The 72,089-nt window shown below is 41.4% G+C and overlaps 2 protein-coding genes across 4 annotated transcripts; both read right to left on the bottom strand.

Moving 5' to 3' along the window:
- Positions 1 to 28,084: 28,084 nt before the first annotated feature.
- On the bottom strand, positions 28,085 to 59,264 carry LOC103465047 (monocarboxylate transporter 2-like). Of its 3 annotated transcripts, none has more exons than XM_008409566.2 (5): positions 54,781 to 55,950; positions 48,806 to 48,949; positions 46,003 to 46,794; positions 43,517 to 43,789; positions 28,085 to 28,609 (listed from the first exon to the last, which is right to left on the bottom strand). In XM_008409566.2, exons 1-4 carry the CDS (start codon positions 55,019 to 55,021, stop codon positions 43,527 to 43,529), a joined length of 1,440 nt encoding a protein of 479 aa, XP_008407788.1. In that variant the 5' UTR covers positions 55,022 to 55,950; the 3' UTR covers positions 28,085 to 28,609; positions 43,517 to 43,526. The 3 variants fall into 3 exon arrangements, with proteins under 3 accessions (XP_008407788.1, XP_081463489.1, XP_081463488.1); XM_081607363.1 differs by lacking the exon at positions 28,085 to 28,609 and adding an exon at positions 56,162 to 59,264 and having other exon boundaries at positions 40,637 to 43,789; positions 54,781 to 55,001; XM_081607362.1 differs by lacking the exon at positions 28,085 to 28,609 and having other exon boundaries at positions 40,637 to 43,789.
- Positions 59,265 to 59,406: 142 nt separating this feature from the next.
- On the bottom strand, positions 59,407 to 64,516 carry kbtbd8 (kelch repeat and BTB (POZ) domain containing 8). Its single transcript, XM_008409565.3, has 5 exons — positions 64,360 to 64,516; positions 62,332 to 62,539; positions 61,928 to 62,234; positions 60,290 to 61,109; positions 59,407 to 60,218 (listed from the first exon to the last, which is right to left on the bottom strand). The coding sequence occupies exons 1-5, from the start codon at positions 64,373 to 64,375 to the stop codon at positions 59,755 to 59,757; spliced, it is 1,815 nt and encodes a 604-aa protein (XP_008407787.1). The 5' UTR covers positions 64,376 to 64,516; the 3' UTR covers positions 59,407 to 59,754.
- Between the last annotated feature and the right edge of the window lie 7,573 nt (positions 64,517 to 72,089).

The raw sequence follows: 72,089 nt of genomic DNA, 5'->3' as shown, positions 1-72,089 counted from the left end.
GGCAGCGGTGTAAAAGCCGAATAGTAATGGCGAGATGAAGGCTGAAATTCCCTCCAAAGCGAACACAGTAAACAAGGTGATGAAGTTTAGCACGGCTGTTAGGATGCCCGCCGAAGGATGCAGGAGCTGTGGGTAATTGAAGTAGGTGTGCAGTGTGTGTTATTTTCACCTGTGCCGCTGCGGATGTGTGTCTCTATCCGCATACAAACATCAAAGTGATGCCGTTCTGCGCGCGTGCTGTGTTTATCCTCTGTGGGAAGATGGGACGAGCTGTTTGTGCAGATAAATATGCTTGAAGTTCTGTTTGTACTGAGTGATGCGAGCGAATTGCTTTTACAAAGCAAGTAAACCGAAAGTCAGCATACAGTGTCTCGGCCTGAATATGTAAATCATAACTCAACATATGCGGAGGCTGAATACATCAACGACTTGTAAACTTTGGCTAACCTTTTGGTTCCCTGCTGTAGTTCTCCTGTTTACGCCAGTTCAATGCACTTAACACTGAAAGAGCTTCTTTTTTCTTCTTCTTTACTTCCTTTTTTAAAAGAGCTCTTTTAAAAAATTTTTTGTCAAATTGCTTTGAGTGGGTTTGCTGGACTACAAGTTTATTTAAAACAATCTCTCATTTCCACCATTTGTTTTTTTAAAGTATTTCCATGGGGTGCAGGAAGTCATGTCACCCACTTGCCACTGCCTGCTATCAGGACATTTTGCAGCGACAATGTGTCAGTTTGTAAGTATGATTTTTTTTTTCATTTACCTTCATTCACCTTCAGTCAAAACCTTTTTGAACCATCTTTACAGAATACCAATGGGTGGAAATAACATCAATTTTTATCTGAAGACTCATTAAACGGTGAACGGTTGCACCCGCTTCAACTAACCAGATGCTCTCTCCTAGATGTCACCATGGCCAAAATGTAGCTGCGTTAAAGTAAAATATCAGCCATTTTAAAGTGACATTTTCTTAACAGAACCGTACTGTTATGTAGCAGCAGCACCTCTGACACAGTCACTCAGTGCTGCGTTTAAAGAATGTCTCTAACGAAGTTGAGGAGCAGGACATTAACGCCATGGCTGGTTCGCAGGATTCATAGTTCATTTTCATCTTAATTCATTAGGAGGCAGATTGGTTTATGAACATTAATTTAATTTAACACGGCTTGGTTAGCCTCCACTTTTCCTATTTTTCTGGCCAGTTTCCAGCAAGGTAAAACAAGATAAAAAAAAAAAAACACTGTATACAATGTGTAACAATGAAAGCTACATGTCTTTTTACATCACATCCACTATGTTACTGATCATACTTTGCTTCTTGAATCCATCATTTGGTACCAGCAGACCAGTGGTGTCCTCTTGGACCCAGTGGCCATCCCTGGGTCATCTGTAGGATTACCTACAGTGAGCTAATAGCTGCTAGCTTATATCGAGATGACAAACCAGTGGGTCTGCTATAAAACCTATATCTGGATGTTGTGTTGCAAACCTAAGGTAAAGTTTAAGTGTCATTATTATAAAGTTAAGAAATGTGACTGCCCCCTCTCAAGGGCTGTTTGATCTCCTACATCTAGAAGAAATACACTTGGTCGTCCAAAAACAGAAACACAACATTGCTTCGTTAGATATTTAGAGATCTAAGAAGTTCTAAAGAAATCACATTGTTTTAGTTTAGTGAAAACACATTTTCCCCTCATTCCACCTAAAGTTTCACACTCTGACCCTGGAAATCCAACTCTCTTGAATGTGTTTTAAAGAAGCAACTTCCTTGAGACGCTCTCTTCACTCATCTGAGGCTTTTTCCTCAACATTAGCGGAGCGCTGGTGATCATTCAAGACTTCTGAAGGTAGATGTGTTGGCATTTTTACATATAAAACAAAACCAACAGTATATGTTAGGTTATAGATGGATGAAAAGTGGCCCACTCCTCCAGATGAACACATTACCTACATCCAAGGAATATTTCAAACACTTCCCCTTGTGCAATTCTCCATTACATGGGTCAATAGAGGGCAATGGGAGAAGAATAAAAACTCACCCCTCTCCGAAAGACTGCAGCCCTCTTCGCAGCTTGCACAAAAACATCCACATGCACACGCACACACACACACCAGATGACACTGGCTGTCAGCCCAGCTGATTGCCTGTTAGACGGTCTCACCCACCAAGACAAGTGCCCTTTATCGCCAAGAACCATTTTCTCCGCCATGTCAGATATGGGGATATTAATAAATGCACAATGACAGTACTTAGGGAGGCGAGCAGCTATCCTGCCTCCGCAAATTTACCCGCGGGTCACTTTGGTACGACAGGAAAAAGAAACTGTAGAAACAAACAGGTGCGGGTCAGAAACTCATCTCCTCTCGCAGATTAAAAACTCATCTTTCAAGGCAGTGCGGCGTTATTGAGGCTGATTCTTAGTGCTCTCCATGCAAATAGAGGTGTGATTAGGCATGGGCTGCGGGGGCGGGTGGGTGGAGGGTGAAGGTAATGTGGCTGTGGGAGAAGAGAACGATGTGTCCCTCTGCTCAATTACCTCTGTGAGGATAACTGAGAGATAGGAGGCCAAAGGCTGCCTCCGCCTCCACAGCACTCATTAAAAGTCAAGGTACTGTGTGTTTTGGCACAAATTATGTCCCCACACATCAGGTTTGTGCAGTTTGTCAAACTACATGTAAAGCACAGAATACCTTCATGCCTTATAGGAGCTTTTGAATCGCCAGGTCATGTAATAAGTGTTACACAAACAGTTCTCCTGATTGCTCCTTTACGTGACTTTAATCATTTGCTTTTGCGACATAGACAATTACACCGCATCCTTTTTTGTTCCACCTCAACTTTTCTCACTCAGCTATTGCTCACAATAATTACTTTCACTTCCATGTCTGAAATCGACAAGCAACTTAGAAAGTACGAACCAGGAACACAGCAGAAGCGATCCGACAGAAAACTGAAATCAGGCCTCGGTGCACGGCAAGATGTCCAGCCAAGGAAAAAGTCCTGACTATTTGAGTCCATGAAGCTTTAACAAACCAGCACCAAACAATGGAATCTAACAGAACTCTGTAACGAGCCTGTTTGGACAGAAATAACCACTTACGACAGAAACTGTAATTTAAAACATTGTTATTCTGGTAACATTCAGTATGGACATTGTGGTTTCTGTTTTGGTTTCGACCAGCGTTGTTATTCTGATGCCCACATGTCAACGCTCTGATTTTACCAAACAACTGAAACAGCATGCTTTATATCACTGTAGCGATTGTGCAATTTTTTTAGACATAATCAATCCATCACGTGGGTTTAAATGTAATACACTGTTACAGTTGACAAAAACTATTTCGAGGCCGTCATTGCCATGTCATCTGGCCTCATCTAATCTAATCAAGGTATTGATTCACATATAGTAGAAAGAAGGAAAGTTAAAATACTGAGTATTTGATGCAAAGTGTTCACTCTTTAATTCTGTTCAGACACATTTATACCTTCACAACTCACAGTATGTTTAAAAGACTATAATATTTCTCTGGTTTTAAATGTCACATTGTTGTACCACATGTTAAATACCGTGGTACTTATTTCCTGTCATAACAATATCCAGTCATATCCAGTATGTTAAAAGAACGAAGAAGTTGTCCAGGTAAACAACAAAACAAAAAGAGAAATAACAAAAATATTTTAAATTCAGAAAATAAAAAGTTGAATTTTCCTGTTGTTAAATCACTTTATTTGATGTTTAATATATATAAAAAAGCACTCTGTTAGATCAAATCCAACTGTGATAAAACGAGTGAGATTAATCAGCGGTTGTTTCCTCATTAACCTTAAATTATGCAAACCAGTATGTTCCCCGTTTGAGGCTGTGGACAGCTCTGCCTCCCCCCTTCTCCCTTCTCTTCTGGTAGCGTGGTGCTTTCATGTCGGCTCCAGAAATCTGAGGGTCATGTCTGATTTTCCCTGCCACCCTTTCCACTGCCATCCACCCCCCTCAGTAATGAGCTCTTGTGAGCAGAGCAAGGTCAGAAGGCAGAAAAACATGGCAGTGTGTTTTCTTTTTTGAATGTTTGCAGTGGATCATCATGTGTGGAAGCACATAAAGCCGTGGAGTCATCAAGGTCGACGCAAACACAAACTCGCCTGTGCTCACGCCATAGTTTCCCAGTATAACTCAAACCTCGGCGTAGAGCGGGATGCTGGAGCACAGCCTCAGGGAGGCTTAATAATAACGTCTCCATGTTTGTAGACATACTGCTGCCATCAATTATCCCATGAAAAACAGCGCCGTATTTCACTTTGCATCAAATCAAACCCTGAGTCAGCACTGGGTAGATGCGTTAAAAAAAAAAAAAACGACTGATACCAGGGATCCTTTCTGCCTAAAGAATCCACCATCCAGCTATTACTGATAGCTTCAAAGAATTTGGCCCTAAAAAGAAAAAAGAGAAAAAGAAAACAAGCTGTCTCTTTAGATGTACAGAATCAGGATCAGCTTTTCTGATGTCAAAACCCAGCTAGAAAGCAAATGTTTAGGCTTCGTCCTCCGAACGTAGTTAGAAAGTCGAATGCCAAATGACCGGATCTGAAGTTCGCCAAACGTCGGATACGATGAGATAACGATCTGACGTTGTCTGAACGTTCACTCATGATGGGAAAAAATCTTCTTCAGTCTAATCTTATTTAATTAGTTTAAATATCTTTACAGCTTTTATGGTGGATAACATTTTGGCCATATTTTTGTGATTTATCACATCTTTAAATGCAGAAATGTCAATTACTTGTGAAGATTTGTACAGAAGATGCCTTCTTTAGCAGCAGGTGACAAGTTTAACACACTACCAGCCTTGTTGGTCAATTTAGCAAGTACATTTTGTGAGCTGATTTTGATCATTTTAACCAAAGTTACAAAGTACTAGTTAGAATTGCATACAGTGATGAACTGAGCTGGTTTAAAAAATATTTACCCTACAAATATGAGGAAGTTCCTTGTTTTGGTAGAAGGTATCTGCCCACAAACCAAATACAAAATACCAAATCTATGTGAATGAAATGAGAGTGTATTTATTAGAATTACATTTTTCTATATAATAATTTAAAAAAAAGACTTGGGTAAAAACAACTTCAGCTGTGACATAAATGTCATTATAAAAGCAACTGAAACTCAAAGCAAGATGGTAACCGTACTAAAAGTTCCTGGCAGAGTTTATTTCTCCGTACACGCCGGTGGATTAACATGACTGCATCACCTACTGCTCTTCATGAGTCACTTCACAGAGCTTCAGCAGAGAGCGCGAAAACAGGAATTTTCCAAACAACTCTTTCAAGCAGAGAAACAGCTGTCAATTTGCCGTCTTGGTGGAGCAACAAAGTGGCGGCGGCGAGCTGGGAGATCCCTCCTGGCTCGCTCCACCTGGATCCATCGCCCTTCACTCACACTTTCAAGGACACATGACAGACAGACTCTGTGGCAGAGTTCGATAATGCCTGAAGTGCCCCCCCACCACCACACACACACACACACACGTACACATGCACACGCACACAGAGCAGCTGCTTGGGTGGTCTCAGGGGGAGTAGATTGTGTGTGTCTGTGTGTTTGGAGCACACAGGTTTTTCTGAAAGAGAAAGAGTGAGGACAGGCCATTTCTGAACTTTTCAGGCCATGACATGCAGTTTGTTAGGAATATTAGGAAGAAGCAGTCGGAAGGTCAATTTCTGTGCTTTCATACCAGGATGTTCCAGGGAACTTGGTTTGAGTGGCCAGCGTCCAGAATCCCCGCGACCCTGCAAGCACAGGTGGTTTTAGACAATGGTTGGATGGTTTACCTGGGTTATTGTTCAACATTTATATTAACGCTACATAATGTAACATTTATTTAAACATTTTTTTTTTACCTTTCTTAAAACTGTCACTTTGTTGTGACAGTATAAGACATGTAATCTGTGAATAAATTGTGGTCATCTGCTTATATCAGAAGCAACTAATCAGTGCCAGGAGGAGGGTCTTTGCGCTGTCAATCACCCGTGTGTACATGCTTCTTACGGTTTCCTTCTTCCGTGCCATGCCACAAGTACAAGTTTTAACTTTTATGCCTGACTTTACTGATTAAAACATGTCAGTTTTATTCAAGTCGTCCTATTTATCAGACCAGTTCCCAAACAAATATCATCTCAGGCTACGTTAAGAGACAAACGGCTTCAGTCCAAATCCACTTACAAAATACAATCACGTTGAGTCGAATAAAGATATTATTACTATAGTGAAGTCAAATTCAGTTGAGAATTTTTTTTTGTATCAAACAATCGCATAAAGTAAATGCTTTTGCCACAATTTCTCATGCTGAGCAGCCATATGGCAAGAGACAACTTCTAACAAGAAGAACCCTCCAGCAGAACCAGGCTCCGTGTGAACAACTATCTGTTGAGACCAGCTGGAGGTAAAGAGGGCAGAAAGGAGGCACTGCCAAACCTGAAGGCAAGGGACCAGGGGTACTTTCCATGAGAATGAAAAACACTTAACAATGTCTACGACTCAGGGTAGTTAGCATGTCATAACTCATCTTTAATTCATATTCATTTCTCTTTTATGCCCTTTTGTTTTTCTCTTTTTTTCTCCCTTTTCGTTCTGCTCTAGTGGCCTTTATTTGAAAGTGAAAGTGAAGCGACAGGAAAGTGGATTATGAGAGAGGGGGAAGACATGCGGCAAAGGTCAACGAGTCAGGAATCGGTGACGGCCACGTTAAGGACTGAGGCCTCCACATGTGGGTTGTGTGCTTTAACCCTGCGCCACCACCCTTTCCATTTTTTGCCTCCTCAGTGGTGTGTCAGTGGGGAATGAAACGGATCTTCACAGTGAACGGTCCGAGCTGGAAACCGAAGCCGTTTCTTTTCTGTTGTGATGCTGGAGGGAATAGCTGCTGCAGAGACAACACACTGAAAAGGAGAGCCAGTAACTGACTGCAGGAAACACAATGAAATTACTTTGATAATACACAGGAAGAGTGTTCATTACACAAGGCCCAAATCGCATTATTCAGCAAATGACCTGCATAGACATTAGATGTTTTTCTATTTTAAAATGACGTTTTTTTAGCACGCTGCTTAATGATATGTAAGATGACAGAAATACTGTATATTCAAACATTTGATATCATGTATGTTTAAACATTATCAATTACTTAGACACACAATTTTAGATAGCTTTTGGAAGCTAAGAAAGTCCACTCTTACTAATGGGACTAATCATAAGAACCGTTCTTCTCCCACAAGAGAAAATAATCACTAGTCCTCAGAAACCAAGCTGTGAAACACCGGACGAGCCCCCACAGGATGTAAAGTTAGGCAGAAAGATTTTTTTTTATAACACAAAGTTGCATCAAGACTCAACCGATGAATAGAGACATTTTATTCAAGCTACAGTGCAAAACTTATAATAAAAAAACGACAACACATACATGGTGAGTGTGTTTGTGTAAAACTGAGCCCTGAGCTCAACACATTCCCTTCCTGAGCTTCCTCACCAGAACAGATGACATTTCATCAACTATTTATGAAAAAAACAAGCCCTGAACGGTGTAATTAGAGGCGAGGTTTAATGTTGGCCTAATCCCGGGGCTTCCTGTTTCACTGCCATCCTCGCAGAGTGTTTCTGCGAGCCAGAGCTGAAGCGTCTGGAGCCAATCGTTCTGCCGATAAACGCCCCGCTACGTGGCGTCCCGTGGAGCACCGTGTCAGTGCCCCGCCTATGAATCAACATTTAATTCCTCCTCATCCCCTTCTCTAAAGTCATTCCTATTCATCTCACTCCGAGACACGCTGAAAGCTGCAGCGCCGTAATGTGCTGACGAGACACCTGCGCCCTCGGCAGCAGACTTTTCCCCCCTCGGTGCTTCGCAGATGAAGGGCCGCTGCCGAGCACATTATTATATTTTCAGGTTATTAATTACTTTCCAATTACTTAAACAAATATGCTACATTGAGTGCCTAATTTCCCCTGCTAAACTGCAGCAGATGGATGTGGCCTGGGTCCTGGGCCGGCCAGCGCGTCGTGCCTCGGCATAAAACACAGAGAGGAGCATCACGCGCCGGTTGCTATGACGAGCCGTAGCACATTAGTTAATACATGAACCTTGCAGAAGGGTTGCGGTATATGTGTGTGTTTTCTGTGTAGCTTTTCAGGGAAGCAGCTGGTGTTACTTGTACAATCCAAAGAGAAAAGTTGGGTTGCTTTTTGTAAGCAGAAGTTACAATTTGGGATGAATACTGCGTAACTCCGTCGCCGTCTTCTTCCTCTGCGTTTTGCTGGCCTAGGAGTATTCAGTTTGAATTAAAGAGGCGCTTGATTTTTATTTCTTGCGCACAGGTACACTCAGCCCTAATGTTTGCATTCGTGCACAATCTGTTTACATCCTCGGCCGACTCTCTCACAAAAATTGGAGCCAAACTGTTCAGTCACATCTAAAACCCTAATGGGAAATCTCTCCCCTAATTAAGATGCATGAATAATTCAAGTGGTGGCACGCTAATTAGTATTCCATCAGTCCTCTGTGGCGATGACGGCCTGTCGGGGCTCATCGCAGCTAGTTACGGCCCGTACGGGCAGGAGTGCGGCTGAGGAGAAGGATTTAGACACCTTGAGAGCTGCTTGACAGAGTATCCCATCATTACTGTAGAGAGCATGACAAGCTTCCTGTTTTCCTCCATCTCTGTAATCAAAAACAACACGGATCCGTCGTCGGTGGCAAATTTGGGGGGAAGGATGTAATTTGGAAGGAAGATGAGCTTTTTCTTCTCATGTATCTGGCTTTAACAAGAGAGGACAATGTTCCATTGATTTACACGAGCATGTGGAGTTTTCTAGTCCAGCCTGAGTGCAAAGTGTTCGTACGCACTTTGTACCGCTTTAAATGCATGATTTAGCAGCGTTACGGCCCAGCAGTTATTACCTCTCTCTCGGAGGGGCTGTTTATTGCTGGTAAAAGCAATAAAGTGACGTTAATATGGAAATTAAGCCTAGAAAAATCACAGAGGTTAGCTTTGCTTTAGCGTGCAATTACATCGTTCATTTAATGAAATAATTCCTTTGCAGTTCACAGCAGAACTATCAGCCACATATGGAGACATAGCAGTTGAACTGCGTAATTACTCTCTGTTGGTGATTTTTCTGCAAGGTTTTCTCGAAGTGCAGGTGCATCTCCACAAACTACTCAAAATTTTAAAAAATTAAGCTAGTTTAATACGCAAAGATTTATTAAAAAACAAACACAACAGACAGTCATGGACTCTATCCACAAGTAGGGTAAGTCTGAAAAGGGCATTGCTAAAGAACCTGGTTGTTTACAGAGTGTGGTATCCAAGCATGTTAAAGGAACAATGAGTGGAAGAAAAAAGGAGCATCATCAACACGGATAACTTTAGCCTTGTTAAGACGGGAAACCAAGCACATTTAATGTCTTAATAACTTCAGAAGGTGTGAGCTTTTCTTGTGTTAGTTCACATATGAACAAGAGATATCTGGACAAAAGAGCAAAAGAACTGGACTGTGGATAAGAGATCCAGAGACCCGTTTCCAGAGTAGAGTAAATATGATCTTTTATTTCAACAGAAGTTGCTTGATGTCCAGTGTGAAGCTTCCATTCAGTGATGATTCAGGATCTTCTGTGTTTTAGTCAGTGCAGGTGTCTACCAGAAAACCTGAAAGCCCTTCATGCTTCCTTCTGTAGATTCCATTTACTAAAAACACTTGGCCACAATGACAAAAGCACCAACATCTGCTTAACCCTTCCAGACTGAAAATAGCATTGGCGATCCAGACAAATTTGCAGTACCGTAATTCCAGCAAACTTGACGCTATCTGAAAAATAATAACGTCTCTGAAAAGAGGGACGTTGCGCTTTCCAGCCAATATCGGGTCATCACCGTAATTTCACTAACGCCGTAGCAGGGAGTGAAGTTAATCTGAGGGGCGCTCTTTTAATAGACGAATTTTAATTATTGTAATGCTAGATATTGAAAGTTCCAGTTGCTATGGATAAATGAGCAACTTTGTTTACTCACCGGACATTTAAAGAAGTGTACATTTAAAATAAGCAAAATTATCCCAGCTATTCCATGTTTTGACAATGCTTTTTCTGTTGCTCTTTTGTGATATTTTAACAAACCAAGGCACTTGGGTTTTATCAGTTGTAATCTTTGGTCATCAAAATAAGTAGAAGACAACATAAAATGTATCACCTTGTGTGATGACTCTATATATGTTTTCTGGTTTTTGAATTAAACTGCTGAAATAACCTAAGTTTTTGACGATGTTATAAGGATTCGCCTGTCCAGCATCGTCTATAATGTAATTACAGGAAAACTGAGCTTAGGTTCTGTCAAGATAGGTGGCTGCCGCAGACTTTCACTCTCCACCATTTTGTCAACACGAGCCACACACGCACACCCCCACACACACGCACACACACACACACACACACACATGCACATGTTAAAAAGAAAGGCTCCTGTGGGGGGGCTCCAGCTTGTGTGAGCGTATGTAGCCCTGGGGAAGCAGGCTGAGGTTTTGTGGCGTCTTTGTGCCGGGGTTAACCTTGGCTCAGGGCTAAACACACAGGGAATGTTCTGAGAGGACCTTCAGCCATCAGCAGCGGCTTTTCATATACTTGCAGCACTCCTGTGGGAGCGCCGCCACAAACACGACTATTGATCCGCTGTCACACTTGCACAGACTCCTCCTTTTACTGTTTCTTTTTTCTCTTACCCCATTTGGTTCTCTCGTTCTGTCTTTTTCCCTGTCTGTCTGTGTGTGTGTGTGCGTGTGTGTGTGTGTGTAGTCAGTCAGCCAGACTAGAAACTACTCTCCAAAGTGGTCACAGATCCCATGATGTGGTATCGGAGGTATCGATTCATTAAAGGTGTAGCGTGTATCCTGGGGACTTCGGCTTTTGCATTGTATTTCCATCTGTTATTGTTTTATTTTACTTCTTCTATTCTATTTATATCTTTGACTCCCCGATGTGATTGTGTTAAAAATATAAACTATGACACTACTAGGAGGGAGCTTTAGATTCCTGAAAAACAGCAAATGTAGACATCACAACAGATGACGAGGCTTTCATCTTTTTTTCCCCTCAAGCAAAGTCAGACTTCCGTTTCTCTCTTTGACTGACATCGAACAAATGATTTATAATGCAAAATGATTCATGTTGTACTAAATTGACACCCAGCAACTTTTTTTCCCACACAAAGATAGCAGTCAAAACATCTATGCATCTTTGGTATGTAGTCAAAAGATTCAAACCAAATGTAACTATGGAGAAGAAAAAGCTGGGAAATTAATGGAAAGTAAACATAGTTTATTTAGTAAGCTATGTCTTTTAATTGCACGTTTTTACTTGTTCAGGTAATCTACTGTAGATTCACTTCAACCTGCTCCAGTGGGATTTCATTAACTGTGATGGCTGACCTAAAATTACTTTCTAATTTCACTGCTGCGCTCAGAAACGATCTCTAGTGACCGACTTTATTCAGAGTTGGGTTCTTCTCTGCTCAGCTGCTCTGCGCTCATCTATGACTCCTGTCAGGTTTACTGTTGCCTGGATAAATCTACAAATCCCCCAAAATCAGTGCCTTGTTAAAAAAAAAAAGTATTCATACCCTCTGAACTTTGCTTGAATTCTGACATGTTACAAAAACCCAATTCAATGGATTTTGGTTATGAACCAACAAAAATCTACAGGCAAACATGATGGTATTTCCCGGTATTTCAGTAGATGGACTGAGCTACTGGAGGAAAAATATTGGCCTAGTCAAACTCCAGGTATAAATTGAAATTCAATTCAATAAAATCATGTCATTGTTTTTCCTTCCACGTCACAATTACAAAATACTTCCCGTTTTGCCATGACATTTCTAAGTCTCTGTGTAACTTTCAACTTAGTCACATTAAAATGACTCCATCACAGAAAGAAAACGTAGAATTTTAAGTGGATCGGAAATAGTTAAAGGTAAGTAGAAGGGAACTCCTCACAGACTAAGTCGAGAATAAAACGGAGAATGAAGACATGAGTCGAATAGATTTGTGAGGTCTGAAAGACGGCGATGAATCATCTCCACATTCTGTGTACGCTGAATAAATAGCAGGCCATTTCCACATCATAAATATCCTCCCCGCCTAATGTGCTTAGCTCCAAGGTGGGCCCAGACTGCGTTACCCTGGGGTGTTTTTTTTATTTTTATTTTTTGAGTAGGGGAGGAGGTGCTGGCTGCAGGGACTGATCTCTTACCTAAAACCTCAGGAGGAGGTTGGGGGAGGAGGGGACGGGTTCGGGGGTGCACAGATCCCTGAAGCAGGTAGCGTATCTGCCGAGGTCCCAGCGGAGCAGATGTGCTCCAGGTGTCACGGTGGACAAAAAGGCGCATAAATCATTTTCGGATTGATGACTCTCCCCTTCATTTGCTCAACTTGGATGAGCACTTTACGTGAGAGGAGCGAGAGAGAGAGAGAGAGGGAGAGAGAGGGAGGCAGTGAAAGACAGGTGGGTGCACACACTCCTGAATGTGTGCAGAATGACTGCAGAAAACTTCCTGCAGGAATCGGCGTGGCATCTTTCGGGACCGACTGTCAGAATTTTAAGCCAAAATAGAATCGGATGCTGCTCGGGGTGTACATTTCCTATCCTTTAATCCCTTTTGAATGGAGGCCTCTTGTGCTAAGCAAGTCTGTGACATTGCACACCAATTTGTCCTGGCATGTGGAGGGTTGTGCTCATTTTTCTGGATGTCAGGCATTGTCCCCTCTGATGAATCCTCTGGCCTGAAGCCTGGGCGGACTGGCTCATACGGTGGATTAGGGCAGGTGATTGATGACTGGAGGTGTAGTCTGCAGCTCTGATTTCCCCCCAAACAGTGGAACTGACAGCGCAGATCACCAGACTTATTATGAAATTGGCCCCAAAGTTGTCCAGTGCAGAACCTCTGGTTTGGTCTTCCTGCCTAGACTACCCAAGCTCAAGGTGCTAACAATAGGGAGGGAAAGTGAGGGGTGGCCCTCTGGCTAAGACTTAGACCCCCTCAAAACAGGTGAAAATACCAGATTTGGAAGATATAAAACATTTACATTCCTGTACTTGCGATTATGTACATACTGTGTCTAAACAACCAAAAATGGACTTGCATCTACACTCTGTAAGTTTTTGCTTGCTTCTTTCTGTCAGTTAGTGTTCATTTCTGACATTCATTGCTTTTTGCGTAGAACAAGGTCAGCTGTAAAAACCCACTGGAAACGCTGGAAGTTTCACTTCAAAATTTCAGGAAAGATGGCACGCTCAAGATCAAAGTTTTCACCACTTTATGATTTCTTTTCCTCATTGTCTTGCCAGATTTTTTGATGTACAGAGGTTAGGGACCACAGCCACCCACAAATAGTTAAAATCGGTAAATACTTGAGACCCCTCTAAAAACACTTAAAACTCCCTATTTTAATAAGTTAATGTGCTTTAGTATGCACTTTTTAGCACTACCGCAGAAGGTAACATCTACAGTCTGTCTTATTCTGCTTTTATGGGTTCAGCCAAAGTTATATTAGATAACTTTGGGTATTTTTCCAAGATTCTTTATTGTTAGGACAATAAGTGTTTGGTACAACATCTCAGCAATCGCAGTACCCAATGCAGGTCAAGTACTACAATTAGAGTGACAAGCCTCTTATACTTGGGGAAATTGTAGTCAGTGATTTTACAGAAGAGCTACGGATTCAACATGTTAGAATGACACACAACTTTTTATGAGCTGTTTGATGCTGTGAGAGCTCTGGTGGAGCCAGCTGCACATCGTCAGAAAGATAAAAAAACAAACCAACATCCTCCTACTACGTCCTGATGTCCAATAACATCCGACTGTTGACTACGTGACATTTGGATTTGATGCCATTTGATTAGGATCAAGTGGAAGTCTTTTGTTCTAGAATGCCTTACATGTGACATCTGTGAACAAAGAATAATGTGTAGTTTTTATTGTATGAACTGCTGGACTGAATGTTATTCATCATGAGCTATACTAATGGCAGTCATTAGGGCGAAACAAGAAGTGTTTTGGGAAATCTTAAGCTGTCAGTCGAAAGAAGTGCACTACTGTATCATGTCTCCTTCCTATGCAGGTTATTGGATCTGTTTTCAAAACAACTGATATTTTAAAAGCATCCAGTGAAAACAGGTTTTAGCGTAGTCCAGTCACACAGACATCAAATACTAGCAAGCTGGCTGTTTTGCTCATTCAAAGACCGTTAAGGCAGATTAAAGGTATACCTGGAGTCCCATTTAAAAATGACTCCCTCTTGTGCAAGTGGGGGAGAATGGCGATGCTTAACTTGAAGCCCCGCCCCCAGCTCACTGGATGATTGCTCACCTTGGAAAACCCAAGCAGATGGTGCGTCTTCCCCTCAATTAGCACCTTGTCCAAAATGCCCAATTTGCCATTCTTTCCCTCAGTATGGGTGTGAAATTTTAAACCCTCCAAACTGCATCATTGTTCTTCACTCCCGGGCACCACACTGCTGAGGCAGCACTATGCCACGGATCACCACGGTAACTCAGGACTGCAGATTTTAGAGAATATTAAGAAGGAGAGGTTGCCAAACTCAGCGAGCGACGGCGAGCTGACAACAGAGTCAGGAGCGTCCTGCCGCGACTCTCACATGAGTCATCACGTTTTCCTCTGCCACACTATCTCTGAGCCAGTCTGGACCGTCTGTCTGTTCCAGTGAAACATCCCTCGTTTCCCCTCAAGTCTTCCCTCAGCTCAAGCTTCAGTCTATCACTCTGTCCCCTGGCGTCTTACCGTGTGCACAAAGTTGCACTTGGCAATTACCGGTTACCCACCGAGGAGCTGGACTACACCTTTGGGTTAGTTTGAAGAGAAGTGATTGGCTGCGTCTACTCTTGCTGAGAGATGGCGGGTTTTTTTGGGCATCTGTTTCTGCGGAGGTAGCAGATGATGGGAAAGTGGGGGAAATTCGGCTCCTTCACCTGAACAATTGTCTTTATTCTCAAGAGATCACAAAAGTCATGGCACAGCTGCTCCGAGTAATTAGGATCCCGTAGCTAGTAATTAGCATTAACAATGAAGTGGATGGGTGTACGTGCTGCTACGGCAACAGTTTAACTTTATCCAAAAACTACATTTTTTTTATAGACTGAAAGTTTTCCCTTCAATCGTCTAAGAGTGCGTTTCTTTTTTTGATAGCACAGTGTGGAGACCGAAGGTTAAAAAAAGCTTTATTGTTTAGTTATTCATAATGTCATCTGAGTATTTACTCGATTAAACACTTCAACATGTCCATATCTGCTGGGGTTATTTCATATCAGCCTGTTCTCTATGGCTGATGTGTCTCAAAGAAAACAACCAGCCGCTGTATAAACAGTCCTGTGTTTTGATGGCGTCTAACCAATGTGTCCATGTAGGTGCCTGTTTACAAAACTTAAGCTGCGTGAAATTAATGTTTCCATGTTTATAAATGTTTCTGCAAGTTAACCTCTAACATGGGGGATAACTAATTTAATAATTTCCCCCCAAAGCAGCTTGTTAGTTAAGCTAACAGTGAAAATGGGGCTTGTAGCACACAGCTAAATGTAAAATGATTCATAACTTGGAAGGATTTAGGTTGAAAGTAACCTTTTCATGGTACATCTCTTCAGAACTAGGTGGGATATTAACATTTTGGAGAGATTCAGCTGCAGTCCCGATTTGAATCCAGCAGATAATCCTACGGGGTGAAGGAGGAGTTCCAACCTCAAAAACTTGAGTTCCTCACCAAAGACAAGTACCAGTGGTAATCATAAAAACAGCTGGTTAACAATTACAAGAAAGGTTTGACTGCTGCAAGGTCAAAATATATATTTCTTTGCCATTTATTATCACTAACTGTATTGCCATAAAGCTTTGCCCCATAGACCAGTAAGTTCCCAACATATTTGTAAGTCTGGGGTCTTGAGGTTAACCTAAGTTAACCTAAGTACCTAAAACGGCAATGAGAGAGCATATGCATTTTAATTTGTTATCAAAGATATATTAAAAAAACATATTTATAATAAATAAAAGCCTTGGCCATTGATTGCCCTTAGTGTTGTCATTTTATAATTTTTAGCTGACTGTTTTATTTTGTGGGTCAGAAGTTTTAAAGTTTTGGGAAACCCTGCCATAGACCATATGTGAGATGTTAAAAATTCTTATGCAAAAACAAAAAAAGTGTTTCTTGTTTTTTTGTGTTTTTTTCCTTGTAGCCCACATGAACTGAAGAGGAACTGCAGTTTAATGGTTTAAAAGAGTTATATTCTTACACTTTCAATGATCAGATTGACTTTGTTTTCACAGTTCATGAGAGATTTTGTGGATTTGTGGAACCAAATTTGATTGAGTCATAATCTACAGATGAATGAAAATTTAAAAACAGGAGCAAGAGACACCAGACAAATTCCCCTTCAAAGCTGGTACGGACACATTACTGCGACAGACTTCCTGGTGTCCCACAATCTGAGCCCAATTAAATATTCTATTACATTATTCTCCGATTTCTGCCCCCCCATCAGCCTTGGGGACCCTGGGGCCTTGCTAGCAAAGTCAGTTGAGGAAATGTTTCCTCTGCATCTGTCTGTGGTAACGGTGAGGACATATTGGAAATCAAAGCAGGAACAGGAGGAGAGTGCAGAGAGCAGGTCCCCTTGGCTCTGGAAAGGCTCCTCTTTGGCCAGGAATTACCAGTCCATGTAAGCAAGGAGTGAGGAGAGGTCAATTGCTGCTGTGCAGGGACATGGCTTCCTTACACGTATGTTTCAAATACATAGGTGAACTTAATGCATACAGAAACACAAATATCAACCAGGTCGTGTTTCTGTGTTTTTACAAGTATGAGATCTGTTTCCAATTCCTGAATTTGGAAAAGGAGGTAGAGGAAGTCATGCAGGATAGAATCTGTATTCGTATTAAACCTTCAGATGGGTCAGGACCGGCAGATCCCGGCAGCCTCCTGCTGACTGACAGCATGAAAAAAACCCAAAAAAACAAATCTTTTGCAAAAGATGAAGATATGAACAAAAACAGAACCAAAATGAAAAGTTAGGAAATACTAAATATTCCTCAAAGTAGTAAACCTTGGATCTGATGCTAAATTCTAAAAAATATATATATACAGTATATATATACATATATATAAAGTTTGTGGTGCATCCTTTGACCTGCTAATAAACATGACAGCTAGCTGCCTCTCTGTGCCTGAGTGGACTCTGCTAACTTTTCAATGAAAAGCTCATCTGTGACTGATGGTCTCATCTACTAAAGGTTGATTTTACCGTCATGCCTGACTGTGGTTAGCAAACAGAGCTGCCCATCATACAGCTGATAGACTTCCTCTGCCCTCCTAACAACTGAGCAGAATAAAATCTGACTGGATGAAATTGGTTGCTTTAAAAATAAAAAAACATCAAGTAGTTTGTTTCATTGGGTTTAGATCTTTGTAAAATAACTAAATAAATACATTTGATCCATATTTGAGTGAGAGTCTTGTAAGCTTTGATATTATTTTGTGAATGCCAAAAAATTAACTCTAGCAAAGAGTGTCGTCACATCCCCCATCGATTGCCTTTAATTTCTGATCACTAAAGTAGGTATAACACTATTATATGTTTTCTACCCGCCTATTATTAATGGTAAGAATCAACATGGTAAAGTCTTTAGCAACACTAAAAATAACTGTTGTTCTTATAATAAAACTAAGGAGGTTATGTTGTTCATTTTTGTTCTCAAAATTGAAGAAGATAATCTCAAACTGTGAAGTTGTTGTTATGGTCATCCTTGTTGCCCACTGGCATCTCATGACCCCCTGACCTACAGCAACCACTTTATGAATAATGCTTCCACGGTCTCACCTGGAAAACAGCAACTATCTGCAGACAAACAAACAACAAAGAGGTAGCTTGAAGAATATGCATTACAAAAAACTATTGAAAAGTAATCTGTGTGAATCTTGTAGGTTTTTACTCCCCATGCAACATGAACTAAAACCAAGGCCCTAACTCCAGTCAGCGCCTCCTGGCTGCCCAGCAGGAGACTCGGGTTGATCTCGGTGTGGTGTGACAGGACAGCAGGAGCCCCTAGGTGGGGGGTCACAGGCACAACAAAGGTTCACAAAAGAATGGGACACTGTGAGAGCAAGTGTGTGTATGTGTATTTGTGACATGGTGTAAGACTAGTGTGTGGTTATTAGTGCGGGATCTCACATGTAGCTGCTGCGTCGCTGTAACAGCGGCCTGAAGATCGAGCCAAGGGCACAAGAGTCAGCCACTCCACGAGCAAGTCTCTTCTCCATCGGCTAAAGGTGCACCTTTGTGTGTGTGTGTGTGTGTGTGTGTGTGTGTGTGTGTGTGTGTGTGTGTGTGTGTTTGTGAGCGATGTGGTAGTTACACCACATCGCTCTGCCTCTGTATCTGTGTGTACGTGACTCACCTATGACCAGCTCTTCTTGCTCGGAGGCAGCTCTTTGTCTTTGCGCTGACAGGGTGAAGATGATCGAACGCTCTGCTCCTCTAGCTTTACGCCGCTGAGACTCCGAGCTTTTACACAGAGAGCCGGAGCTTCTCTCTGTTCCCACATATCATCACTTATGATTATTTTAAAAGGCCTTGCGTGGAAATGGAACACAAAAAGAAGCTAAGCTAACGCGCTGCCGTCCTTCGGTCTTCAACCGAACACGCACAGTTCCTCATAAGCCGATTTAAAATGGATACCCCAACTCTAAACTTTACACACACAGACAGGTCTGGTATAAAGATTTGGAGAAAATTAAAGGCAGAATTAGGTTATAAAAACAATATCCTGAGTAATGGAGAAAAAAGTAAACCTACTAATAAGGACCTGTCTGTCCGTCTCTGCTGACACTTCACCACCTGACTTGTGGTGGCACCCTGACCTCCGATGGAGGACAGCTGTGGCTATAATCCAATAGCTTGTAAGTCGCTTAATCAAAGCAATGCTTTTACAACAATACAAACAATGCTAATATCTTGTAATATCTAACTTGCATCATTTTTGTTGTTTCGTTTAACTCCACACATTTGCTGATTTATGACACCCAACAGTGAAAACGTATATTTTAGATTGCTAAATTTCAAACCTAAGTCTAATTTAAAGTTATGTGGCCAGACTCTTAAGAATATTGTTCAGAGAAGATGTGGCTGAGCTTGAGCTAAGAAAAAACGTGTCAACCTTTGGTGGATTCACCCCAAAAAGCTGTGATTCCAACCAAAAGTGATTATGCAAAGCACTGACTAGATGTCTAATGATACAATGTTTGTAAATTTATCTTCCTTCCAAGTTACAATTTTATGCTGATTTGTATTAATATATCACATAAAATTGTTCTTCTTCTTTCATCCTGTGGGATGGATAAGTCAAATATTCATAGCTTCCGTTGTTCAAAACTGTTTTACGGTTTTATTGAAGCCTTTGACTTCAATAAAGTCTCAATTTATCACCTTTTTTTTGTTCTCCTGCCCGCTAAACAGTTTGTTAATCTAACACTTAAGAAGACAAACAGTAAAGCGAGCGAAAGCCGCAGCGCTTTAACACTGATGCTAGCATGCTTAATTGGCCTTTCCAAATTGTCCCTAGGTGTGTGTGTGTGTGTGTGTGTGTGTGTGTGTGTGTGTGTGTGTGTGTGTGTGCGCGTGTGTGTGTGTGCGTGTTCGTGCGTGGTTGTTTGTGTGTCTCTGTGTTGCCCTGCGACAGACTGGCGACCTGTCCAGGGTGACCCCTGCCTCTCGCCCGGAAAGTTAGCTGGAGATGGCAACCCTCCTGACCCCAATAAGGGACAAGGGTGTAAAGAAAATGGATGGATGGATACTAGCATGCTAACATTGTGTCACCTCGGGCACGAGCCTGCCGGAGGTGTTTGTCATGTTTCTAATTCGGCTGACGCCGTCACGCTGACAAGATGGCGCTGAATAACGGAGTTCTGCTCGCGTCCCAGGGGAGCATTTGCTGTTGGACTGATTAGTAAAGCATGTTACCACCAGCCTGCTTGTTGTTGGTGCAGACTGACAGGAAACATATGTATGCGTGCTGGTCCTTGTAATCGACACATGGGCTGCTTCGACGCACGCCGCTGCTAGGAGACTGAACGCGCGTCTGTTGCTCTGCTTTCTGACGGAGAAACAAAGTTTAACCCGACATAACGTGCTAAAGAAGAAACAATTCAACTCAAGTTAGTGGCTGCTACTTTACTGTAACTAACGAAAAAAAATATGACGGGATGCTAGTTTTTGCCGCCAAAAAGATCCGGGTATTAAAACAAAAACAAAAAAAAATAGATGTCCAGTTACAGTTGTCAGAGGAAAATCAGCATTATGAAGGCGGCAGGGGTTAATTAATTTTATTGGCGGCTCCACTTCCTCTCCGTGCCCGTGCCAGGCCTCTGGCGCGCACAGATCTGATCAGTATTCGTGTGTGGTTGTGAGTAAACGGCGAGGGAGCCGCGACAGTGACCCTCTGGGTGCGAGAGGATCCCAGCGGCTCCTCACGCTGGCTGCCGTCACTCCGGTCCCGCCAGAGGCTGCCTGTAATTAACAGCAGCACACTTGGGAGCGTGAGTGTGAATTTATCTATTGGACTGACTGAAGAGAGGCAAGAGATGCTTAAATATGCAGGAGAGATGATAGTAACATTTTATTCAATAAAAAAAATGACTGTTGAGTTTTGGGAATGTTATGGAAACTATTGAAGGTGACAACACTCTAAAATTAAGTGTTTTCTTTGAGTTGTATTGTTATACCAATAATAGCACCAATAGATGAGCAGAATTCAGAATGAATAATTGTCACGATTATAAATGAATCAATAATTAAATAAACCTGAACATTTTAATAATTAAAATCTTTAAGTCAATATTTTCTGGTCAAGCAGGACAGTGTAATTCTTCATGTTTTCAGCAGTCAAAATGATAAGAGTTTAACATTTTATTTTCTTTAGGTTAAAATCGCAATCTTTTTGTCAGCATAAATACATAGTTATTTTTTGGGAGTTATAATTCTTATATCAAAATGAAGAAGATAAATAACAACACTAAGTCAGAAATCTAAATGAAACGTATCCAACCAAATGATGTTGGGAGAAGTTCACGCAGAAAGCCTGACTAGAGACAAATACTTTTTTATTTTTTTTTATTTTTAACCAGGCAAAGCCAGATAATTTTCCTTGGGGTTTGCCAAGCTCTGCCCAACGCCACTGCGAAAAATCCATCTGTATTTTTCAGAAGATTCACTAAAGAGAGCAAATATTTTATTAAAGTGAAAAATATATATAAATCTGTGCTGTCTATGCATATTTCACTGCTGCCACAAACTGTTTTGGGGGGGAACTACAGGGCATGGATAGCCACCCTGTAGCTCCGCCCTTTATAGCGCGATCATAATCTGTAAATATTCTAAAATCTTGGTTAAAAAAAAACAACAACTTTCATCTCCTCCGACTATCTGCTCACTGGTTTACGAGTGGGTATTGAGTAAGAATGGATTGGGAAAAAGTCCATGTTAACAGAAATGTTTTGCAGGACCACTGGTGCAACACTTGTTAGCATCCAGGATAAAGAATCTCTAAAGTTCACAGTTAAATAACTGAAGCAAATACCTGCGATTTAACATCACAAAGTCTGCCTAGCAACCACTAAATCCTGTCTGCGTGAAAAACCTTTTTTATGTCCAACCGTCACAAACATAAACCTGTGGAGTTTGTTAAATACTACAAGTTGGTTGGTTAGATTGTGTTTTGTTTTTCTCTAACAAACTCCCCACTTTACTGACAATAAACAAAGAATGTGGGAAAGCATTGACCATCATATTTGATGCGTATAATTTTGGTGAAAATATGTTTGTTCAGTTGTTGACTGTGTGTTGTTTTCTTTGTAATTTTGTGTTTTTGTTCTGTAAAGCATGTCAAAATGCCTAAATCATGCCAAAATAAACAAATATATATGCATCATGCCCACTGTAAAGTATGGTGGAGGATGTGTGATACTGTGGGCCTGCCACTGTTCCAAACCTTTTAAGAGCCTTAATAACTGTTATCAGCCGTATTTTCCGCACTATAAGGCGCATAGAATAGACGCTTCAGTTTGGGCTGCCGATTTGCTCCGTACTCTATTATTACACATCCACATTTGTAAAGAAATGGTCTTTACAAATGGAGTACTTTATACAGTAGGCTGCCCCAGTCATCGTTTCACTCAGTGTTGGTGTTGCGATATTGTGCCCAACTGCTTTCTGGGTAACACAGACCAACCGACATGCTGCTGCCACAGTCTGTCTCTCTTTCCCCCCCCCGGCTTTAAATGTATAGGGGCTGATCCCTTGGTAACCCTAGTCGAAGCACCCCGGATGAATATCTAAAGCCACTTTGTTGACATAAAGAATGTCAACAAAACAGTCCGACTCCGGTCGGTGAGGAGAGACTTCCGAGAACTGGGCCGGGGCGTGGCCGGACGATGGTCACCCTTCTCCGTTTGCGCACAGCATGTTCATGGAGAACGTGGTGCTAAATGACCTGCAGACGACATGATTATCAGGTCGGTAAGTAGATAGGTCAGTCAAACTTTATTAGCAAACCAGCGTTCGGACAACTATCCCAGCATGCACCGCGCGGTTCTTCTTCTACGGGCGAAAATGAAGTCGGCGGCTGCTTACCGTAATTGCTAGACCTGTTGTGGCTCAATATTGGTCCATATATAAGGCGCACCGGATTATAAGGTGCACTGTCGGCTTTTGAGGAAATTGAAGGTTTTTAGGTGCGCCTTATAGTGCGGAAAATACGGTAAATAAAATATATTGTTTTAAGGCTTTTCACACCTAAATATATTTTAAATATATATGGAAGGACCTGTAAGTCCACCACTGCTTGTATAAAGGATGTTCAGCTAAGAGTAAGTAGCTGCAAACTTTTTCATATCCTCATCTCTAAATTGTCATTTTCTTCACATGAAAGTAAAGAAGAAAAAAAAAAAGAAAACACCTACGAATTACTTGCTGCGTTTCTCTTAATCAAGGAAAATGAAAAGAAAGCTCTGCGCCTGCTGGAGCCATATTTTGACCCTGAGCAGAGAGACGGTTCTCATGCTCTCTCCATCTCGGTGACAGGGAAGCAGGTGTTAGATGAAACAGAGAAAATGAGCTCGGTGGAAAGGCCCATTAGCCGCCAGCAGTGGGGGCTCGATTGAACAAATAGAAACGCTGTTGTTTTCTCTGTTTCTTCTTGTTTTTTTCCTCCTCGTTCTTTCTTTCTTTATGGCTGACTGAAAGCATTCCTATTAACGGATAATTGGGATCATGCGAACGTGCGCGCACACGCAGGTGTGTCCAGAAATTACCCTGGCTCACTTGCGCCACTCGTGCGATTAGAGAAGAGCGGTCTGAAGTGGTATTTTTCCATTTAGGTTTGAGAATATGTCCCCTGTTTTGCAGCACATCAGCGAACCTTTGTCTGCTGCCAACCCCATCATGCTGCATCTCTCCTGTTGGCTTCAATTTACTCGTTTCGCCTGCAAAAATCATAACAAACTCCACCTGCAGGTTAGTGCGAGTCACTTTTATGCTGACCCTCTTTTACTCTGTATTTGTAGCCGTAGTTACTGGACCGTGCTGTGAGCCATCCCTCCCCTCCTCCTCTTCCTCCTTCATCTGCTGACTTACTGTCACTGTCCTGCTCACCTTCTGGCGTTTAAATCCTCAGTGCAAACCCCCCGGCCCCCTCCCTGCCTCACCTAACTCCCACAAATTTATTAATATGATTTACATAAAGTTAAGGTTCCCCTCCCCTCACCCCAGCAGCCAAGGAGGCTGCTCTAAAATAAGCTGTGTTGGTGACAGAGAAAATGTGTTATGCGTGTCACAGGCCTGGAGGGCTCCGAAGGGGTAAGGGGGAGTGGGGGTGGCAGGATGTGAACGTCGAGAAGGATCCCCCGGGGCTTTCTGGCCTGGAAATGACATGGTGTGAGGGAAGAGCCACCATATCCTCGAATCAGTCATCTCCGCTGCAGGGAGGAGAGGTAGGATGGAAGGACAAAGCATGAGACGGCCCACCTCCTGGCGCACAACGATACCCACCATGGGAAATCTAGGCAGGCGCTCACACACTCAAACACACACCACGCTCACTGGTGGTGAATAATATTTTATTTGAGTTTTAAATATTGCTTTGGAGGAGGATTAATGCAGGGGAATGATGCACGCAAATTGTGGCTCTAGGACATCAGGGGCACACAGAGGTGCCCAGCACAGAAGTGGATTTTTTTTTTTAACAGTGCATATGTACAACCAAAGGGTCAGCGCTTAACTTGATTAATAAAATAAATCCTATAAAGTATTATTAAAGTATAAGAGGACCTTGTAACAGTCAAAAGCCACAATGTGAAAGAGATATATTAGATTTTTCTTGTACTAAACGAGAGCAAATCCTGAGAGTGGTAGAAGCTAACAGGCTAACAGGTAGATTAGCTGAGTTTAGCATCTCAAACTGACAATGTTTTCCTCCGTGGTACTTCTGGATTTTATTTATTTTTTTATGTAGCTGCACTTAAGGTGATCCATTCCTGATCGGTGCCATGTCTAGTAAGTGTTTCAAAATGTTCCAACAATCTGTCTGACATCTGTTAGTGTTTATTCACTTTTCTACCATCATCTGTAGAATTACTGATAAACTCACCAATCCTTACTTACCTTTTCAGCTTAAACTACACTGAAATTCTTTGTTGTGGCAGCAGTTAAGGTTCACAGGCAAACAAACAAAAAAAATATTGATTTGAGAACACCGGGACTAGGTAATGGCTAGCCACTAAATGACATTAGCATGTTTTTTTAAGCTTATTGATAGTAAATTACAGATGCCAGAGTTGGTCTGGAGTACACTTGATCATATTGAATACCGGAACCTTTTTGGAGGGTACAAAAAGTGCAAAAGCAGTCAAACATGGTGGTGGCAGTGTCATGGTCTGGGGCCTGGACAACTTAGCCATAATTGATGGAATCTTGAAATCTGCTCTCTACCAAAAACTCTTGAAAAAGTTTATACAGTAAGACGGTGATCGTCAAGCACATCAGCAATTCTACCTCTATGAAGTGGCCTAGTCGATGTTTGATGCGGAACAACCTTACGTGAGCTGGTGCTGTTCAAAAGCCCTCCAACATCACTGCGTTAAAGCCGCTGTGCCCAAAGAAGTGTGGGCCAAAATCATCGGCTGTAAGTTGTATTGAGTGACGCTTCATTGCAGCTGTTGTGGACGGACCAGGAAGGTTTGAGCAGCTTTTACTCCCTTATCAATGGAATCAGGAGTTAAAACCTGCCTAATTAATTTACTCCATCTTTGCCAGAGATTAAAATTAGCTCAACGGTCTGAAAGCTGTTGGTGTGGCCCAAGAAAGAAAAACACAGACGATATCTGTAAGGGGGCGATGATCATTCAGAACACTCTTTATAGACTACTCTAACTTGGATTGAATTACTCCACACTGATTACAAATTCTTCACAGAGCAGTCAGTGATTCATGATTTTATTTGACTTCTTTATGCTTCTTAGTTTTCTCCAAATCAATCCCATCTCAACTCGGTGTCATAGTTTGATGAGCTGGATGTAATATGAGACACCTAGTTATTGGTGTCGTTCTAACTGGATTAGACAGAGTGTAAAGGTGAGACAAATCAAAAGGATTTCTCTCCACATGACATCTCAAATGAATTTCTGTCTTCCAGAAGGAGCCTGGTCTCGCACGACTCAAACTTTACTACGGCTGAAACCATCACACAGCCAAGCCTCGGCCGCCATCACGCCACGACTGGAGCGAAATCGTGACCCGATGATCACACATCTGTGCCAGATGGGCTGAAAATAGCGGGGTGTGGTGGCGCTTACTCATCGCAAGGTCAATATCTGCCCGATGACGACCGAGTGATCTCTAGGCAGCTTTCTGATGAGATGATTGTTGAGGAATACCCTGATATTTAGGGCCTATATTGCACATGGGAGATACAACCCAGACTAGAGGTATAAAAACAAAAAAAGAAAAGAAAAAGGGAAATTGTTCTCCTGTAGCAGGGGTGGCGCAGCATGCCAAAGGTTCTGAACACAACTAAAAACCAGGACGTGTGAAGCCGAAGCCAAAGGCCTCGTTTCCCCTCTAAAGGAAGACTAAAGTACGGCTGTGAGTTGTAACTCGGCGTGGCCTGTGTTGGGAGCTGCAAAATTACCCCCCACCCTGTGCAAAATGTCAACACCATATTTTCTGGCCAGAATCTTCAAGAGGACTGTGACTCGGAGGGAGACGAAGAGGAACACAGAGAGGAGAATTCACCGAAACCATTTATTTTTTTTCCCCCTCCCACCCCCGATGCTCCATCTTAATTACCGCAGTGCAAGCCGTGCAAATCCGATTGGGCCGTTTATGCCCGGAAACTCATCACCACAGTGCGATATTAATTACTCCGGTAGGATTCATGCTATATTTGATATGCACAATGCGTTGCGGCCATTACCAGCCTTGTGTTTCAGCCCGAGCCCTGCGTGTCAGCGGTAATCAAGTCTAAACGTTGACACCAACACAACCGGCCCGGTCGATGAAAGGATGCGGACGCTTTCCTTTTGATGGAGGAATTTGAATCCCTGGCCTCCCCCCGTTTGAGTTTGTGTGCGCGCGTCTTAATCTGAGTCGATATCCTCTTAATATCTCTCAGGCGCGACTCCATTATGAGGCTGCTCATTGGGTTTTCCTGATTTAAACATGCCTTTTATGTCCCATTGTTCCCCCCCACCACCACCCAAAACTATTAGATTAAGTGGAGTCAAACGCAATTACAGCACACAGCTGTTCCCCGTGAGCCTGTACGCCGCCGCGTTCGAGGCCAGGAGATGTGTACGCCATACTGCGATTATCATATAATGCTCCCGGTACTCCAACGGCATGATGCGCGGAGTAAGATGAATGGGGAGGAAAGTGGGAGTGAGAGAACCGAATGAGAAACTAAAAGGAGAAAATGAAGCTGGGATGACTGACAGGAGGGAAGAGAGAGAGAGAGAACCCAGCTTGGCTCTGACTCCATCAGTGGAGCAACACTGACCTCTGCTGGCTGAAATTTCCCTCCTGATTTTACAATTTTAGGTCGCCAGCAACAGTTTTAAAATTGCTTTCTTTAAGTCATCAACCTTATGAGCAACCAGGACCATAGATCAAACACACGGAGGAGCAGAGGGGGTGTGGAGAAAAAATAACCCCACAAAGAGTTGTGCCAATTACTGGTTCAGGTTCTACATTGCTCTTGTAAAAATGTAATCAATCAACTGCTCCAATGTGGGCCACACACAATGCAGAAAACAGTTTAGCACAAAGACGCAGGGAAAAAGGTAACGGCCCCGTTAATGATGCAGCCACACTTTTAGTGAGCTTGGAAATTAGATGTACATATAAGGAAATGGCACCCATTTAAACCGGTCTATTCATTTTCTGTCTCTCAACACACACCCTCCGATGTCTGGTAAGTGTGTTAAATGGCGGCCATCACTGAGACTGCAGCTCTGTTTTCCAGGAGTGTTCAGGAGAAAAAATACTGGTATGGAGTTTATAGTATTTAAAAAGTGAAAGTACATTACAAAGGTATGCAAACGTCTTCTCAGCGTGTCAGGACTTTATGGAACAGGGATGTGAAACATGGAGCCTCGGAGACACACGTCACTCTTTGGCCCCTTCACTGTGACTCTTCCAAAACCAAGAGAGAAATGTTTGATTATAAAGTGGTTTCAGGAGTTTATACAACATCTCCATAAAATATTGACAATGGTGCAAGGTTTTTAAAAGTATTTTTTTATAGCTGGAAACTGTCCCATATATATTTCTGGGTGGACTAACTATCTTTAGTTATTGCATTTATGGAAAATACTCACTCAGCTGGCCCCAGTGTACAAAATAGTTGTGTTTTTTTACCTTTGTAAAAGTTAGCTATCAGTCTTGTTGTGCAATTTAAAAATAGAAATACATCTTGGTTTGACTTCCAAAATAAAACATTGAATTTGGTTCATATTTTATTTTGTAGCAACAGAGGTCAAAGTGGTGCTTTGAATCGAAAAGGTCGCCGACCTCTGTAGTAGCACCACAGTTTGCAACCTCTACAGATGCCAGTCCTTTGTGATCTTTGAAATACTTCTCTCTCAACCTTATACATGTTTTTTTAGTTTTTTCCCATTTTTTCACAAAATATCTCAAGCTCGGTCAGACTGACTGGAGTTCATCATTTGTTTTAGTCTTGCAGCAGATTCTTAGCTAGATTTAGTCCTGAACTTGGACACACACTTTAATCTGTTACTCTGGCTGTGTGTGTGTAGTTGTTCTGCCAGAAGGTGAACTTTCCTCCTCAGTTCTATGCGCTTTGTAAGATTCTCAAATGTCTTCTTTCTGGATTATTCTGCATTTAGCTCCACCCATTTTACCTCCAACTCCAATCAGCTTCTCTGTTCCTGCTGAAGATAAGCCTCCCCACATCATGATGTTGCCATCACCGTGTGTTACCATTTAGTGTAGAGTGGGACTTGGTCTTCTGTAATAAAGTAGAGAACAGAGGACATCCCTTTAGGCGTTTGATGTGTGTTTATGCTCCTTGGTAAACTGCAAACTAAACATCTCATGGTTTTGCTTCAACAAGAGATTTTCCTACTCATTACTAAACTCATGTTTGTGTTGGTAATGTAACACAATGTGAAGGATATGATCATCTTTGCAAGGACATGTACCTGCTGCGGTGCCATACCCATCTAAACAATGGCAGCAAGAGCCAGATAGAGCACGAGCGTTTGATGTGACGACCCAAAGCTAACCTTGAGCTTACCTCCCAGACAAATGAGGGATCATGACGAATCCACCCAAATTTGAACGCCATCAAATCTCTCACTTTAATGGGTTTGATCAGCTGCACAGAAATTACACAAAAGATCCAACGGGGGAGCTTTTAGATACCATTTGAACACCATACAGCCCTCCTCCCCCCTCCCCCCTCTGTTAATGGTGTGCTGGCACGCACGCGTAGCAGTGTAACCATGGACGGGGTTGGCTGGAGTAACCGGCCCTGGCGCCCCACGCCTCCAGTTAAGTGATACATCCAACTGGCTTGGTGGTGCACATATAGTCAGGCCTGAACAGATGCCACTGATTTTGCCTAGCCAAAGTGACCCAGAAACGAGCTGGCGAAGCACCTAGAAAAGCAAACTGGTAATGAGAGAACTGGTCTGCTGGATGGCGGACGGACGGCGCGGTGTGGAGCCTCGCCACGGTGGCCATCTTTTTGGCTTTGCTGCTTTCACTTTGTCCTTTCGATGTACCTCTCGCTCGGTTCCTTCATTCCTTGTTTTTTTGCCGCCTCCTACCCGCTGATTTCTTCTGTTCCCGTTGTGCCCATATTGACTTTCTGTGTGTCTCATTCTCAATTTCGCAGACACAAAAACTCATAAATTCTGTATTTTCCCCATCGTGTAGCGCTCCCACTGAGCAGATTTGATGTGTTTTCATGTCTGTACATGCCTGCATGAATATGCGTGCATGTGTGTGAGTGCGTAGCTGATGCACCCTGTGACATATTGCGGTAATGAAAAGTTCCACCGCAGAGACGGCTGCGGCCCACTAATTAAACACCTCCCATGTGACCTTATTGCAGGCACCAGTTGCCATAGAGTCTAACCACATCTCTGGGCTTCAAACTGCCTCCACTTATTTTAAATAAAATGAAACGCTGGGGCAGTGGGAGGCAAGTGTTGGGAGGTCATGACCTAAAATCATAAAAACATAAAAAATTTAAAAATAAATCATAAAACGAGTTGGCGTCCCAGAGGAACTTTGCGTCTCGCTGCAAAAGAACAACTAAAAACAAAAACGCCACTTGTGCAACAATGAGCCCTTTTTTCTGCACGTTCAGAGAGTCGCAGTTCCAGCTGTGAGCACGCTGTAAAACCGTCACCGAGGCGGCTTTGTGTTGATGTGGGAGTCTGTTCGGGTCGGGGCCCCCAGAATGAAGGTGTCCTCCGATTTGGTCCGTTGCAAGGCAGGGGTCAGTGCAACAGATGACTCAGCACCTGTCACCGGCCGAGTCCCACTCATCACTTACGGACTCCATATGCTGCCCATTAAAAGTCACACGTGAGTCCACACACTTGGTGACCCCCGCTTGCACATCTGCTGTCGAAGAATTAAACACATGCGGTGACGAAGGAGGGATGGTACCAATCACAAAAATGAGTTTCTGTTAGCTGAAAGTGAGCTGGTCGACATGTCCAGCATGGCTTTGAAGACTTAAGTTGCACAGTGAAAATTGTTGGGTTTACTTTCAATTGTATTCCATATAGTCTTAAGCAATGAAAAAGTATTAATAGGTGTTCATAGACATTGTTACTATTCCTTAAATGATAATCCCTGCTCTAATTCAGCTACTCGCTTCAGCTAAAAAACAAACTACTATTCTTCTAATGCGCACAAAGAAGGTGACATATTGCTGAAGCTAATCAACTCAGTGATCTCTGTCATGTTTACATAAGAATATGACTACACTGTTGTACAAAGAAAGGCTGCAGCAGTGCCGTGTCATGCTACAATCACAGTTTTAGGGAGTAGAACAAGTTGTGCATAAGTGCAAGAGCAATCATACGTGGATTTCAAATTTTTTATACAGATCTGTGGCATGAATTTACCTGAATTGTGGACTTTTGCTCTTTAATCAGCAACTTGCTGGAGTTTCCTAAGTGGTAAATTGAATCCACCTGCATTTAATTTTTCACAAAAAAAAAAAAAAAAATTAAAAAAAAGACAGATGTGGAGCCTTCAGACGTTTGTTGGAGAACATTAGTGAACAGACAGCATCATGAAGCAGGTACATCATAGCCTGGTAAAAACCTGCCCCTTCTTCTTTGCTTTGATTCCTACAGAGTTTCTGGACCCGGAGCCATTGAGAAACAACTACTTGCTGGAGGTGTGGACTCTGTTGAAGATTAAAATTTTACCCAATCGCTGACGTATATGTAGTGTGCCAGCTTGACACTATGAAGCTTACCAGAAATTGCCTTCACTGTAAATAACCACCCTCCTATGCTAATAGAGAAGTGCCGATGGCCGTTAATGTTTATTAAATGTTTGGAAGCGTGGCCAACACGGACTCCACGGCTTCATTTGCTTCCTCCACCGCTATTGTCAAATTACGAGAAGACTACAATTGCAAAGATCGACGTCACCGTTCACAACTTCTTATTGTTTTTTCAGGAAGGCAGTGGCCAGGCTGGGTCAGGAGTAAAAATATGGAGAAGTTTAAAGTAGGGCCAACTTATAAAAGTAGATCTCAAGCTTGAACATTTCACAGTACACCGTTTATCTGCTGTAAATACAAAGAGTGCGACACTAACTCAAACTTATCAAGACATTGCTGTCCACCTAAACTTCAAGAAGCAAAGAGGCTCATGGTGTTTGAAAGGAGCTGCAGACATCCAAAGCTCAGGTGAGAGAAACTGTCTATAAGACAAGTAGTAGGAGGGAACTGCTTTTGGCTTTTATGGATGAGTGGCAAGAAGAAAGTCATAAGAATTAAGCCAGATAATTGCTTTAGTAAAAGCAAAAACAAGATGATGAAACCTGCACAGAGGCAGTTTATAACCTGAACTAGAGCCTCGCTGGATGGCGACCAGCTTACAGCCTTAGAGGGACAACAGAGAAACCAAATGAAGGAGCTTAAAAGTGAAAGAGAGCTCCGCTTTGCACCACTACAAGTCAATGTTCTAAGTGTGTGAATGCAAATATGTCAAGATTTGTTTATGTGTGAGCCTAATGTGATTGTGTGTGTGTGTGCGCGCGGGCGTGCTTATAAGTTCAGGAAAAGCCTGAGAGCACACTTGACTGGCTGTGTAAAATGAAATGCAGAGGGCATTCTCTTCAAACGGATGGTATTCAAAGAGCAGGGAGTTTCAAAAGGAGACAGCACTGAGGGCACTCCGGTTTGAACTGTGTTTGCGCAAAGGCTCCTGCTCTTTTTCAAAAACGAAAAGAAAAAATTCCTGAAGTGCACTCTCAGGGTTTTCTTGGAGCGAGGGGTTTGGGGAAGGGGGAATATTAGGAGACATAAAGAGAAAGGTGGCAGAGCCAGACAGACAGCCAGAGATGAGGTTTACCAAACCGACCAGGGGAATACATGCGGAGCGGGGAGGGAGCCGTGGACCGCAAGGTAAGAGAAAGGAGAGGAAGAAAGTGAGAAAGCGAGGGACACATAGAAGCAGAACACTGGCCCGGGGCACTGGTACGTGCCGTGCCTCTTCAGGAGACTCAGAGAAGAGGAGGAGGAAAAAAAAAAAAAAACTGAGAAAGAACAGAAACCCACTTTCCATGCGGCCCCTAGAGGAGCGCACGCATGGCGCCCTACATGGCTGCACCAATCTGACCTCGGCGCTGCAGGAATAATGCTTACTGAATTACCCCATCGACGGCCTGGTGCCCCGTCATGCCGGCTCCCTCACACACTCATAATAAACACACTCCATCACCTGTTCGTCCGAAGCACGCCGCCCAAAGAGAGCATATTAATTATAGATGTACGTTAAATTACTTTCATTACCTCCCCTACTCAGTGGTCAGGACAAAGACATGGATGATGGATGGAAGCGGTTGTTATGTCTCCCTGTGCAGCGAAAGTCCCTTTTTTTTTTTTTGGTACTTTGTCCAACCCTTTTTCCTCTCCATTCTGGGATTTCATTTGCATCAGTTCCTTCGCTCACATGGCGTTCGTCTTTCTTTGCAGACTGGAACCAGACAGTCATGACTAATCTTTGAATGAAAAATCTGTCCTCGGAAAACATGGAATTAAGGGCAGCGCACAGTACCACACCACAAGTACAATGCATAAACTACACACAGAGTGAGGCAAATAACAGCCGTAAGACCCATGTTTAGCTAAAAACCTACATCTTTTGCTACTTGGTAATCCATCAACAGAGTCTAGACAACAAATGGAAATAGTTAAAGCGTTGTATATAACACTGTAGCTTCAAAAGATTAATCATCTGCTGTCTTGAAATGAGGCTTTGCTGGATATTGAATGTAAAGTGGGAGCTTCACCATGCAAAGTTAGGGGTCAACCTGTACTTCAAAATGTATTGATGACTAAAGGAGGGAGAGTAAAAGATGTGAAACCATTATGCAAAGATGATGGCATTTTCGTTAAGGAGGCTATTGTAAATTAGTTGCATTTTGGTAACCAAACAAGTCATAAGAATGTAGTCATAAAAAAGTTTTCAAAAATCGTATATGTCTCAAGTCATCCCACGACGTGCACCCAGGACTTTCCATTTCTTATTTCTTAGAAAGTTCTTGATGGGTTTGCTGGTATCACTGTCATGTTGTAGAGTTTAGTTCTGTTAACTCTAAGGCTTTTGAGACTCATCTGGCCAAAGATTATCACAGGCTTGTACCTTCATCCTGCTACAACTTCCATCAGGGGTGTGGAGACTTCTTCTAGCATCCTGTGGTGCTGCTTTTAGTAATTGATTGTCTGCAGTCCGTTTACGTCTTTCATGGAGTGTTTTCTATTTCTCTTTCTGGACACTGTTATTTGTTTTTCTAATAATACGTTTTCAAGCTTTTTAGATTATGAAATAGGCTGTCAACAATGTAAGTTGTAAATAGAATTAAGGGGCTGAAAATAAAATATATTAGATTTATGACAACAAACCAGCAAAACGCAAAGAACTGTGTACAGTTTTTCAACCAAACTAACCAACTGAGTTCAAATGCTGTTGGATGCAGTTAATGTTAGCTAAAAGATTACTAGCTGATAACAATACAGCACCTCAAGCTTGTTAACAAGTAGCCTGTAGGCTACTGATGATGATGCCTATGTTCAAAATTAGGTAGATCTGGTTACATTCCCTTGAGTAACTTTTTGAAAAAAAAAAACAAAAAGGTACTTATTAGAGTAGTTTCACAGCACTGCTCCTTTTTCTTTTACTTGAGTAATATTATTATTGCTTCGATTCTTTTTTGTTGTTGTTGCTACGATTCATTTTGTCCCCACCAAATTAAGCCGATGCACTGAATATGGGACTGCAAATTGGTCAAACCCTTCTGGGTTAAACTGGTGGATTTGCTGAGTAGCTGGTTGGATGTAGCGGTCCCATTGACACTTGCCCTACTATGCCTGTTAGGAGATAGAACCCAAATAACAAATAAAAATGTGTAGGGCGGTAAAGTGGAGGGGCCAAAGGTTCCCTGTTCTGGCGAAGCTGCGCAGATCACTTCCAGTTCAGACTTGTGGGAATAATGTATTTAGTGCCCACAGATTCTATTGTTTTTCATAGCACATGCTCACTGCTGCTGTTATTACCCCTAGCAACAGTTGCCATGCTGCTGACAATGATGTCATCAGCATGACTTTAAATGATGTCTGTCATGAGGCCCAGTTAAGAATGACTTTGTGATGTCATAGAGTCCATGACATCACCAACTGATCAGTTAATTCTCCGGTCAATTAACACAGAATTTATTTGGACATTTTAGCTCAGCTCAACAAAGATGAGTAACGAAAGCTCACAACTCACTTTTTTTTTGTTGAAAAACATGAAAAATAGGTTCTCAAACAAAGTCCATGCTGGTCAAACAACCCCGGATTACAGGAAAAAAAAAAAACTCTCTCAGTGAACTTCTTTAGAAATTTTTGGAAGAACACCATGAGGTTTTGATCTTACTTTTGAGAGAAACGGGAGAATTAAATGTGGATGTTCTCTCAGAGGAGTCAGAAGAGCTGAGTGAACAGATTTTTTAAATCCTCGCCAGAGATGCTTCCCACTTTGCTTCTGGACTGCATTTAATTGGACTTCTTGATTACCCTGAAGGACATAAAGTTATTGTGGAAAAATTCAAACATCACCTGGAGAATCCTGTTCCTCCAAAGAAAATGTTTACATCTACAAAACAAAAGATCAGAAAGACTTTTTTTTCCTAGTGAGGACTTGTACTCAGATAAAAACTTCCTGAGTGAGGATTATACTCAGGCAGGCATGGACCATGAACGATTTTTGAAGGACACAAAAGAGATGGCTTTCAAACGTGGAACCAAAGAGGAAAGAAGAAATATGGTGGAAAATAATCTTTGGTGATTGATTTATGAGTCCAGTCATAGACCTAGATATGCCGCTTACAAAATGAAGCACACCGTACCTGTCCAGAAAAAGTTTGCTCCTAAACTCTGGGAAGAAGGACATAGATTTTGTCTTTTTTGACAACATGGAAAGAAAACTCTGCGGAGACATCTTTCAACTTCTCTGAGGCAATTATGATTTAGTTAGAGAATTACTGTGAGAAGTGACAACCCAATAGTTACTTAGAAGGTTATACAGTGTTTCAAAAGAACCCTGGCACGTCCTAGGAAAATGAATTTTCCACCACAGGACTATCTCAGAAAGGCTTGGAAGTACATTCAACATGCTTTCTGTTGTGGAGATAATTCAGATGAAGCTCAGACTCAAGAACCGTCTAAGAGTGGAACAAACATTGAGTTTTGTCCAGTCTTAGTTTGGCCTCTGAGTTTGGGCCACTCAGAGGAGGCAGATTCTGACTCCGAGTCCGGACCGACCTCGGAAACATTGAAAGTCAAGACGCAGTAGACTTTGAGGACCAGGACATAAACAAATGCTATCCTTATGTGAACGAAGGTGATCTAGTTTTGGAAGACATCAATTCAATAGACTTTGAAGTCCTGGACAAGAATGAAGAGCCTGAGATAAAGCCTGCTGTTGAGGTGAAGTCTGCTGTTGAGATAAAGCCTGAAGTCAACAGAAACAGAATGTGTCGTGTTGAAGGGACGTTCTCCAGCAGAGAGCATGGACCATACGCCTTATGATGCAACACAAAAATATTCCCAATGCAGACAAACCTTGGTGCTGAAAGCATGACAAAAATACCAAGATTTGGTTTTTTTGACTTTGCTGGAACTGAAGGCAAATGAGGACCGGCCTCCGAGTCAGGACCGTCCTCCAGGTCAGGACCTGCCTCCGAGTTAAGACTGTCCTCCAAGTGAGGTCCTGCCTCCGAGTTAAGACTGTCCTCCAAGTGAGGTCCTGCCTCCTAATCAGGACCTGCCTCCGGGTCAGGACCTGCCCTCGGGTCAGGACCTGCCTCCGAGTGAGGTCCGTCCTCCGAGTGAGGCAGGTCCTCCGGATCAGGACCTGCCTCCGAGTGAGGTCCATCCTCCGAGTGAGGTCTGTCCTCCGGATCAGGACCTGCCTCCGAGTGAGGTCCGTCCTCCGAGTCAGGACCTGCCTCCGAGTCAGGACCAGCCTCCGAGTCAGGCATGTCATCCGATTCAGGAACGGCATCTGAGTCAGGCATGTCATCCGATTCAGGACCGGCCTCCAGGTCAGGACCTGCCTCCGAATCAGGACCGGCCTCCGGGTTAAGACCTCCCTCAGAGTCAGGACCTGCCTCCGGATCAGGACCGTCCTCCAGATCAAGACCATCCTCCGAGTGAGGTCCTGCCACCGAGTTAAGACCTGCCTCTGGATTAGGACCGTCGTCCGAGTCAGGACCGGCCTCCGGATTCAGGATCGTCTTCCGATTCAGGACCTGCCTCAGAGTTAAGATCTGCCTCAGAGTCAGGACCGTCCTCCTTAGCGTACTAGGTAAACTTGCTTTCATGGCCTGACCTTGGTGTCTTGGCCGTTGTTTTGAAAGCTCTATACCTTAATTATTTTCCATACAGATTGCAAATTCTTGTAAAGACTGAGGGGTTACACCAGTGGTTCCTAAACCTTTTCTCCTGGCCCCCCCAGTGGTTTCCAAACTATTTCTGGGCCCCCCCCTATGGCTTACAAATAGCTGTCTGGTTGAACGTGTGTGTGAGCAAAGGGGGCGGGGGATGGATTCTTAGAGACTCCCTGTTCTACTCAGCCCCGGCTCCAGATGAACAAGGGGGGGGAAATCAACTTTTTGGGGGGCAAAATGAATCATAGCTGAACATAGACACCACCATCAGTTGCCTACAAGCTACATGTTAAGCTTAAGGTGCTGTATTGATATTAGTTAGCTAGTCATCTTTTAGCTAACTTTACCTGCATCCAACAGCTTTACTCAACAGTCTGTTAGTTTGGGGGAAAAACTGTGAAAAGTTCTTTGCGTTTTGCTGGTTTGCTGCCATGATTCTAACACACAACTGCGTAGCTCTGAACAGCAGCAGCAGGTCTCCTTGACTGCTGCACTGGTGTAAACCCAGCGCGAGCGTCATTTAAAGGCGGCTCGGAAAAACAGGTTACGACATGTTAACAACGGATTAAACAGTTTTAACTGCTGATAAAAGTGACTGAGGACACAGATATGGGAAGTGCAGAAACTCCTATTATATCAAATTGACAGAGAAATAACAGAGTTGGCCATTCTAAGGTAAAACCCCAGCGCATACAGTGTTCATGTTTTGTTTTTTTCATCCAGACGGCTCCCCCCGGCAATGGCACGGCGTCCCCCTACGGGGCGCGCCCCACAGTTTGGGAACCTCTGGGTTACACTGTTTTCACATGACTGTAATTGCACGTGACCCAATAAATGGCACTTTGCAAAAATCTTCTTTGCAATTATGATGAGCAACCAGATCAAACAAGGTGGTGGTCAGCAACATTATCTCAGGATGAACACTGAGCAAATGACAGAGTCCCACCACTTCTCCCTTTCCAAATTCTGTCGGCTGCTCAATGAATACAGAAATACTTTGTCTGCATGCAGACGTCTCCCTGCTTTTACTGTCCTCCGTTTGCCTGATGTCACTCCTGCAAGGAAAGCATTGCGTTTGGCAACCCTCACTTTCTCAACACTGCAGCTCTATCTAATCTCTGCCGCTCTGAAACATCCCCTTCAATTTCTTCTGCTGATGGATGCCGGTGCTCTCCGAGCCCTGTGGGACCGCATTCTTTCCTCTTTTACTTGTCTCCAGCTCTTCACTTGTGTAAGACCACTTCAGATTCATCAGGTCAGACCCCACACCCCAGCCACCCAGCCTCCACCTCCACCATCTCCTTTTGTAAACAGAGGAGCTCAGATTCACACAGATCTAAAGGTCAGGGGAAGGGGCTGATAATCAACATCCAGACGCCGGTCTCTGCCCCCCCCCCACTTCTTTAGGCGGCGTGTTGTGAGAGCTTGGCAGGCGTGATGCTTTTATGAAGAGTGATAACCAATTACAGACACCTTCTCCCAGTGTGGGAACTTCTTCAAACGGGAGACGACAGTAAACTGAGACCTGTCGGTCATGGTTAGTAAATGTTGTTACATTTTAATTCCAGTCCTCGTCAAGAGGCGAGGAAGAGACTCCCTCTCTCCTCGTAAGATGCACACTTTGTTTCAGCTGCTGATCTCACTCGGCTGTGCTTTTGTCATTTTTGGAAGTAAATTAAATCCTGCAAAGGACTTGTTCCTAGTTTGTCACTTTACAACCACCAACTTCAACGCAGTTTACCAGGATTGAATGTGACAGACCTCAGTCTCACGTCTTTGCCTCCAACAGGTTTCTTGCAGGTTTGATCAATATTTTGCTCATTAGCTAATAGTTATTGGAGAGAAAATAAAGACCACACAGAATCATGCTGCCATAATAATTCAAGGTGTGTTCAGAGACATGTGTGATGTTAGTTTTCCACCAAACAGTGATTTGCAAGTAGTCTACATTTTTGAATTTTGATCTCATGTGACCAGAGATTTTTTTTTTCCCTGTTATATATTGTAGATTGATTAATTGATTGAACAGACTTATGGTTCACATATATATACAAAAAGAACAAATGCATATTAATAGAGATGGGTGTTTTGGCAAAAAATATGTATTTGTTTTCAATGAACTACTTTGATAATTAACTCAGTAGGGTTTTAAACCACCAATCCAGTGTCTACTTATTGAAAATTTGTACAAACGGAAAGAAATTAACACCTAATAAGATGCATCTCAAAAAACACCAACTACTAAACATAATTCCCTCAAGCATTCATTTAGGAACATTACAGACTTCAAAATATGAAAATTTTAATTTTGTCATCTAACAATATGTTCAGCGCTGTAAAACACAAAACTTGCAAATCTAGTTTAAGCAACTCTTTAAAATCTCTTGTAAAAACGTGTAGAAAATGGTGGCAGTAGGGAAGAAGGGAAGATGGCACCGTTCGGGTTCTGTAGCATCCTCTGATTAATTAAGAGAACCTGTTACTCGAGAGACACATGATGTGTCAGAGTCATGGGGGCTGAATTCATATGCAAGCCACACTTTTCAGATGTCTATACAACTTTGTGTTGATCTTTCACATTGCAACATAGATCCCACTGCACTGAACCGCACTGAAAACCTCCTGGTTATTCCACCAAATATTGATTTCTGAACTCTTCCTGCGTTAAAACATTAGTTTTGTTGTTTCAAAATCAATATGAACTTGTTTTCCTTGCTTTATCTGAGATCTGAAAGCTCTGGATCTTTTTTGTTATTTCGACCGTTTCTCATTTTCTGCAAATAAATACTAAATTTTTGCTTTGAATTTCAGAGACATGTCAGTAGTTCATAGAATAAAAGAAGAATGTTCATCTTACTCAAACATAGACCTATAAAGAGTAAAATCAGATAAACTGATCATTTTAAGTGGTCTCTTAATTTGTTAGAGATGTATTTTACCTCAGCATTCTACTGTTTGCTTACAAGTGGAAGGTTTTGTCCCTTCCTCCTGAGATGTAATCTAGGATGGAAATTTTCTGCGACTTGCAGCCATGGAACCCTCACACCTCTGCAGCAGCTCTGACATTTCCACACAGTGGAGCGCAGCAATAGGCAACCTTACGGTTTGTTATTCACAACGGCTGATGCTTCTGTTGCTCTACATTCTTTGACCCGATCTTCTTCCCGGCCCTCTGGAGAGAGACACAAGTTGTTGTTTTTTTTTTTTATCTCTAAGCAGGAAGGACAACAGTCACGGAGCAAACCCTGCGCCGGCAGAGGAGGAGGAGGGTCAGCGGGCCAGAGTGGGGAAACAGGAGGTGAGATGGAATATAATAATGACAAACAGACCCCCGGCCACGGCGCCGGCAGCTTTGTCTCGGGGGGACCTTTCCACCTTGTCATGTCCAAAGACCTTGTGCTGCGGCACTCGACAAAAGGACAGGAAATAGACAAAAAAAAAAAAAGGTTGTGTATGTTTGCCGCTGCTGCCGGTCTAATTTATTGGCCCAATGATTTGCTGATGTGTATGAGGCTGCATGCAGCTCCGAGCGCTCGCCTGGAACGTGGGGGCCTCGCTTCATTAGGCGCTCACACCCTTAAGCTGCTGACATTTCCAAACTTGTTCCCCAGTCTTCTAATTGTCATGAAAAATTGGACAGAGTCGCCCCAACGCCGAGGAGCTCGGGCGCTGGGCCTCGATCCGATGGCATTTCTCACTCGTCCCGGTGTCATTTGGTGAGCCGGGCGAACGCGCGGCGCGACAACACGCTTTCGTTCTTCCCTGATGGCGCAAGACGCGAGAAGGGGCGAGATCCCGACGCCGCCGGTGAACGATGGGGTTTATGAAACAGAAAGGGCATCAAGAACAGAGTTTTAAACAACTGATTTATTAGGGTTAACAGTGGAGACTGTTCATACAAAAACCGGACATGTGTGAAAATGTCTTTAGGGATTATTAAAACGATAGAAAAGCTGCCATCTTGACTGAAACACCGGAGCTAGAGTGCTATAAAAAGTATTTGCACCCTTATAGATTTTCTTTTCTTTTTGGCCTAAATTCGTTTCAGGTCATTAAAACATATTTCATCACCAGACAAAGATAACCAGAGAAAATGCAGTTTTTATTTTTCTAAAATAAAAAAAGCTCACCAAACCATTGTAGCCACATGAAAGGAAGTATTTACCTTCCTGCTTTTCAATCACTAATTAATGAATTAACTGCAATTAACCACATCTGTGTGAAAGCTGAGTCTAGTTTCAGACGTAGAGAATCAAGAAGTCACATAAATAGAAGCTGTCTGGCAACATGAAGTAGGGAGAACGATCTCACATTAAACTGAGATGTTCTGATCTTAACATTTCAAAAACCCTCTAATGCAGCCAAATTAAAACATGTCTCCAAAGAATAATTTCTCTGCAGCAATGTAAAAGACTTGGTACAAAAGCTCACTAGCAGTTGTTAGGTTTAGAGGGCAATTACTTTTTCCCCATGAGGCCAGTGGTGTGGCTATTCTTCTTTTCCTTTCTTTCAATTTTCAAAGCAGTGAAATTAATTTTAAAAAAAATTACTCACTTTTTTTTCTGATTATAAATTTCTTTGATGATCTAAAATATTTAAGTGAGGCAAAAAAAAAAAAGCAAAAACATTATTATTTTTTTTTTTTACAGCATTGTAGATTTAGGAATGTTTTAAATACACATTTTCCAGTTGAATAGTATAAAACACACTCACATGTGCAAAATGTCATTGACTAACTCGTGTCTACCATTTCCAAAGGATGCATAATTTTTATTGCTCTAATAAATCTTTTTAATTCTATGAGGAATTGTAAAATAATAAAAAAAACACACACACAACTAATTTTGCAATCCACTTGATGCTAAAATTTGCTAATATTTCACATAAACCTTAAAATAACACATGAAGGTTGGCTCAGCCTGCTTTGGTCCACACCTGAGATGCACCGACAGACAAAGTACAAGTAGAGGAAAAAAAACACACACACAGACTGATAAACATGGAATAACGACACATTGCGTCAGACTGTGTATAAGTGACCCGCCATGTTGGGCAGGGATCCTGTCTGGACTCTGATGTTACTCAGGTAATGAAAGACGTTGAGCTTTTAGCACAGCATGTTGATGCTCCCACCACTACTTGATGTTAGTAATATTTTTTTTTCTTCATTATTAGATGAAATGCCACAATACTTAAGTTAAATAAAATTATTTTATTTGGGGAATAAATTCTAATGAGTGCACACTTTAGTTAATACTTTTTTGATCTGCAAACAAAAACCAGCTGAAGGTGTTTATCTGTTTTAAGTTGGTATGCCTCTTAGATTGCAACACGTGTAACACATTAAGTTCACATTTACTTTTTTATATGAAATAAGCAACGGATATCCTACAGTATATGACCTAGACAAGAACATAATAACATGATTAAATGAATTTGAAAAGATAGAAATTAAATAAATTTTTTTTAGAGTTCTTTGAATTATGTAAATGTTTCTCCAGTATTTAGGGAATTGTCTTAAAAGCCTAAGAGTATTTTTTTTTTTTTGAAACATATTCATTCTCACTCTTTCACATGTAACAAGACAACAAAATGTGGCTTTAAATTCCAGACAGAAAAAAAGAAACAAAACCTTAAACTTAAGATAGGAAAATAAATCTGTTGACATCACACCTCCTCTATTTACTTCAAAAATCCATCATGTCCCTCCAAATATGGCTGTAGTCTTAAGGTATCTTAGCAACAGGCTCAGTCAGTGGGTGTGAACAAATTCTACAGAAACAGAGGAACTGACTGGATCCTGACGCAAAGACGGGAAAAGATCAGATAAACATGGAAATGTGGAAAAAAATGCAGCTTTTCAATTAATCAGTGGGTAAAAACTCAAATAGCAGCTTTTAACAAAATCTGCCATGTAGAGTGCATATTTAGTTTTAATTTTTCACAAAGCTGATATAAATATGATGGGACCCAAAGGCCAGATTCAGCAAATCCCCCATGGCTCGAGGTTAGAGAACTGGCATGTCGGTGCATTGGAGCTACAGAGTCTCCATAAAAGTAAACACTATTTACTAACATTAAAGGCTTGACTTCTCCAAAGTTTGAGATAATGCTGCTGACAATAAAGCATGAATTAAACCTTACAGTAACACCAAAGGTGGGCAAAGTACCTAAAAGAGCAGCAAATATACTCACTCAAGTAAAAGTAAAAAGTAGCCGTCTAGTTAATTAAGAGTAAAAAGGTATTTGGTAAAAACTTTACTCAAGTAGTGAGTAACTGATTAAATTATCAATAATTTAATGTTTGAAAATCACATTTTCAGATGGACCAAATTATAAAGATATGTGGATTTTGGGGGGTATTTTAAGGATAAAAATGACCATCATTCGTATAAATAAAAGATTTTAAAAAAGGCAAAAGAAATTTTTTCCCCAAATTAGATTAATTGGATAAAAAAAAAACTTATGAAACTTTAACAAGAAACTGCAAGTATGTTTCTGTCTGGTGAATTTTTGGCTAAAACATGTTTGTTTTTTTTATTCAGTAGAGAATCCAGAAATTTTACTCAAGTAAGAGTAGAAATACTTCATAATAAAATTACTCAAGTAAAAGTAAAAGATATGCATAATTAAAGTACATGTAGAAGTGTATTTAAAAAAAAAAACGTTACTCAAGTAAATGTAATTGAGTAAATTTAGCTGGTTACTACCAATCTGTGAGCATTACCTTCACTGGTTTAACGAGTTTCTTTTGTGTGCTCTGGTTCTGGCTCTGGTTGGGCCGTGTTCATCAGTTCCATCTGAGCCTCTGAGCTGCTCGCCTGCTCCTGGTTCTCTACGGTGTTCTGGTTCTGCTCCGTGTCTTTTCCTCTATTTGCCTTCTCTAACCTGTTGTAGTTGTAGACGTTCATGACGAAGAGGAAGAGCCCACCGGTCGTGATCACTCCTCCACACATGAAGAAAAGGTACTTGTAGTCATCAAAGATGTCCACCAGGAGCCCTGCAAATTCAAAGTCGAAGCAGGAAAAGAAAGCCAGTTTAACCGCTTTATTTTAACTTTGGGGGTGAACAGGAACCAACCAGATTCTTATATGCGTGTGCAGAAGGAAACGAGCGAGGACAGGCTAATTTGAGAGGAGCTGCTTTGGAGCAAACAGAGCCGCTGAACGCTTTCTGGCTCTCCTGTTTAAGACAATTTGAACGGCAGAAGCGAAGGCCGTTCTCAGAAACATAAATGCGCAGAAAGGGTCTGCAGAAAGGCGACAAATGTGCTTCAGATTAGACTTAAAGCTCCAGGTTTCCAGAAACCAAAGAGCCTGGGTTACCTTCACCAACAGATGGAGAAGGTAGTGCCGGAAAAAGATGGAAAAATCCAACACTGTCCAACATGGACAAACATGGATATTTATCAGTTTTGTTATTTCTACCTTGGAAATTCAATTAAAAGAGACTGGAAAACAGAAACTGAGGGAGAATAATTAAACATGGAGACATTTCCTAGAATCCTGTTTTAACATATCACACTATAGATGATATACTTAAAAAAAAAAAAAAAATCAAGCCTTTTATATGAACTTCTTAGATTAACTAACTACCACATTACAGAACCCATCACATTGAAAGAGAGCGTTTTAGGGTGAAAGGACCATTAAAAAGGTTTCTCTCATCACATTCCAGCTTTGCAGCAGCAGATGATGATGAGCATAATATTTGTGTACGTGTCTGCACCATGAGGGGTCATTTTTCATTCTGCCTCTCAATGCATTATCTGATTGATAGCACTCATCTGGTGCCGGTGCTCAGATGACCACCACCCTCATTAAGACAGTCCTTGATTGGCTGAGCAGTAATTATGTCCATCTGGCATAGTCACCCCTTTCTCTTTTTTTTTAGTGCCTTCGCAGCCTAATTATGGCCCAGGTACAGGACTTTAATGACGAGAGTTTGAACTGAGCATCATTAAACACCCAACGCAAAAGGCTAATTACTCTCACTTACCTCACTTTCTCCTAATTGGCTTGACCTGAAGGTTTTGGAGGAGCAGTAACAAGCAGATACGGGATACATAACGATTGTGCCCTCTGGAGGAGAACGTTACACAAGCAAGGAGGCACTTATTTGGCCCCATTAAAAGGGGGCCCTCAGAAAGGGGGTCACTCCCGGTCAAAACTTTTCACTTTAGCGAAAAAGCGGAGAGAAAGTTTATCTGTTGAAAACCCTCATCTGTGCTTTTTCATCAAACTGACCAGCTTCTAAATGAACGCTTAGTTTCCTGAGGAGTGATACTTTATGAAAAATAATTACGACCGAGATTTAGCCGCTAACGCTACGCCACTGGATTTCTAATGACACTAAAACAAAACAGAAAACAATCTAGGCAGAGGATAATGGAACCCGCTGCAAAACTAAAAATCCCACACAATAAATATTCTGCAACAAAGTTAAGAACCATCGTTGGTTACATCAAAAACATCTGAAATTTTGCCATATACTCTTACGTTACAAATGTCTTTGAATATTTTGTTAATCTCAAAGGAGAAATGAAAAAGTAAATATCCAAGCAGGAGTTTAAAACTGGCTGGTATAGTTTACACTGCTAATAGTTTCATTTATATGTAGGCCTGCCTGAGCAGAAGAAGAACAACATGGATATTGGAGCGTGGGGCGGGTCATCTGATGTTTTTCTAGTTTGGATAATTTACCTATAAGCACACAAAAACTAGATTTGCATAGGAAATTTAACCTTTCCTTTGAGTTCTTTTCTTTCTCTCCCCTTTTCAGATTAAACAGTTGACAAGTCAGCCCATTATCGCCCTCTACTGGGCTGCAAAGAAAGCTGTGTGCAATTCAACTGAAAGCGGCCAACGTTTGAGGACACGGAGAGCGACAAGACCCGTACCAAGCTGGGCCTTTCATAAAATCCTAAACAGCCAAAGCTCAGTAGTAATAATTCATCTCAAACAACATTAAAGTAATTCTGAGGTTTAAACACTTAGGTATTGCATTTTTTAGGTAGCTTGCTTCCAAACAAGCACACACCCACACATAGATTTATCTGACTTTACATTATCGACTCGCTCTTTGGTCTACGATGTTGCAATATTTGGCTGCAGCAATCTGAGAGCAGATCTAGTTGTGTAATTCTGAGACAAAGAGTGAGGTTTGTGCACATGGTGAGATGCACAGACAAATCACTTATTGAGGGTACGTTACCTGCAGCCGGCGGTCCCAAGAGCATGGGGAAGCACTCTATGATGGTCACCAGTCCAACAGCACTGGGGAAGCGCTGGTTTCCCATCAGGTCCATGAGGCATTCAAATATCAGTGCAAAAACCATCCCAAAGCCCACTCCGAAGAACACAGCGTAGGCCACCAGCAGCGGGTAGGTCCTCATCAGGGGGCAGAGGAGGTGGAACGTGCCATTGAAGACCATGGCGAAGCTGAAGAGGTACTGGATCCTCGGCCTGACCCACTTGCTGTTGGCTACCAGCCCCGTGAGAGGCCGAACAAACATGTCGACGAAGCCCATGACGGAGAGCAGATAGGCGGCAGAGTACTCCTCTACGCCTCGGCTGACTGCGTACGCCGACAAAAACACGATGGGCGCGTAGGCGCCAAAGATGAACATCACGTTTCCAACGAGGTAAATGATAAAGCCCGGATCCTTGAAGGACGACAGATCCGCAAAGGTCTTAACTTTTTTCAGACGGCTCCCTTTCGACTTTGTGTTGTTTGACTGATCCACTTCCTTTGGTGGCGCAGAGTGCTGAGTGACGGGTCTCATTACGGCCCCCGCAACGCAGCAGTTTAACATCATACCCCCGAGGATGAGTAGGCTTCCTCTCCAGCCAAAGTGTCCTAAGAGATACTGGTTGACCGGGGCCAGGAAGCAGAGGAACACCGGACTGCCGGCCATGGCGAGGCCGTTGGCCAATGGTCGCTTGGCGAGGAAATATTTACTGATGATGGTGAGAGACGCGTTCAGGTTAAAGCAGAGTCCCCAACCTGTATGGGGAGAAAAAAATTTAAATAAATAAATTAAAGAGAGTCGCATTTAAAATGCTTAAGAAGGAAAAGCTGTGCTGAAGCTCAACTCTAGAGAGTCCTTTCCTAAATTAAATCAGAACTGATTGTGCTCCGTGTTCATTTAGATTTCATCTCATTTTAGTTTTGCCGGCTAAAATCTCATTACAGAATGCTGGAATTATTTCAGAAATAATTTCTCCATTTAAGTAGAAATAAATTAGGTAGCCTGGGTAATACATTTACTCTCCTGCCTTCTGCTCTGAACATATTAATTTAATAGCGCCTTAATTTAAGGAAGATGAAGAGCTACAGCTACATGGTTGCAGCGCTAGATTTTCTCCTTCCAATGTCAATTTACTGCTCTGGTCCGAGTTGACAAGTAAGTCGCTCAAACTCATTATTTTACGTAAACTAACTTTGACGTAGCAGGGAAACATTGTCTGGTTTTAGTTTGTAAAAGTCAGTATTAATAGTATTTAGTGTGCAGTGTTTTTAAAAAATATATATATTTTCAGGAGCAATGTCCGTTTCCGCTAGACAAAGATCTGAGCAGCAGGTAATGAAAGGAAAGCAGGAATGACTTTAGAATAAAAGAGGAAAGCTTTTTTTAATTTTAAATGTGTTTTTGTTTTCACATACAGAAAGAAAACAAACATGCTAATGCTAGATAAGCTAGCTTTTAGCTTGTTGGATGTTATTTTCAGAGCAGTATGAGTTGCATGTTTATCTTGATGCCAGCTTCAACTACACACAATATCACAAAGAATTTTTTTAATGCAAGACTATATGCAGACTTTAGTCAAATGTCCGTTTTATAGCATCAATAGAGCAAGACAACTTCATCTAAGCCTTCACAATGACAACCTAAGCATTGCAAACACTTATTGCTCAACTTCAATAATAACAACTGTAAGCCAAATGTAAATATTTGCATTTGGTATCATGTGTTAAGGCTGTGGACTTCAAACAATGCAATGCAGAAGATATTAACTATAACAGGGAAAACAAGAGTGATGAAGTTTATATAATTTACATTAGAGTTACACTAATATGACGATGAATTTTTGTGAAGAAAAAAAAATCATGTGGTTAAATACATATTATGTAGCAAGTGGGCATTGGTTGGTACCTGGTAACAAGGTTTACGAAGGTTTTGAAGAGTTACGGTTTCAAAACATCTAAAATTTTCCTTCTTTCCCCCCCTTTTACACAGTTTAAAGTAATTTTAACGAGATGCAGCAAAAAGTACTGAACTATTTCCTGTTGTGTAAATCACTGTTGTTTTTACTGAATCTCAAGGGGAAGAAAGAACATTAGAGTAAGAGGGGGAAAAAATGAGAGTCTTTTTTGCAGTAAATGCTCATCTATTTAGCTACCTTTGCTAGATAAAGCTGAATGAAGCCATATTGTCACTATGCAAGGGAGCAAAGCGGCGCCCCTGGGCATGGGACGCAGCTTAGCCTCTTGCTGGGACTATTAATGCTTCATAGGAACCGTCGGCGGAGTAATGAGCCTCGTAGGGTGGCGGAGGGCCCCCATGCGACACCCGTGATTGGAGACTGCAGGAAGGCGACGGAGGCCGATTAAAGCCTGTGCTCTCTGGGATCAGAGATAGTTCTGTTTTAATTACCGTCATGGTGCTGGTTCTCTTGCCGCTCTAACTGCACCTCAGGAGCTGAGGCAGATGCCCAAAGCCCAGGAACAAATGACACAGAGGCCAAATCGGTGGAGACAGCTCTGCATCAAGAGCTTCTTAGCAAATACAAAAAAGAAAAAACTCTGCAAATTCCTCTGCCTCCAAGCGAATAGTCCACTGAGAACAGGAACAATTAGCAAAACGGCAAACAAGAGAAAGCGATTTGAATCTCAAAATAAGTTAAATAAATATTGTCGAACAACATTCAGGCAGTTGAGGTGTTGCAAAAAGCAGTCAAAATAATCACATTTATGATACCAAAAAAAAATAAATAAATAAAAACCTGAACTATACCTCCAATAATGCCAATGCAAAGGTAGAGGTAAACGATGGAGCTCCCAAAAGAGGCCGTTACCATAGAAACCCCACACATCAGTCCGCCCACCATGACCACTGGTCGACTTCCAAAGCGACGGACCAACACGCTGCTCACTGGACCTGGTGAAGAGGAGGGGAAAACAATAACTGGGATAGTCTTTTATTACACCTCGTTGTAATGTCTCCACATTTTGTCCCATCAAAACCCGAAATTCCAAAGTGCACTTTATGCGATAGGCCAACATGAAATGAAGTGTAATTGTGAATGAAATGAAATAGACATGTGGTCTTCACGTTGTTGTTTTCCTAACATGTTTTACTCCCCATTGGCCCCATAGATTGCATTTGGAACTATAGCATCTGCAGAAAGCTGGGGATAATTCTGAAGGCAAACAAAATATTTTTTTGTAATGCTATTCTTCCCATAGGTTGCATCTCTAAAAGTTTGCAGAATGTCAGAACATTAACCTGCCACGTTCACTTCAAAAGGATCAAGCTGCCTCATCTACTATTTCTAGACAAGCTGGTAAGTTCGTGTACCTAAACCACGGTGAAAGAACTTCTGACCAAGATGATGGAAAACCTTCAGTACGCACAAAAAAAAATAAATAAAACTGTCCGGTGACTCATTACACTCCCCTCTGATATTGCACAGTGCTTTGTTTAGAGATCAATCAGCAAGTGAACAGTCTTTCATATCCTGTCAACCTTTCCATCATTATAACCTTGTCTGAAAGAGTGATATTGCACCACCAGTCACTCTGCAACCTTCTCTGATAAGGGCAAGCTGCACATTCATCTCACAGGGATTCATATTCCACTGAATCAAATCATTCTGACAAAATGCATGTTTTAAATCTACAGTTGCTTCATTCAGCTGACCTGCTTCAGATCGGAGTCCCTAAATGTTTTGTTTTTCATGGATTTAAATGTTGGCGTTTCACAAACCTTCACTGAAGTTAGGTTCAGTTTGAGAGGAGTTCTGTCAAATCTGTTCTGGGGTCCGATCAGAGCCACTGTTTGCTCAGCACCATTTTTTTTTTCCTTTTTCCGTTTCAACATCCAAAAGCAGTGACCTCTAGCACCTGGTGTTGTTGAATGTCAAACAGATTATTTATTGTGTTTCTGTAGATCCCAGATTCAGAGGACCAATGAGAACCAAGCCTATTGTGAGAAGTACATTTATGATTAAGCAAGTCGATGCAGTGATTGGTCTGCTTAGACACAAAATAACAGAAATACCAAGCTTTGAAATGAATAAGACGTCTGATGATTTCTGAAATAACTTGATCTGACCGTCTCATGTTCCAGTTGTTAAAATCGTGTTGCAAAAATAATTTTGGTTTGGTTGTAATGTTTTGAGCGGTTAATGTCTCAACAGCAGTATTAAATTCTTGATATGTTCATGTTGTATATATCCAGAAAGTGTGAGCCAAATGGGACTTTTTTTTTTTTTAAATCCTTTAACACTTTTTTCATTTTTCCCACTTCCTCCAGTGAGGAGGACATGACGCGCGCAACGCGTTGGGGATGTGGTTGAGCTCATGTGGGCCAGGCGCAGCGTTGCGGTTCCAGCTGCGTATATTTAAAAGTAGCAGGCACTGCTTGAATAAAAGTATTTGCAATATGTATTTGTTTATGTTACCATATAGATTAAATCAAAAGTTAAAAAAATCTTCACGTGCAACATCTTTCTGTTGAAATATTTCACAATGCAAAGGCTTTAAAACCGGTGTGGCTTGTAGAGTACAAAATTGATTTTTTTTTCTGAAATTAGAGCATGCGACTTTTAATCAGGTGCGCTCTGTTGTCTGGTAAATGTGGTTGGTTGCTCTGCAGTTTTGTGATAGAAATCTTACTTCTTCATTCACTGGTGTCCTAATGAAGCCTGTTTAAAATGCCTGTTTTCTTAAAAAGCAGAAATTTGCTGTCTGGCAGAAATACAGTTAGCTAAAAAAAAATAAATAAATTGCAAAGTAGGTGCAGATAAATACTTTTTATCATTACAATAGTGCCACAAAATATTGTGATAAAATATAATGACCATATTTTGTCACAAACACAAAAAGGTCTTGAGAAAATCGGCTTCAGATGAAAATGTCTCAGAAAGAAAAACGCATCAAAATAAAAACTTTCTGCTATCTTTTCTGAAACGACTGTTTTTAATTTTTTATTCCGACGCTGTTTCTTTATGACCTATACGTCTGAAGCCATTTTTGCTAAGACTTTTTTATTCTGATGCCATTTAGTCAAAAGGTCTGATGGATTTTGTCAATGTTCTGACATCTGAGGCCATTCTTTTCCAATATGTGAGGATGTCCTATATGTGCAACATTAGCAAAACATTACTGGTTTTAAAAAATACAAAACATGTTTGTATTATAAACTTGTGTTAATTGAGAAAATAGTGAGTCAATTGAGTCAAATGTAGATTTGAACAACAAATAAAAAAAAACTTCATTTGTAACTTTTTCCCGCACTCTAATTTCAATAATTTATGACTGCAAGGAGGAGTCTGGTAAGAAATTTTGTAATGTGTAAAAATACCATTAATCCCTCCAATTAATAATACAGAAATTCTTTTACTGATGAGTTTAATTTACTGATGAGTTTAATTATAATTAACACCACTGATAAATACAAGTAAAACGAAAGGCAATGTTTAAGCCAAGAATTAAACATCACAAAATCTTTGCAGTCTGCAGCTGCTTTTAGATCTGAATAAATTGATTGATAATCATTGAATTCTTTTTTTAAACTATGTGAAGCACATTGTGTTTGATTTACTTGTATGAAAAGGAAAGTGCTGCACAAGCAAAGCTTCATTCAATGATCGATTGACGATTAATGTTTAAATTACAGCTCAAATAACTTCCAGATGCCTCCCGAAAACCACCGTTTATTTCCATATATGTGAGCAAAGACTGAAAAGAAAATTCTCTCTATGTGATCTTCAAAACGAATCTTTCCAAACTCTATTTACTGTACATAAAAATATCTATACTGTGGTATTTTTTTTAACCATTATGGGGGTGAAAGCAGGGGTCAAAGATAGCTCATCATTCTCAGTGCAGCCGCGTCCCCACAGACCATCTCTCTTTCTGCAACCATTTCCATTTCCATTATAGGTTTATCATTCAGACTCCTTGAGTCAGAGGTTTTCTGAAGAGGCTGTCATGTCTCTCCCATGGGGACACAGTGTTAGACCCCAGTGTGTTGAACCCTTCCTCTGATATATCCCACTGTCCCTCTCCTCCACTGGGTGACATTGCTGAAGCCTCACCAAGGACAATATGATAAAGTCTTGTGCCTGAGCCACGGCGGAGCCGTATATTTCACCGCTTAGGCCTCCCTGAGCTGAGCACAGGTAGATTACATGCCCCGCTTTCCTGTCACCTTGAAAGCAGCCACCGATGAGCTCATGTGAAGCCTCCACAACACTTTGATTTAGTCATATTTTGTGTCATCTACCCATGACCCAAATCCCCACAGATTGAAACGAGATGCACATTTTATTTATTAATTTTTTTTGTGCCCTGCCCTGGCTGCTTAGGGAAACAGTTTAGGTGGGTCTGGTTGCTCTGTAGTGTCAGAGGCGGATTTGTTTGACAGCAGGAGAAAAAAAAAAGAAGAAAAAACACATTTCCCTTGTTGCACATTTGACGTTTTTAAATTAACGACACGACGGTCTCTATTTGACTCAGGCAGTAGACTGGACAGCCCGCAACGATTGTAAGAACACAAAGGGAAAAGGACAAAATGGGTAAGAGGAGGGACACGACACACATAATGCCAAATAAGTAAAACCAAATAATGAGAGTGATTACTACACAACACCTATGTATTCAAAGAAATGAGTTGATTAAAACATATAAAAGCATAAAATCACAAAGAACAAAATATATCTGCTACATAATTAGCAAACATTGTGGCCAACTGCTTTTGCCTTCATGAATATAGTTTTGTATTTATATACAAGTGTGTACAGCAGTGGAGGAAAAAGGCGTCTGTAGTGAATTTGCGGGAGTATCCACAGAGCGGTCCAACCATGTGAAGGAGGATTGGCTACAAAGTCTCATGCTACCGACACTTGAAACCAGACATTTACGAGCACTTAAAAAAAAAGGCACTTAACCCTTCTTTTAAATGTCTGACATTAAATCAGACTAAACTTTCCCCGTTTTACATCAGTAAAGGGTTCGCAAAATCATCTCTTTGCCAAATGCCAGAATAATGAGAGAGAGGGAAAAAGAACTTCTGGGATCAGAGAAGTCATTTTAATGTAAGAAAAAAAAACAGCTAAAATATTAATGTCTCCCTGAATGTAGCATAAGATAAATGAGAAAAAGGGCATATTCCTAATGAGTTTTGAATTTGGGTCAGGTGACAGAATAACATGGGCAACACTTCTCCCATTAGCCCCCCTAAAGCTACGTCAATGAGCGAAGCCACTCATGTGAAGCCAATTTATCCATTATCTGTCTGTAGGAATGAGTTGACTGTACGACCACACACTGGTTGCTCTCTTTGTAAAGAAAAAAATTTTTTTTCAAGGAACAATTTAAGCTTTAATGTGACATGTGTGGGTTTATTTTCCATAGTTTAGGTAATAAAACCGCATCAGGAAATACACACACCAGACTGTTGAATATTTTCAGCTGTTTCTTAGGTATTCATACATTTCTTTTTGAGCATTTTAACTGCAAAAAGAGATTGCACTGTTAAAAAGAGCAATTCTGTAATTTTAATTTTATCTAAAGCAACAGTGTCACATCTTTCTAAGTTAACTTTTCCATACAAAGAGACTGCTGCTTTGCCGACTTAAACTAGCTAACTGGATTCTATGGTTTAGCCAAAATGAAGCTTTAGTTTACTTATTGGCATGAGAGAGCCACTGCAATAAGCTGTTTTCTAACACCAAATATATATATATATATATATATATATATATATATATATATATATATATATATATATATATATATATATATATGTATGGCGAACCAACCGGACATTGTGGTGGTGGATAAAGAACAGAGGAAAGCCGTTGTGGTGGATGTAGCAATACCAAGTGACTACAACATCAGGAAAATGAGCATGAGAAATTGGAGAAATACCAGGGCCCCAGGGAGGAACTGGAAAAGACCTGGAAGGTGAAGACCACAGTGGTGCCTGTGGTCATCGGGGCCCTCGGGGCAGTCACCCCCAAACTGGAGCAGTGGCTCAAACAGATCCCAGGAACAACATCAGACATCTCAGTCCAGAAATGTGCAGTTCTAGGCACAGCCAAGATACTGCGCAGAACCCTCAAGCTCCCAGGCCTCTGGTAGAGGACCCGAGCTCAGAGGATGAAACAGACCACCCGCGGAGGATGAGAAGGGAATTTTTTTTTAATATATATATATATATATATATGAATCCTAACTATTGTTGGAACACTTTTAAACCTCTCCACAGTCCACATTGATTGTGTAAAAGATGCTAATTTAAAGCTGCAGACTGCAGACCTTGTAATGGATCACAGCTTTTAGGACACGTTTCCTTTGTGGGCTCACTGCAGCTCTATAAGTAAACGTCAGCTGATAAAAAAAAAAAAACACTATTGTACAATGAAAATGGTAAACGTTTGCACAAGTTAAATTTTTGAATCAAATTGTTGAGACAAAACGGTGTTATGTATATCAATTTGAAAAACTATTTTGCAGAAATGTGTGTGTGTGTACTTACCCAGACATCAGTTTTATGTCATGTTGCATAACCGTGCCATACTGTTGTATTTAAAACCCCCAATCCTGCCTCACCTCAGTATAAATGTTTTAAAAAAAAGACTAGGAGTTTATTATACCTCATGTTCCATGATTAGGTCATTTAAACTTGTTTGTTGACCATTGAACGTCCTGATAGCTGTAATTATTTCTCTGTTTGAACAGGGCAACATAATAAAAACTCACCGCCTGCATACATTACAGCCAGCATGATGGAGGAAATCCATGCTATTTCACTGTAGCTGGCCCCCAAGTCTTCTTTGATCGGCTTGAAGAAAATGGACAGGGCTTTGGGAGTGGAATATGCGAATCCAATGGAAATATGGGCGCCGAGCACCACCATCCAGCCCCAGCCCCCGTCCACGGGCTTGGGACCCAACACATCTGCAGGTGCAGGCGGCATCTTTCTGTTCAGAGTGGATGACATTAATAAGTTGTCAAAGAACAAACACAAATGGAGCTAAAACAAGGCCTTCCTTTAAAAGAGAATAGTTTAAAAATAATAAAACCAAGAATCTGTCACTATGATCGAATAGGATACAATTGAAAATGTGCTTAAGCTAACAAATCATGCATCATTGCTTGCAGCTCTTCTCTGCTTTGTCCATTTTAGGATGCTGGCTTGAATCTTTGCTCTAAACTTCTTCAAAAGTTTATTCCTGACCCGTCTACTTTGTTCCTTGGTCTTTGTGAGGTTGTCTGTTCAACCCTGTCAATCAGATGGCAGCTCAAAATGAGACGCTTTCTACCGGAGGGTTATTCATGTTTAACAGGATTTCTCCTTTCCACTGTCACCACATTCATGGTGTGGTGTATGACAGATTGTTGCAAATCTAACAGCATACGTCTGTCAATGGTCCCCACATTTAGAACGAGAGTTAAAAAGGATGTTAATCTGATCTGTTGTGTCTTCTTTTATTGATGTGCAACAATGTAAATAAATTAATTTTCTAACTCTGAGGCCCTCATAGAACAGCTGCATGCACACAGACATCAAATTAAGCAAAGTTAGACTCCATTTACTAGCTAGGGGGCTTCTGAATGAAACTGTAACGGGTTTGAAACATGCGCACACCACACTTTTCAGACGCACTTGGGGAAGAATAAATCTACAAAGGAACCAACAACGTTGACTGGGTTGTTGTTACGTCACAAAACGTCGATAATTAATCCACTTAAACATCTAATGGTTAATGTTTCAGACATAAGTTTGTAGAATTCCCCCTTCAAATGTTACAGCTTCGGCCCCAACTGTTTGCTTTGTTTGCAGCCAAACAGAAAACGTCGGCTTTTACGTCACCATCACGCCAAGGATTAAAAACAACTTCGCTACAGATACGCCCGACAACACGGTTAATACAAAAAAGATGCGTATTTTCAGCTAGGGGGGGAAAAAATGACAGAAAAGCACTAAGACCAAGTTTCAAAAGCTCAAAAAAAAAAAAAACGAGCACGCGGAGTTGGGTTATTGTTCGCACGTGGGCCGGTTATCAAAACCCTGAAAACAAAGCGTGGCGTGGATCCTAGCACTTGTCTCTAGAAACACCCCGCGAAATTGTTGCCTTACCTTTCACAGAGCGCGGCTGGAGACCGTCTGAGAGCCTCGAAGAAATTAAGACAGAAGTTTGACCAGCAGCCTTCTTCATTGGACGCCTGGTCACATGTTGCACCGTTTGACCCGAGGGCTTTTTTTTTCTCTACTTATCGCTGTTTTGGAGGACCCGAGTGAAGCTGGCCCGCTACATTTGACTCTCTTCCTCTCTTGTCTAGACCCATCAGTCACGACTCGCATGTCAAATGTAAAACAAATAAACTTCAATCTTAATAAGTTTTTTTTTATTATTATTTTTCATTTATGTGCAATGTGAAGTTCACAGTTGAGCTCAACAACCACTATAACCTGAAACCCAAAGAAAAAACAAAAATATTTTAAAGTAAAAGTGAGGGAAAGAAATTAAAACAATGGAATAGCACCAATGAACAATGCGTATAGCTGATCCGAACAGGCTTCTCGTGACACAGAAAGCGGTTTGTTTTAGCTTGTTGTTATGGCAAGACTGGTGTTAAAAATAATCAAAAGATGGAGCAAGATGTTACAAAAGCTAATGTACTACAGGGCAGGACAAAATAAATCTAATTTAGCACTCGTGCAGGTAATCTTTTTTTTTTTTTTTCTCGTAAGAGGATTACACTACAATAACAAATTAGATAATCACATAAGGAAAGAAAATAATAAAACAGCCACTTGAGACGAGAAAAAGGAAATCACATCTATTTTTTTTTTCCAAGTTACAAAAGAAACTGAATATAAGTTTAGAAAACTGTGCAAGTACAGCAAACCTATAGTACAGTATATTACACATCACAAAACAAAATTAAATACAGTACTGTGTATCAGTAGAAATCCTGAGAGTTCTCCGTTCCTGGTTCTCGAGTGGCCACGTTGGAGCCATGTTGGTGAGGCTCGGACCACACAGATCACTTGTGAAGGAGTGACTTTTGGAGGTTATTGTTCAAGCAGTGTGATTAAAATCAGCTTAATGTCTTTCGAACAGTGGACCTTCTCTCAGAGAAGTAAACATGTCCTCAAAGTCCTTGCTGAATGTGACTCGTTAAAAGATTCATTTCCATGTAAACCTTCTTGTTGATTGCTATATATCTATATATTTACTGAAACGTTTTAGAAAATAGAGGGACACTCTTTTCTGGTAATGTCAAAAAAAAAAAAGCAACAAAAAAACAAACAAATGCGTGAAGTGCTTCGATGACATGAGAACCTGCATGAGAAAACTGAGCACTGGAGAGAAAAAAAAATCAAATCACTCCGACAGGGAGGACAAGTCGATTGTGGGTTTTTTTTCTTTTTACACGAGATTGTCTAAAAAAGCAGCACCAACAGTTTGTGCCCGAGTGACGGCGTGGTAAGAAAAAAAAAAAAAAAAAAACAAGATTCATGGCTGTTAGAACAAACTCCAGACCCTTGCGTAGGTCTTGTTTGAGAGGGTGCATCGTAAAGTTTGCAGTTAAGGACAACTGAAGTGAATAGCAATTCAGTGCAATGCTGAGCTGACATTTCAAATGTTCATGAGGAGATGTGGATGTGGATGCCCCCTCTCACTTTTTTTTTTTTTTTAGCCACAGGCACATTGGCATCACACATAATCTGCACCAAATTACACATCAGTCCAAGTCTGCACCCATGCAACCGCCAAACAATTACTGGTACTAACAAATCTCTCCCCCTCCCCCCACAAGCATAGACAAGCAAACAAAAACATTAATGCACTAAGGTAATACAAGATAATAAAGCCTAATCACAGTTCCTTGATTTATTGCTACCACAAAATTAGTTTCAATGTCCACAACGACTATAACAAGACCTCAAATGCTTTTGCTTCCCCCCCGTCAATCTTCTAGAAAATTACGTAAGGCCGAAAGCCAATCGAACATCCGAATGCCAAGCAGAGCTTTTTACACGGCTGTTCTGTCAAGAAAAAACGGGGTGAAGATGTCCCTTTTCTCCACGTCCGATGAATCTGAGGTAAACCTGTTAGTTGGTCGGAACTTGCCGCTTAGTGTTAGCACAAAGATTTGACTCTGTCCATATATCTCCAATGTGGAGAGTGAATACTCCAAGACTTCACTTAAGTTAAAATATATTTGCATATGACACACAACGGATGCCAACTCAAAAAAAAAAAGTGGGAAGTGTGAGCCGCATTCGATCGGTATCCAAAAGAAACAAGAGATCTAGTTCCATACAATGTGGTTTTATATGCTGTTGCTTGTGAAGATGGGGTCGTAAATCAATCTAGGCATGGGCCGGTTATTTGAACGCCAAGGCTTTGAACTACTAAGGATTCAAGGATCTGAAAAGTTTTATGAAATATTTCTCATACAGGTGGACGTCCTTTTCAACAAGATGTCTGACATCTTCCAGTTTCATACAGACGTAGCATAGACTCTTCTCCCACCTGTTGCTCTGCACCACCATTCAGCTGGTTGGAACAAGGATTCTAATTTTCCCTACTGCTTAACCAAAAGACAAGTTGATCCATTTGAGATTTTCCCTGGTGTGAAATAAAAGGACCACCACCCAGCATTCTGAAGGGGAACGTCTTAGTGCACTTCAACACAAAATGCACATCAACTGGCGCCTTTAACACACATTGGTGTGTTGCACAGAAATGCACCAAGGTAAGAATTACCGAATTCCAGTCTTGGGATTGTTTTAGCTTAAACATTGGGGGCTGTTGACTTTGATAGAAAACTGACATTAAAAGTGTGTTTTAAAACTTTCCAGAGCAAATACCGACTAACCAGCTAATATCAGCTTGATATACCCGTGCCATTTGATGAAAAGCTGAATGACAAAAATGTTTAATATTTGCACAAAACAAGTTGTGAACTACTGCTAAATATAATGGGCACTTAAATTTTTTAATGCATCTATACCCGACTAACATGGTATAAAAATGGTAATAGTGAATTTTATATATTTTTGAAGTAGTAGGAAGTTTTATCCATTTTAAATAGTTAAATCATCTTAGTCATTTGTCTTAAATTTATAATTATCGTACCAGCCCATGCCTAACACTATCAAACATGCTTCTGCATTTTAAAACGCTAGGAGAATAAAAAAAATACAAACAAGCCTCCGAGTTAGCAACCTAGTAATGAGCTATGGTACTCGCCTTACCCGTATTAATTTAGAGTTTATAGTTATTTATATATATAGATTTTCACTTTACGGTGACGCATAGCATCCTTATCTCCAAACGGCCCTCATTAGCATGCCAAACATTAAAAAAATAATAATCAATAACTTTTAATTTCAAACAAAACAGACAAACATGGCTCAACAACAAGCAAAAATAGGATAATTGCACTTATGATTTGTTGTAGGGTTTTGTTAAACATGCTTCAGTGTGTGTAGTTGGTGCAGTCTAGAAAAAAAAAATAAAAATACTGCAATCTTTAAAGCACCCCCATTTTGATCATGTTAAACCAAAGTGTGAACAACTTAAGACAACAGGAAAAAAAAAAAAAAAAGAAAATCAGTCCGCATGGTGTAAAACCCAAGGTAACACCAGGCACAAGGCAGGCAGGACCGACGCCACTTCCCCTGCCTGCCTGATAAGATCCGGTTCGTTGTTTAGCTCAAAGCACTTTCTGTAGACACTGTGGGTAAAGTTTGGCCACCACACATTCAAAATGGCGACCTAAATCCCAAAGACGGTCAGGGGTTTCATAGACTTTGGTCCACGTGTCTGCCTCGTCGTCGTACTGGTAAAGGGAGTTCTTGCGGCTGGTGCGAAACACATGCTCCTCCACCATGACCTGCGTGGCACGTACGAACAGGTGCAACTTTCCCTGCAGCAGCATGGCCTTGATGTATGGGCTTGTGGCTTGGTCAAAGGGCAGATCTCTCTTTTGACTCCATGTGTTGCTCTCCATGTCATAGACCTCCACTGTAAAGGTGCGCTGGTGGTTCCTGCAAATTCCAGCAATGTAGTAGGTGCAGTTCTTATACAAGGCAGCCAGACCTTGACTCCGAGGGACGCTCATTGGGGCTAGATGGCTCCAATAGTCCTTACGGGGGTCATAGCAGAAGAAACATTCACCTGAAAAGGATTTAAAGATTTTGATTATAAAGCGATGAACACAAGACTTTTCTTTAAGAGAATAAACTCACCTTGGAGGACATAGATCCGGTCTTTATATTCCACCGCACTGTGAAACTCCATGGCAACTGGCATTGGACTGACTGCAGTCCAACAGTTGTCTCTGGCATCGTAACACTCCACTGACTTTAACGCGTTCCTTCCGTCCCCTTCGTAAACTCGGCCTCCTAGAGCATAAAGTTTCCCGCAACAGTGCACGAGTCTGCATCCTATCCTCGCCCTCAGCAGAGGAGCACGTGGAAGCCATCGGTTTCCTGCATGCTCATACTGCCAGAAGTCACTCTCCGCTCGATGGTCGATGCAAACCTCGCTGTTGCTCGGTCGGTAGCCGCCGGCAATGTAGATGTCGTTCTCTGGCGACACCAAGATGCCGACCTCTCTGAGATCGTTGGGTGGCTTGCAGAGCTTGAACACTCGTCCGGTGGCCGTGTCCAGGCAAGGCACCGTCTGCTTCTTTCCTGAGTGTTTATGGGCTGCGTCAAAGCAGATCACCATCTCTGAGGCGGTCATGCCCAGACGCTGTGGACAGCCGTTTGTGCCAGTGAGACGAGCTTTTGCCTCGGCGGGGTCTTTAGAGAGCAACAGGGCGCAGGCGAAAGGCGCGGGTATCCGACTGAGAAAGGCCTCATCCAGCAAGGGCAGACGGATGCACTGGGAAAACACCTCGACGAGGTTGGCTTCGCGGCCGGGTTGGTCGTGCTCAAGCCAGCGGATGATGCTCTCGTAGACGTGCTCTTCCTTCTCCACATTTAAGTCATCGCTGTTAAGAATACTGACCAGCTGCTCCTTGGTCATCTGGAGAAATTCTTGCTCCTTTGAAACACACAGGAACTGACAAAAGATGCAAAGTTTAGGCCTGCACACAAACGCACCGATTGCAAAGGAGGACTTTTACAGGACAAAGGTGACCCATTATGTTTTCTTGGACAGGTCCAGAAAACACACGTTTTGTATGTTTTAACATACGAAACATGTTAATTGCATTTCTTGCACAAATTCAGTCTTAGATAATCAGATCTCAGTCTGGTCAGCTCTGACTATTTTGATCCACTTTCAGCATGAGCTGCTTCAGGGCCTCTTGTCACTTTAAATCCAAATGAGCTGCTGCTCCTTTCCATGTCAACTTAATGTTTACATTCCCATGCAAAAATGGCTGCAAACAGATGCACAATTATACAACTGCACATCTTTGAAAAGCAGTAGTAGAGCCACCGACAAACAAGAATACAGGAAATGGTTCTGAATAGTAGAACAACAATACTCTTTTGAAGCAGTAAAACCAGCTGATCAAACATGCTGGAGCACCTCTTGGGTTGCTAGGTGAAGGCACAGACCGTCAACTGACTCAACAATTGAGAATTTTTTTAAGTGGTTCATTTTCCAGACACCAAAATAAAAAATAATTAAAAAAAAAAACACCTGGGTGGCCCCCCCCAGCCCCCAGGTTATTTTTAACAGCAGTTGAGACCCAGATGAAAGTATAAAAACATGCAAAATGTTAACTTTGCATAACAGGTCCCCTTTAACCCTTGTGCGTGCGAGGACTGAGGCTAATGTGGAGGACTGTGGCTAATAAGTTTTACAAGTGTGGGGTCGGTTGGACCCCATTTGTAAACAAGGGTTAAATTATCCCAAATTGTTTAACTGACCTTCTTGCGGATGTAGTCCTGCGAGCGTTCCCTCAACTCCTGATGTCCATATGCATCTGCGAACATGAAGACGCCTATACAGTTTTGAGGGTCAAGTCGGCTGATCATAAACTGGGCACACTGATCCTGCAGAGCAGGGATCTGGAAAATGCTGGCTGCCGTGAACAGAGCCTGGACGTTGGACTCTGAGAGCACGACTCTGGAGGTGTAGGCATAGTCAAGGACAAGGTGCATGGATTCAGATTCCACGCCCACAATTCTGACTTCACGCTGGCTGCTCTCTGTAAGGCCGCTGGTGAACATGGACCTAAAGATAACAAAAAAACCCCATGAAATCAGTCGTACCAATTCATGTCTAGCATTGTTTAAACAGCCAAAAAGTATTATGTCAAATCATTTTCAACCTAAAGTATGGGCTGATGGCTGCAAGAACATTCCGGTGGCACGCGAAAGTCTTGCCGTGGTCCACTTCTACGACAATATCTGTGAGTTGTGCTTCATCGTACAAAGCTTTGAGCTGCTGAAGGACGTTGCAGGCGTGGACAGCATCTACCCCGTTGTAGTTGGTGGCTGGAGGTGTCCCATTTTGTACTTGTAACAGCTTGCCTACCTCTAAAGAATGATGCAAGGAGAGAAAATTATTTCACCTTTTGAAACAACTAAAAACAATACACATGGGGATTTAACTAACAAATTATGCTGGAAACCAAACCTGCTCAGATTAGGTTTCCAGATTAGAAATTAAGACCAACTCTCAACAAATCAATGCCATGAAAAAAAAGGACATTTATGCCATTTCAACAGCATCTCCTGTCTTATCCTCACTCCACTATGTCTTAGAAAATCTTTGCGATATCTCAGCCGAATTTATACTTCTACACCTTAAACAGAAAACTGAATAATTTAACTGAGATCAGAAATGTTTTTTTTATTATTAAAATGCCTAAGTCTGAAAATAATCTCATTTAAGAATATGTGAATGCATAATAAACTTAAGTTCTCCATAAGTCTGTATATCCATGTATCAGCAAGGGTTGAATATAGGCGTCAAGCTATACCACAGGTTTGAATTAATACCAAAAATCTATGTAGTTTTGAGACCAAAGCACTGTTTCCAATAGTCTTATTAAAACGTCACTGAAAGTTTAAAAAAAAACCAAAAAAAAACAGAGCAACACATCATACCTCCTCCACGTCTTACTAAACCCTGCTAGTCAGCTGGCCTAAAGATGATTATTTTGCTTATAAGTGAAACAAATACAGCTATTTTGAGATGGTTCCATTCACAAAAAATGTGGTCAGGTAAGGTATTGGACGCACCATTCATTACCCCCCACACCCCCCTTTTTATATTATCTAAAAAGCATGAACTCAGTTTCTTTCAACATTAGAGTCAGATACTAATGAATAGAAACAATGAAGCTCAATGACTGTAGTGTCAGTGAACTGGAAGTTATTCCGAGTTGTTTTAAAGGCTCATTTGGATTCTAAAACTCATTTTAGGTTTGGTTTCCAACTCTGGGTCGAGGTTCAAATCGGACATGTGCTTAATATACAAGTTTATAACAAAGTTGATTCTGTTGCGTTTCCCTAAAATAGGAACCTTAAATTACAACATGACTATTATTACATGTCAGAGCTGCATGACTGGCCTCACGACGTTTAAACCGCAGCTTTGCCGTCTTGGAGAGACTTGAAGTACTTTTCAACACATACCTCGTGTTGAGCAACACCAACTCCTTCTTGACAGGACAAAGGCTGGCAATGGATGAATAGAAACTACTGTCTCGCCAGGTGGTAGCTAATTTGCTAACATGTCGAATGCCCAACGTCTCTTTTAGTAGCGGAAAAAAAGAAAAGAGTGAGGACAAACTTGGCAAAATTCGGACGGAGTAGCGAAATATGCTCGCCATAAAAAATTAGCTATATTGCCATTTAGGTTAGAAGACGTGTAAGCTTAACTTTTAGCAGCACATAGGCAGAGAGCTAATGTTAGCAAGCATTCTTTGACACAAAATTGCCAGCTACAAGGGGCAAAAAGTGTTTTTAGCATCTACAGACACATCGTTTAAAACTATAAAGCTACATAACACGACATCACCCAAATGACTGTGTTGATATCGTTAATGAATGGTACTTGTCTAGCGTCAGTCTCTTGTGACAAGTGTTTACACAATCAGCTGTGGGTAGCGAGCTAACCGGCCGAAAGTTAGCCACACAGCTAACGTTAGCAACTTAGCCAAGCCAACGACAAACAACTGTTTGGAGTAGTCATAAAGAGGCATGACTTCCTCCGACGAGTACGCAACGTGTTACGAATTCTAACTCGTCCAACAGGTCGTGCTCTGTAAGTTGCTAAACACGCACGCTACGACTTTAAAAAGCGTTATTTCAATGTGGTTAGAGCAGAAAACAATGAAGACTTTGCTAACCTCCACTGGCAGCCATTCTCCCCAGTCTGTCTCAGAGCAGACCGAGAAACGTCAGGGAGTTTACATCCCAACAACGGAACAAGAAGCGGCCAATCACAAGACGGGCTCTCGTGCGACAGCCAATCAGATGCTGTTTGTCTGGTACAAAGGGGAGAAAAGTTAATGGTGGGTGAGGCTACAAATCGGAGGTGATGATCATTAACAGGTGCGAGCAAAGTAAGAGAGCAAACTTTGTAACTTAAATTGCTGCTAGTTGATTGATAATCTGTTTCGGAATAGTTTTAAAATGAAATAGCCACAAATCAATGGATTGTTTACATGTGTTCCTTTAAAACTAGAAAGGAGCAAATGTAAAGAGATGGGGCCAGGAAAAGAGGAAACGTGTAGTTTGCTCAATTTTGAGTTCTGCACTTAATAAGCTATCATGACTGACATAAAAAATGAATTAAGTCTTTTAAAAAGAAAAAAATGATCAATTGCAACATTACGTTATGGGTTTTTGTATGCCTGCTTAATTCATAATTTAGTTGGGGAATTCACAGGGTAATTTGATGCAAATGTGCAAACAATATATAATTTTATTTACTTGCACGTTTGTGTTTCGTACACTTGTCAGACACAACGTTACCAGCATCAAATGGAATAATGCAATATATCTTCATCAAGACATCTGTGAGTGGAGGTGGGAAATATTAACTAAACATTTTGTCCCTGACATTGTCAGAAGCAGGAAGATTAGACAGGCCGAAGATTTGAAAGGGTGTTTTGCAAAAGCCAAGCCTATGATGGTTACATGACCTTCAAAACCGTAGAACTATGGGGGGTGTATCTCTTCTGCAGTGGTTAGTGTGTATCAAAAATGAAGTGGTCAGAGGGTGCCTAAGGCTCGTTGATGCATGGTAGGGGGAGCAAAGGCTCAGATTTTTAGCAATGGTAGTCTGAAGATTTCTGACCACTGGCTCAGAAAATCCCCTTGGACTTCCACTCAGTTTGAATTTCAGACTTAAAAAGTTGGATTTTTACATAACAAACTCAACCAATGCGGTGTGAACAAATTGCAGTGAATCATTTGGCGAGATCCGAGAATGTCCATTATGTTTCATACCGACAGTCAGTGGACACAAAAAAAAGAAATACAGGCGTTAAAAAAAAAAAAAAAAAGAAAAAATTTTTTTTTTATGTTCTAACCTGCTCACAAACAACAGCTATGTTTGCCTTGGTGGTCTGACTGTTTACTCACTGCTTGGCCATACCAGGAAGTTGAGTCATCTTTAATCACCCCTTACCTTTAATCTAAGTTTCCAGTTGTTTCACAATTCTGGGTCAAAAAGTGTTTCTAGAAAAAGTGTTTAGTGGAGAGACTTTGTTTTTTTTTTGGGTTTTTTTCCCTGTAGGTCATAAGCAAGCATCCTATCTGCTTGCTCATCTTTGTTAAGTTCATCCATGTTTGTTTCTGCAGCTGATGTTTGCATGTTGCAACAATAGAAAGGCAAATGGCAATTCATTTATATTCCCTCAGTAAGATTTTTAGTTTTTCTTGGTCTAAAACATAGTGATATATTCACTTTCAAGGCTCCTTTAATTTGACGTTTCATGACAACGTCCTCCTAAATTTGTCTGCCTACAGCAAATTCCCACAACTGTTTGTGGGTAAATATAAAACCATTTGTTTAACATGTTTTTTGGTTCAACCTAAACCTGTTTTAAATCCTGTTTACAGACACATTCATTCATCCACATTGTCTACCTTTTCTACACAGGGGTCAAAAGGGGGACTGTTGTCTGTCCACGGCAGGACAAGAGGTGGTGTGCACCCTGAGCAGGTCACCAGTCCAACAATACAGCATTTGTTCTAAAACATAAGATAAGTTCTGTCAATCCTGAGAAACTTTAGTCAGAGTTTCTCCATCTTACAAACAAAGTTAAGCTGGATCGTTGCATAAAAAATTAATGCTATTATCTAGATTGCACACTTCGGGCTCTCCTTCCCACGCACCCTGCAGGAACAATCCTACGCTCCTGGTGGCAAAGGGAGATGATAATTCATCACTATTTGAATTGTCTGTCTGAGTTGGGACTTTGCTGCAGCGGGTCATTTCACATTCATGCGGCAACACCTGCAAACCACAGGCTGTCAAGAGAAATGGACTAATTGCTGTTTATTGAACACTTTGATTGCGGCGTAATCCCCGGGTGCTGAGGCACTGTTATTTAATCACTTTTTGCTTGTAATTAGAATTCATTCATTAATAGGTTTGTAGGAGAATTACAAAGGCCTGTCTGACAATGGCATTGTTCAAACACATCGCCAACTGCGTCCATTGAATATTAAGTATTTATAGCTATATGTAACAAGCAACACTCAAACTCTTGTGATAGTTTCACCGTGCTGGCCTTTAAAAGTTTTAGCAAATGTCCTGAGATGCCCTGGTCGAATACTTGAAATGAAACCCCAGGCGGCAACGGAAGTGGTCGGTTACCATAGAGACTCGATGCAGGCTGACGCGAAGACATTGCTGATGAAAAAAGTTCTACAGATTGCTTGGGGAAAGTCCCCATGCTGCTGGACCGGCGTTGATCCCCTCCCAGGAGACAAAAGAAATATGGTTTCTTTTCATTATTTAAAATAAACACAAAATGACAATTGAACTTGTGTGACATGTCAGAAAAGTACAAATCATTGAATGAGTAAATAATATGAATTTTAAATCATGAAACGTTTCAAACTAATTTCATCATCACATCAAGTAACTATAATAAGCACTTATATCTTACAGTACTGTTTTTGTTTGCACATAATTCTTATTCACCTGCCGGAATATGCAGGTACAGGATTTGTGTCTAATTACTAAATACATACAATACTAGTGAGAAATGTACATGCACTCATCATTGGTACGAGTAATACATTGCCAACTTTGTAAGATAATGAAAGTTGACAATATACTTCCATTACATTGGAGGTATGTTGTCAACTTTGAATATAATGGAATTTATTTATTTATTTTTTAATTATTTTAAAAAACAATTGTAAAAATTTTTTAAAGACATTTTTTATTTTCATAAGAATAATACTTTTTTTTTTTAATTGGCAAGAAAATGACATAGGCCTTTATTTTAAGAAGGTGGCAATATTGATTTTGGACTTTTTAGAATGATTTGAGCCAATCGTTTGTAATATCAGTGGACTGAAAATGCAACATATAGGCCTAGATTCTTTCCTCTAGAGGCAAATGGCTTGTCTGTATTAGCAGCTACAGTTTTAAGTCGATGTGGAAGACGCTGGTTTTGGAGTATTTCATTAGTTCATTCTGGCGTTCCAGAAGTTTCTTATTCAGGATAATAATGAAGGTTCCTGAATTTTTCCTTAGCAATTTGGGATCTTCTTTTTAGCTGCAGATGCCCAATTGGAAAATTGTGTGACGTATAACTAACTATTCAACCCCGGAAAAAGAACGGAACTAATATATGATTTAAAGGTTTGATATTTATGCTGATCAATAAACCTTTCTCTGGCAGTGTACTAATATTTTTAAAGTTTTTGTTTTGCTAAAAGTCTGAACAAAATGCGTATCCAAATGTATATACAAGCATAAAGTCAAAACTCATCCGCAGTCAACTTTCGGTTTAGATTCAGATTATCTACCTACCATTTCAACATGCAGCAAAAAGCTCGCTTCGAACCTGAAAGTACCACCTTTTTTTTTTCTGGAGTTCCATCATCAGTACTGTGTGGGCTTGAAATGTGCTCTAACACTGCGTAACGCTGTAAAATGACAGAAGAAGAGACAAATAAAAGTACAGCTGCAATCTTAGCGATCGATTTCACATTTTTTTGCCAATTTCTCCCCATTCAGCCACACTGTGGCCTGTGAAATTGGGCCTACGCTGCAGCCGAATCAAAGAAGGGAGAAAAAAAAAAGCCTTCCTGGGGCTGCTGTTATTTGATGATAGCTCTGGTTTCTGATTATCCATTCTCCCCCTGATGTCCCTTTTTGAAACAATGAAACCCATCACCTGATATCTCCACTTTCTACTTTTCCCCTCCTCGTCTTAGCCCAGAATTTTGTTGTCATGGAACGTTGAGCGAGAGATTTATTACTATTATCATTGGTCGCATTTACAATATTTCATCCCGTAGAACTGAAAGGCCACGAACAAATAAATTAGAGAAGGATTTTTCTTTTTCCCATTTCGTCCTATGCATCATCCGGAGAACGTATAGGAACAGATGACATACTCTATGTCTGCTTACCTTCACACACAAAAAGAGCTGCTCTCTGCTTTTATCCCATATATTTGTCCTGATGTTATATCCTTGGACGACGAATGTTCACAGTTCAGTGTTAAAAGGGAAAATTTTCCATGAAATAATTACATTTGTTTGTCTGTAGCCTGCTACACGTAAACACTCGGTGTTGTCAGCAATTTTGCATCTGTTAAATTGCAACACGATAAAAGACGTGGAAGCAAGTCGGAAAGAGGAATATGAGAGGGTGGGTGGGTGTAATTGTTGTTCAAATGTGTGTTTCTGTCAGAGACGGAGGTAATGGGTTATTATATGGCTCTGGGGGGTTGTGGAAGGATGCTTGCAGATGTTTGCAAGCAATGGACTCCTCCACCCCACCGCTCTAACGGAGACTAACAAGCTCACTATAGGAGGCTGCGGTAAATACCGAACCGGTGACTCTTTTTCACGTTTAGAAAAAAAGAAGAAAAAAAAAAGTCAGTTACCCGGTCTTCTCTCGCAGCTTTCTTTGTCTCAAACACCAGCTGAGGAGCTGAGGATCTGATAAGCGGATGGTCTGAGGTTTGTGACTGTGGCACAGCATTCAGGGCAAAAATAAATTATTTGTCATCTGAACTCCAACTTTGGATTGGTCATGAGCATTTGGTTCTCTCTTTTGTTGGGCTGTAAATACTGCTAATGGTGCTAAAGGTTCAGATTGAGTGCTAAACTACAGGGCAACACAAAGACACAAGACAGAACCATGCATCGATACCTAAAGACAATTTACTAGCTAACAATCAGGGCTTTTTTTTTTGGTTGCAGGAGGAAGCTGTACCTGGAGAGAACCAACACAAGCATGGGGAGAATGTGAAAACTCAAAGCAGAAAGCCATCGTTTTGAAATAAAAAATACTTTTACACGTCAAACGGTAGCAATTCAGTTGAACCGCAACAATACTGCAAGTCAAGTCTGTCTCCTGAAGCGCCAACTAAAATCCATTCAACTGTTAGCATGTCACTGTCTGGTGAAATACAGACAGTGTAAAGCTAACTTTTATTTTTCCTTGTTGCATGTCTTATTCCTGAAACCCAGAAGTTAAGCTACAGATGCTTATTTTTTTAAAGTATGAAAGGAAGCCGTTTGTGATTTTGAAATGGGTGAACCAGTTTGGGAACCAGAATGAATTGTTGCCCCTGATTCTGTGAGCTCTGCCGGATTTGTCCCTCTCAGCTATGGGTCACAGTACCTGACACTGTTACATCCATTGTGTTTTGAGCCATTGTCCTCCTTTACTCAATGCTGAACGACGACGGGGAATAAAAAGTCATAAAAATTGTTAAAACAGTGTGCAGGAAAACATTCTAGCTTTTGTCCTGCATAGACACCGTGTAGAACTGTTTCTGCGCTGATCCGTTGCCCAACAAGCCAAGCACCATTTACTTTTGATGCAGAATAAATAATGGGGGCAGTTTGAGTCGACTGTACCCCCATCTGCCCTTCATATGGCAAATAAAAACAAACAAACAACGCTGCGCTGCCTCCCACTGCGAGCCTGACTCGTTCGTTCCACTTGTCTGCCTGATAGATTTACTTTTATAAAATTTGGCTTTTTATAGCCTCCTGCTAATTAGTTAGGGGAGAAAATTATGCACTCTCCTGCTTTTAGTCCACTTTGACCAGCCTACTTCTTCTTTTTTTTTTTATCTCTCTAAATCGTCCTCTTGTGGTCACACAGTCCTGTAGTTGCCGGAGGTTCGGTGTGTGCACCCAGCAGGAAGCTCCGGGGCTCCAACGGCAGAATCGGATTAAGGCACTCCCCCGCTCCCCTTCCGGTTGGGTGCTGGCGTGCGACCATGTGCCTGTCATCAGCATCGAAGCGGTGACACGGGGAGATCTATCAGCAAATCCCACCGCATGGAGAAAATTCTTTTGGACCTGGCAGAAAAAAAAAGGGGGTCTGGGATGGGCGTTTTTTTTTATTTTCTTTTTCCCCTTTCCTCCCCACCTCTCACCCACTTTCCTGGTACATTATTTCAGGCCCCAGGAGAGTATTCTCCATCATGTCAATGTGATGTAGCACACAGAGGCAATCATGCAGCCTTTTCTGGCCTCGGGGCTGCCTGCTCAGTGGAGAAAATGCAACTTTAGCACTTAATCATCCCACCGATACCTGCTGCACCGGTCTATGGGAAGGGTATTCAGCACAATATGAGACCGGATGCCCCCCTCCGCTCCCCAACCCCATTCCCCCTGATGGTGGCCAGGTTTCTGTGTATCCCCCCACGGTTAGGCGTTTTTCTGCCCAGTTCTCCCTCTTCTCATTTAAAGATCTGTGAGCGAAACTCTGCTTGTGTGTCAATCCAACCCTTTCAGCGTGAAAAAAAAAGAAAAAAGAAAAGAAACAGACCTCGGCTGGGTGCAGTGTTACCCCACCTGACGCTCGCTGAAACATTTGGATTCATGAATCTCATCTCCTCCCCGAGAGCTGCTCTGCAATCAGAGTCATTCTAGTGTGATCAATGCCGCACCGCTGAGGAGAGGAAGACCACACGAGCCAAGGCAGAAAGTGATGAAGAGGCTTTTTTTTCTTTTCTTTTCTTTTTTTTTCTTTTTTATTGGTACTCGCTTACATACTTACACCACACTTTACTGGTGCGTGTTTTTAAGGCTGCAAAGTTCACGTTTGATGGGACACAAATACAATACAGGATGAATGGGCCGGCCTGGGGACACGCAGATACAGGGAAGAAAAAGAGGAATTTGTGTGTGTGTGTGTACATGCATTTAAAATGAACTGGGATGTGTGCGCGCGCGGGTGTGTGTGTGTGTGTGCGTGTGTGTGTGTATTATCAAGTGATTGATCGTCTGAACACATGGCTTCAAGGGAAGACACAGAGAGAGGTCAAACAAGACTGTTCCAAATAGACCTGTCGGAATCAGCCTGAGGGAGGCCTAACTGGTTAGACAAGGGCAATACTTTTTAGTTTTATTTTATTTTTATTTTTTTAACACAAGTGCCCTTGCTTTACTGTGAATAGAGTGGGCAAGCCCATGTATTATTCACTGGTTTTACTGACTGATGAATAGAGGAGCTCCGTCGCTGCTCTCTGGAATATTTACCAGGGTTTATCTCATTTAATCCCCTAACCTCTGGGCCGAGTTAGCGAATTAAGCGAACAAGATGCAAACCGCAGGGGCAAGTTTGCTTAACTGGGACAATTATCCCAAAGCTGTTTGTTGTAAAAAATAAATATATTTTGGTAATATTAAGAGGCTTTCTTAATGCAGAACATAAAACTGTCATGTTTGGATACTGTTCATTGTTCATTTTTGCAACCTGGATTCCTGGCACATTTTGTTTAAATCATTCATCAGTCAATCTTTTAGGATTTTCTAAGTGAGGTTCAGTTTAAAAGTTTTGTTTATTTACGTCGGGGCTGACCTGAGGTGTACGTGGATTTTGCGGCTGCTCAACAGAGCTGGAATTCACCCAAGGAAG

Source organism: Poecilia reticulata, chromosome 5, assembly GCF_904066995.2.
Source record: "Poecilia reticulata chromosome 5, P_reticulata-male-v2, whole genome shotgun sequence".
In the NCBI taxonomy this organism is placed as follows: domain Eukaryota; kingdom Metazoa; phylum Chordata; class Actinopteri; order Cyprinodontiformes; family Poeciliidae; genus Poecilia; species Poecilia reticulata.
The sequence above is the reverse complement of the archived record's forward strand: the minus strand, read 5'-3'. Positions and strand labels throughout refer to the sequence as shown.

What these genes read in the sequence shown, in the direction of transcription:
- LOC103465047 (XM_008409566.2), bottom strand. Translation starts at nt 55,021, where the DNA reads ATGTCATCCACTCTGAACAGAAAGATGCCGCCTGCACCTGCAGATGTG. An exon ending in TTGCATTGGCATTATTGGAG is followed by an intron (nt 46,795 to 48,805) that starts GTATAGTTCAGG and finishes CTCCCCATACAG; the next exon opens with GTTGGGGACTCTGCTTTAAC. An exon ending in CTTGGGACCGCCGGCTGCAG is followed by an intron (nt 43,790 to 46,002) that starts GTAACGTACCCT and finishes TTGAATTTGCAG; the next exon opens with GGCTCCTGGTGGACATCTTT.
- kbtbd8 (XM_008409565.3), bottom strand. An exon ending in AGGACTACATCCGCAAGAAG is followed by an intron (nt 61,110 to 61,927) that starts GTCAGTTAAACA and finishes ATCTTTTGTCAG; the next exon opens with TTCCTGTGTGTTTCAAAGGA. An exon ending in CCGGATCTATGTCCTCCAAG is followed by an intron (nt 60,219 to 60,289) that starts GTGAGTTTATTC and finishes AATCCTTTTCAG; the next exon opens with GTGAATGTTTCTTCTGCTAT.